Raw genomic sequence first — 71,068 nt, forward strand, 5'->3', positions numbered from 1 at the left:
ACCAAAACGCAAAGTAAGAACCCGAGTAGCCTAATATCTCAAAGACTAGTTGATAAAATGTTCATAAGAAAGAAATGAAATTCTAATGGAAATGTTTCACTGATGTCATTAGGCAGAGCAGGCAACAGATGGCACACAGACAGCAGAGTTGGGGACAGATATGCAGGGACAGACTGGCAGAGACAGGGAGTCTCAGGTAAGTTTGTTGAGTCTTTGTTTGGCAACATTATGAAAGGTTCTCAATTTTTTGGACTTGTAAAATAGGAACATAATTGGAAAATGCCATGGATACCCCCACTCTCAACTTAAACTGGTGACTGAACTAAGATTTGTTAAAGGCAATGGTATTGCTGTTGTGATTAGTTGTGTAGTTTTGGGTACCGGTAGTTAGGAGTACGGGCAAACACCTTATTTCTTTGGTTCCTCAATATACATTTACCATATTACAATGTAGGCTATGTGTTACAGCACTACTTTTGGTGTCCCCCTCAGGAATTGCTCTTGAGAAAATGTCATGTAATTGTCCCCTCCAAAGTTGATATCAGATTTTCGCCCCTGGGTGAAAGGGCACAGGGTGATCTTAATGCTCCTTTCTAATCTTATTTTTGGTGAGAGGATGATGGCTGCTTGGCTACTGTTTGACAAATAAATAAAAAATGATCTCACTCTTTTTGTCCTACTAATCTCATGATGTAGTAGGTTATACCTGCACTGTATCTGCAAGCTGTAGGCCAGAGCGCAGGTGCCAAGACCACAGTGGGCACATTCACTATGACAAAACCATCAGAGTTGAAAATGCGACGGAAACCAAATCTATTTTTTTTTTTTTTATGCTGTGGGTTACAAATAAAGTGATGTGTGTAAATATATATATATATTTTTAATTTAATTAGAAAGATACTGTAATGATCAAAACGGTACAGAGCATTATGGGAATCAGCAGGTCTGCTGTTCACGGCATTAGAAACAGATTAATAATGCTGGAATGTGGAACGTCTCTCACGGAAATAAGAGACGGACAGACTAGGACATCATCAAATATCCCCATCAATTTGTACAAGAATATATACCGAACCAAAATATAAACGCCTGCATATAACAATTTTATAGATTTAACTGAGTTATAGTTCATATGGAGGAAATCAGTCAATTGAAATAAATTCATTAGGTCCTAATCTATGGATTTCACATGACTGGGAATAAAGATATGCATCTGTTGGTCACAAAAAAAAAAAAATGAGTCTCGTCATGTTATTTCTGTGCATTCAAATTGCCATCGATAGAAATTCAATTGTGTTCGTTGTCCGTAGTTTACGCCTGCCCCATACCATAACCCCAACATGGGGCCCATACCATAACCCCACCTCCACCATGGGGCCCATACCATAACCCCACCTCCACCATGGGGCCCATACCATAACCCCACCTCCACCATGGGGCCCATACCATAACCCCACCATGGGGCCCATACCATAACCCCACCTCCACCATGGGGCCCATACCATAACCCCACCTCCACCATGGGGCCCATACCATAACCCCACCTCCACCATGGGGCCCATACCATAACCCCACCTCCACCATGGGGCCCATACCATAACCCCACCTCCACCATGGGGCCCATACCATAACCCCACCTCCACCATGGGGCCCATACCATAACCCCACCTCCACCATGGGGCCCATACCATAACCCCACCATGGGGCCCATACCATAACCCCACCTCCACCATGGGGCCCATACCATAACCCCACCTCCACCATGGGGCCCATACCATAACCCCACCTCCACCATGGGGCCCATACCATAACCCCACCTCCACCATGGGGCCCATACCATAACCCCACCTCCACCATAGGGCCCATACCATAACCCCACCTCCACCATGGGGCCCAGTCTGTTCACAACGCTGACATCAGCAAACCGCTCGCCCCACACAACGCCATACACGTGGTCTGCGGTTGTGAGACCGGTTGGACGTACCAGTCAATTCTCTAAAAACAACGGATGCAGTTTATGGTAGAGAAATTAACATTCAATTCTCTGGTAACAGTTCAGGGGGGGGGGAACATTCCTGCAGTCAGCATGCCAATTGCACGCTCCCTTCAAAACATGAGACATCTGTGGCATTGCACATTTTAGAGTGGCCTTTTATTGCTCCCAGCACAAGGTGCACCTGTGTAATGATCATAATGTTTAATCAGCTTCTTGATATGCCACACCTGTCATGTGGATGGATTATCTTGGCAAAGGAGAAATGTTCACTAACAGAAATGTAAACACATTTGTGCGGACACTTTACATTTTAATATTTTTTTTTATTTTAACAGGCAAGACAGTTTAAGAAAAAATTCTTATTTACAATGACGGCCTACCCCGACCAAACCCGGACGACGCTGGGCCAATATTGCGCGGCGCCCTATGGGACTCCCAATCACTGCCGGATGAGGGACTGTAGTGACTGCAGTCTCTGGTTTTAATGCATGTTGTCACATCAGTCCCAAGCCGATGCAGTTGTCAAGAGTCGCCTGTGTTATAATATGTTGTCTATCAATTCAGTTCATTCAATAGATGATCATACTGGATCACACTGTTTCTTTCCTCACAGTGTAGTCATTTATCTTGACATTATTACTGGTGGGTCTGACTCTGGGCTGGCCGGCCGCTACCGCATCAAACAGAAGAAGTTATAGTACCACCCCGTCCACCTGGGGGCGCTGTGACCTGTGGATGGGCTGGCCACCTGGGGGCGCTGTGACCTGTGGATGGGCTGGCCACCTGGGGGCGCTGTGACCTGTGGATGGGCTGGCCGGCCGCTACCGCATCAAACAGAAGAAGGAAGCATCGGAGTGAAACTGACTGGTTCTCTGTGTGTTCGTTAAGCTGAATGCTTGTTTGTTCTTCTTTACCAGTTTTATTCCGGATTTGCTGATTTTGCTAGCAAGCTAGAGTCTTCGAATGAACTATGACGGGTAGTTAACCAGACCAGCTAACTAGGTAGTTATGCTGATCCTACATGAATGTGTGAACTAATGTTTTTTTATCGTGTGTGCCTGGGCGCCAGAGTATGTCTGAAAATCCTGTCGCAAGAAAATACATTTAGAATAATTAAAAATACACGTTTATCATAACCATTACAGATAACAAGTCCTAATTGCTAATATATATTATTCAGTTAAAAAAGTACAATTTAATATTGATTTATTGCAACCGTTATTATCAGTCTTGAAAAAGGCAGTAACCTCAGCAATGTGGAGGTTGTTTGTAGAAGTTTCTGGCTGAGCAGTGATATAACCTTTAGTTCATTTAGCAGACAACACGCTGTTATATCCGGAGTCCATATCTCAGTCAACACACAACTTTTATAGGAAAACCCATAATGTAATATAACAGAATAGATAGAAAGAAGACGCCATGGCGAAGTGATCCGCATCTTGTGTGTGAAAGTTATTCTCAGTGATCATTTGAAACGGGGTTGAAAGACATGTTATTTCAGTGTTGCAAATCAAAAATCTATCTTTACAATATACATCTGTTAGATTTAGTTTATTCTACCTGTTACTTAGACTTTTCTAAATGGACAATTCCACATTGAACGCAGCATGGTGATTCATTACGGACACAACATCTGTTTGGTGACTAGGTTTAATGATTCTGATTTAAAATATGCTCGTTGTCTTTATCTATTTTCAGAACCTGTCTATGTTTAGGCAGGTTATATAGCCAAACCCCTGGGCTAACTCTAGCCGTTCTCAAAGTAGCCAAACCCCTGGACTAACTCTAGCCGTTCTCAAAGTAGCCAAACCCCTGGACTAACTCTAGCAGTTCTCAAAGTAGCCAAACCCCTGGGCTAACTCTAGCAGTTCTCAAAGTAGCCAAAGCCCTGGGCTAACTCTAGCAGTTCTCAAAGTAGCCAAACCCCTGGGCTAACTCTAGCAGTTCTCAAAGTAGCCAAACCCCTGGGCTAACTCTAGCCGTTCTCAAAGTAGCCAAACCCCTGGGCTAACTCTAGCAGTTCTCAAAGTAGCCAAACCCCTGGGCTAACTCTAGCCGTTCTCAAAGTAGCCAAACCCCTGGGCTAACTCTAGCAGTTCTCAAAGTAGCCAAACCCCTGGGCTAACTCTAGCAGTTCTCAAAGTAGCCAAACCCCTGGGCTAACTCTAGCAGTTCTCAAAGTAGCCAAACCCCTGGGCTAACTCTAGCAGTTCTCAAAGTAGCCAAACCCCTGGGCTAACTCTAGCAGTTCTCAAAGTAGCCAAACCCCTGGGCTAACTCTAGCAGTTCTCAAAGTAGCCAAACCCCTGGGCTAACTCTAGCAGTTCTCAAAGTAGCCAAACCCCTGGGCTAACTCTAGCAGTTCTCAAAGTAGCCAAACCCCTGGGCTAACTCTAGCAGTTCTCAAAGTAGCCAAACCCCTGGGCTAACTCTAGCAGTTCTCAAAGTAGCCAAACCCCTGGGCTAACTCTAGCCGTTCTCAAAGTAGCCAAAGCACAAAAAATAGACGAGATGCAATTATTCCAAAACAGCAGCTCGTTGTTGGACCACACCAGTCCATTTTTTAAATTTGTGTTGAAACCCGTTGTCATTTGGCAAGGAATGTAGCCTGTATATCCCATCAGTTAGATATAGGGCCTTCGGAAAGTATTCAGACCCCTTGAATTTTCCACATTTTGTTACATTACAGCCTTATTCTAAAATGGATGGGGAAAAAAATCCCTCAATCTCCACACAATACCCCATAATGACAAAGCAAAACCTTTTTTTTTTTTGCAACTGTATTAAACATTAAAAAAATATCATATTTACATTAGTATTCAGACCCTTTACTCAGTACTTTGTTGAATCACCTTTGGCAGCGATTACAGCCTCGAGTCTTCTTGGGTATGACGCTACAAGCTTGGCACATCTGTATTTGGGGAATTTCTCCCATTCTTCTCTGCAGATCCTCTCAAGCTCTGTCAGGTTGGATGGGGAGAGTCTCTGCACAGCTATTTACAGATCTCTCCAGAGATGTTTGATTGGGTATAAATCCAGGCTCTGGCTGGGCTACTCAAGGACATTTAGACACTTGTCCCAAAGCCACTCCTACGTTGTCTTGGCTGTGTGATTAGTGTTGTTGTCCAGTTGGAAGGTGAACCTTCAACCCAGTCTGAGATCCTGAGTGCTCTGGAGCAGGTTTTCATCAAACATCTCTCTGTACTTCACTCCGTTCATCTTTCCCTCGATCCTGACTAGTCTCCCAGTCCCTGCTGCTGAAAAACATCCCCACAGCGTGATTTTGTGGGAATAGGAAGCTAGCTGGTTGTTTGCTAGCTACTTAGCTCCCATGCTAATTTCAAGTCTTTCTAAACTAATATCTGAAGAACTAAGAAATATGAAGTTATTTCAGAATGAATGTTAGCGTATCATGCTTTGTGACATTATGTTAGCTAGCTATCCCCAGTTAGATAATGCTTTGTGACATTATGTTAGCTAGCTATCCCCAGTTAGATAATGCTTTGTGACATTATGTTAGCTCGCTATCCCCAGTTAGATAATGCTTTGTGACATTATGTTAGCTCGCTATCCCCAGTTAGATAATGCTATGTGACATTATGTTAGCTCACGATCCCCAGTTAGATAATGCTTTGTGACATTATGTTAGCTAGCTATCCCCAGTTAGATAATGCTTTGTGACATTATGTTAGCTAGCTATCCCCAGTTAGATAATGCTCTGTGACATTATGTTAGCTAGCTATCCCCAGTTAGATAATGCTTTGTGACATTATGTTAGCTAGCTATCCCCAGTTAGATAATGCTTTGTGACATTATGTTAGCTCGCTATCCCCAGTTAGATAATGCTTTGTGACATTATGTTAGCTCGCTATCCCCAGTTAGATAATGCTATGTGACATTATGTTAGCTCACGATCCCCAGTTAGATAATGCTTTGTGACATTATGTTAGCTAGCTATCCCCAGTTAGATAATGCTTTGTGACATTATGTTAGCTAGCTATCCCCAGTTAGATAATGCTCTGTGACATTATGTTAGCTAGCTATCCCCAGTTAGATAATGCTTTGTGACATTATGTTAGCTAGCTATCCCCAGTTAGATAATGCTTTGTGACATTATGTTAGCTCGCTATCCCCAGTTAGATAATGCTTTGTGACATTATGTTAGCTCACGATCCCCAGTTAGATAATGCTTTGTGACATTATGTTAGCTCGCTATCCCCAGTTAGATAATGCTTTGTGACATTGTTAGCTCGCTATCCCCAGTTAGATAATGCTTTGTGACATTATGTTAGCTCGCGATCCCCAGTTAGATAATGCTTTGTGACATTATGTTAGCTCGCTATCCCCAGTTAGATAATGCTTTGTGACATTATGTTAGCTCGCGATCCCCAGTTAGATAATGCTTTGTGACATTATGTTAGCTCGCTATCCCCAGTTAGATAATGCTTTGTGACATTATGTTAGCTCGCTATCCCCAGTTAGATAATGCTTTGTGACATTATGTTAGCTAGCTATCCCCAGTTAGATAATGCTCTGTGACATTATGTTAGCTAGCTATCCCCAGTTAGATAATGCTCTGTGACATTATGTTAGCTAGCTATCCCCAGTTAGATAATGCTTTGTGACATTATGTTAGCTAGCTATCCCCAGTTAGATAATGCTTTGTGACATTATGTTAGCTCGCTATCCCCAGTTAGATAATGCTTTGTGACATTATGTTAGCTCACGATCCCCAGTTAGATAATGCTTTGTGACATTATGTTAGCTCGCTATCCCCAGTTAGATAATGCTTTGTGACATTATGTTAGCTCGCTATCCCCAGTTAGATAATGCTTTGTGACATTATGTTAGCTCGCGATCCCCAGTTAGATAATGCTTTGTGACATTATGTTAGCTCGCTATCCCCAGTTAGATAATGCTTTGTGACATTATGTTAGCTAGCTCTCCCCAGTTAGATAATGCTTTGTGACATTATGTTAGCTCGCTATCCCCAGTTAGATAATGCTTTGTGACATTATGTTAGCTCGCTATCCCCAGTTAGATAATGCTTTGTGACATTATGTTAGCTCGCTATGCCCAGTTAGATAATGCTTTGTGACATTATGTTAGCTCGCTATCCCCAGTTAGATAATGCTTTGTGACGTTATGTTAGCTAGCTATCCCCAGTTAGATAATGCTTTGTGACATTATGTTAGCTAGCTATCCCCAGTTAGATAATGCTTTGTGACATTATGTTAGCTAGCTATCCCCAGTTAGATAATGCTTTGTGACATTATGTTAGCTAGCTATCCCCAGTTAGATAATGCTTTGTGACATTATGTTAGCTCGCTATCCCCAGTTAGATAATGCTTTGTGACATTATGTTAGCTCGCTATCCCCAGTTAGATAATGCTTTGTGACATTATGTTAGCTCGCTATCCCCAGTTAGATAATGCTTTGTGACATTATGTTAGCTAGCTATCCCCAGTTAGATAATGTGTTTTACACTTATTGCATCCATGCTTGTTGTGTTCTCCCTGGTTTACACTAGTTACCACAGCCCCAAAGTTAAAATATATATATATATATATTTGTTTTCTTTATTTAAGGTTAGGCTAAGGCATAAGCTTAGCAGTGTGGTTAATGTAAGGGGTTATGGTTAGGTTTAAAATCACATTTCAAGAAGAGAAAGAAAGAAAAAAAAAATGGCCGTTCTTTATGACTTTGTAGCTGTGATAACAAGTGTCGACCGTTCTCCCTGGTGTGCTTGTTTGTTAATGAGCTGGCTACTTGTTGTAAACAGTATATTGTAATATGTTTCAAAACAGTGGTGGGTGGGAGGGTAGCAAAACTTTCCAGTGGGCATAACCATTTATCATGAGGAGACGGGGGCAAAATGCAATCTGTTGGTTATTATATCATATATAAAATGGACTGTATCTATTTGAATACAGACTAGCTCAAAAACAAAATGACAAATTACCCAATGGATCGAGATAGTTTTCTCCTCGAAAAGAGGGGGGTACAAAAACATACGTATGTACCCCTATTTTGAAAGTGAAGATGCAGCTGCTCCATTGGTCAGGCGCGCGCGCGCGCGCGTGTGTGTGTGTGTGTGTGTGTGTCTCTGTGCGTGTGTGTGTGTGTGTGCGTGTGTCTCTGTGTGTGCGTGTGTCTCTGTGTGTGTGTGTGTGTGTGTGTGTGTGTGTGTGTGTGTGTGTGTGTGTCTCTGTGTGTGTGTGCGTGTGTCTGTGTCTCTGTGTGTGTGTGTGTGTGTGTGTGCGCGTGTGTCTCTGTGTGTGTGTGTGTGTGTGAAAATCTGTCGTTTTTGGTTATTTTATTTGACATCGAAGCTCCAGTCAGCCTGCGCTGGTCGCCAATCAACTCCGTGGTAAATCGTAGAGTATTTAGTTTTAATCGGTTTAGTTTAATATCGTCTTTCTGTTTTATTAGATTGAGCAAATCGGTTCAACAGCTGCCACCGTGCTGGGGACGACAACACCCTCAGAACGGGGCGACTGAGATTCCCTTATCGCTTGAGATGTTTCCAACATCCCGTCTTTTTACTTGAAGACGGTCCCAAATTATTCTCATCTGTCGTACCTGACACAGTCGAGGGATGCAGAACGTCCTCAAGAAGAAGAATAAAAGAAGACTAAGGCCTCTGAACAGGAACAGGAAGAACCGTTAAGGAGGATCAAATGGATGGTCACCAATTGACGGGAGAGAAGAGGAATAAAGAACTAACTGAACGTAAAAAGCAACCGGTGACAGAGTTGGAGAAAGAGGTGAAGAAAGAGAGAAAGAAACGTAAAAAGCAAAAGAAGAATGAGAATGAGAAACAGATTAATGTTCAAGCTGAAATGGAGGTCCCAGATCCTGAGGAACGAATTGAAGGGAGAACAAAGAAAAAAAGTCTAACTATCTTCACACACAAACGCGTGGGAGACGATGGAGTGACTGTCGCTGAGGAGGCGACGAGTAGCTGGAAGAAAAAGAAAAACCGGAATGACAGAGAGACAGAAGAGAGGATGGACAGTGGCCTCTCAGCGTCTGCAGTAGATGTCTCAGATGTAAAGGTGCCAGAGGAAGCCAGAAAGAGTAAGAAGAAACACAAGAACAGACAAACGGAGCTTGAAGAGGGAGCGGAAAGCCGTCAGACAGTTTTAAGATTAGCAGATGATCCTGAAATCATAGCGGTTCAGGGAAGGGGAAGTGTGGTAACGGAGCTACAGAAGAATGGAAAGGAGAAGAGGAAACGAAAGAAGGAAAAAGTTGTAGAGATTCAACTGAACGTTTGTCCAGATGAAACAGAGCTCCCAGGTATTCTAGAACAAACTGAGAGAAAATGGAAAACAACGACGAGGCTGAAAACACAACCGGATGGAGGGGCTGTAGAGGGCAGCAGGAGCAAAAAGAGACATTGCTGCAGAGAGTCCGACGCGGGAATGGACAGTGTCCCCTCTGAGTCTGATAACAGGACTCCTGATGCTGGATCAGAATCTGAGACGGGGGAAGATGGCCCCCATACAACCGTGATTGAGACAAGCGCTCAACACCGCCGACGCATCCAAAACGATAAAGCTCTAAGGTCAGTAGAAAAGGAACCTCGTACATTTGTTTTGAAGTGTGAATCTTGCATATTCTGAAGAGTGATTTCCCTTATTGGTGGTAGTGAACATTGACAGTAGGATTTGCTGGTGAAAACCAGACATTTGTGAATCATTGTGCTGTGTACCAGTATTTAATCTGAAAACTCTTTCTGTGCAGAGAGGAGGTGTTTCTGTCCTGCCCTGTCAACTTAGAGGTTTCAAAAACAGATGTTTTAGATGTTATGTTATTTCGATATTTCTCCCCTCTCTGTGTTACAGTGAAAGCGAATGGAGGGCTATGAACGAGCTCAAAGAGTTTGTTCCCAATGTTGAGTCTCTGTCTGTTTTGAAGATCAGAGTGATGATCAAGTATGATCTTGATCGATTCAAGGAATTCCGAAGACAAGGTAGGTTTATTCTTTTTAAAACCCTCATGGTGTTTATCGTAGGATGATGTAGCTAACATGTCCACGTGTAAGCAATGTTATGTTACTGTGTTGAGAGATGTTTGAGAAAATGATTGCCTCCGGGGGGAAAAAAAGGATAATTGAGATATTTCTTTTTTGTAGCTTTTTTTTTCTTACATTTTTTTTTCTCCCTTAAAAACATGAATCCACATTTAGTGTTTTGACCCGCTGACTGAATGTATTATCATTTAGACCCAATGGGTTAAACCAGAGTTCCAGACTGACATCATTTAGTCACGTTTTGACACCCTAAAGCCGTCTGCAAACAGCAAGATTTAGACTTGGATATGCCAGTTACATTTATTTTTTAATTTGTCGCATTGGTGTGAGCTGGACAATCTACACCCACCTTACTCAAAATGTCCTATATTTTGTGGGTATTATGTTTTAGAGACATTGTGTTTTGAGTTTCCTCTTACTCAGGTGGTGGATTAGACACACATAAATCAGCCTATGATATTAGTTCACATAAAGATGTCGGCAAATTCATCTCTATTGAGAAAAAAAAAAAAAGACAATTCAGAATGTTCTGGAGCCCTATTTTTAACAGTCAAATATAACAACTATAGCCTAATTGTCAACCCACAATGCATCACTGGATTAGGTTACACATCAAAATATCCTGAATCATGCATTTTTTATTTGGGTGCGACCAAATCATGGGCTGGTGCCACCAACTGAAAAAGTACCAGTGTTACAGGAGAACAGTTTGGAGTCAGGAGCCCTAGGTTACCGTGCTAGTCTGGTTACCGTGCTAGTCTGGTTACCGTGCTAGCCTGGTTACCGTGCTAGTCTGGAGCCCTAGGTTACCGTGCTAGCCTGGTTACCGTGCTAGTCTGGTTACCGTGCTAGCCTGGAGCCCTAGGTTACCGTGCTAGCCTGGAGCCCTAGGTTACCGTGCTAGCCTGGAGCCCTAGGTTACCGTGCTAGCCTGGAGCCCTAGGTTACCGTGCTAGCCTGGAGCCCTAGGTTACCGTGCTAACCTGGTTACCGTGCTAGCCTGGAGCCCTAGGTTACCGTGCTAACCTGGTTACCGTGCTAGCCTGGAGCCCTAGGTTACCGTGCTAGCCTGGTTACCGTGCTAGTCTTGAGCCCTAGGTTACCGTGCTAGTCTGGAGCCCTAGGTTACCGTGCTAGCCTGGTTACCGTGCTAGTCTGGAGCCCTAGGTTACCGTGCTAGTCTGGTTACCGTGCTAGTCTGGTTACCGTGCTAGCCTGGAGCCCTAGGTTACCGTGCTAGCCTGGTTACCGTGCTAGTCTGGTTACCGTGCTAGCCTGGAGCCCTAGGTTACCGTGCTAGCCTGGAGCCCTAGGTTACCGTGCTAGCCTGGTTACCGTGCTAGCCTGGAGCCCTAGGTTACCGTGCTAGCCTGGTTACCGTGCTAGTCTTGAGCCCTAGGTTACCGTGCTAGTCTGGTTACCGTGCTAGCCTGGTTACCGTGCTAGCCTGGAGCCCTAGGTTACCGTGCTAGCCTGGTTACCGTGCTAGTCTTGAGCCCTAGGTTACCGTGCTAGTCTGGAGCCCTAGGTTACCGTGCTAGCCTGGTTACCGTGCTAGCCTGGAGTCCTAGGTTACCGTGCTAGCCTGGTTACCGTGCTAGCCTGGAGCCCTAGGTTACCGTGCTAGCCTGGAGCCCTAGGTTACCGTGCTAGCCTGGAGCCCTAGGTTACCGTGCTAGTCTGGAGCCCTAGGTTACCATGCTAGCCTGGAGCCCTAGGTTACCGTGCTAGCCTGGTTACCGTGCTAGTCTGGTTACCGTGCTAGTCTGGAGCCCTAGGTTACCGTGCTAGTCTGGTTACCGTGCTAGTCTGGTTACCGTGCTAGTGTGGAGCCCTAGGTTACCGTGCTAGTCTGGTTACCGTGCTAGTCTGGAGCCCTAGGTTACCGTGCTAGTCTGGAGCCCTAGGTTACCGTGCTAGTCTGGTTACCGTGCTAGTCTGGAGCCCTAGGTTACCGTGCTAGTCTGGTTACCGTGCTAGTCTGGTTACCGTGCTAGTGTGGAGCCCTAGGTTACCGTGCTAGTCTGGTTACCGTGCTAGTCTGGAGCCCTAGGTTACCGTGCTAGCCTGGAGCCCTAGGTTACCGTGCTAGCCTGGAGCCCTAGGTTACCGTGCTAGCCTGGTTACCGTGCTAGCCTGGAGCCCTAGGTTACCGTGCTAGCCTGGAGCCCTAGGTTACCGTGCTAGCCTGGAGCCCTAGGTTAAGCCTCTGTAATCTTCTCTCTTTTCCAGGCATTTCCCTGAGAACTGGACGATACAGCGCACAGGAGAACAAACAACTCATGAGTAACATCAACGACTTCCTGGCTCTCACAGGGATTGAGAACGCTGCTAAACTCTTCCATACAAAGCGCTACAAAGACGAAATGACAAGAATCCGAAGGTTGAAGAGTCATCACAGATTCCATGAAAGAATAGGTGCGGTGTATTCTAGCCAGCTTCGTAACGATAACAGATAACGTTTCATCCCCACGTTTATATCCCTTGTCTTTAGCATTGTCTACAGTGGTAAATAAGTATTGCTAAGGAATTTCCCAGAAAACTGATCTCCCCTCTCTCTAACCTGTTCCAGCTGAAGGAATCCCAAGGCCTTGGCATAAGATCTATAGTCGTGGTGGGAGGAAAATGTTTGATGGCAGCAGTTACAAGGGCAGGTAAGACTGAGCTAGTTACTTTAAGGAACTGTCAACGGTAATAATCGGCTTTGACTGTGTACAAAAACATTGTGATATTGAATTGGAACTCACAACTGTGCCGTTTTTCCTGACATGAAGCTCGTTATACCGTGTTTTTTTTACTTGAATGTTTCTATGACTTTTTAGAAGAAGGTTCAGCGAAGATGAACTTTACTCTTTGAAGAAACTGCAGACGTTGCACGGCAACAATTGGGTGAAGATCTCGCAGTTGACTGGTCGGAGCGAAACGCCCCTTAGGAAGCGTTTTTCTCAGATTTGTAAGTCATTTGGAACTTTGAATTAAATATAATGATTCTTGATCCTTTACCTTGACATCCTGCTTCACTTCTTTTTGTGGACGTTTTGTTACCAGCGTTGTCTGAACAACGGTCTCGCTTTGTTTGGTGTGTTGTTTTTCAGTCGCAAACTTAGGTCCTTGGAGCGAGGATGAACTGAAGAGACTTATGGAAGCCGTGCGAGACCACCTGCTGGGACAGGTGGAGCCTGGCAGAGGACCTGCCACCATCAGGAAAGACAAGCTGTACAACAACATCCCCTGGACAGATGTATGTCGGAGAGTTAAGACACGCCACCGGGACCAGTGTAGAATGAAATGGTGTGTAGTACAGGGTTTCATGGGAAAAAAAATAAAATAAAAAATGGCCGACATTTTCATACTGAAAAATAATTATGCAAAGTGCAGAAATTACCGTAAAATACGTTATGATCTTGCAGGGTGATTTAATTTGAAACTTTTCTTCAACAATGTGCGTTATAAAGAAATTGGTATTCATGTATCGCTCACTAATCTTTCATGGACAAGACTGTAAACATAAATTGTACCGTAGAATCTGTCAAGAGACTATTGGATGTGTCAGAAAACAGATTAAAATAATACTGTCTGACGGGTCCTTTTCCAACCATGCGGAGTTAAAGATAAAATAGACATAGTGACACAAGCAGTAAATACTCAGTGAATAACTATAACGACTAAAAATAACACGGTTATATACAGGAAGTAGAAAATAACACGGCTATATACAGGAAGTCGAAAATAACACGGCTATATACAGGAAGTAGAAAATAACACGGCTATATACAGGAAGTAGAAAATAACACGGCTATATACAGGAAGTAGAAAATAACACGGCTATATACAGGAAGTAGAAAATAACACGGCTATATACAGGAAGTAGAAAATAACACGGCTATATACAGGAAGTAGAAAATAACACGGCTATATACAGGAAGTAGAAAATAACACGGCTATAGACAGTCCATTGGGAAAATATTCAGACTTTTTCCACTTTCTTATTCTAAAATGGATTAAATAAAAAAATATATCTATCTATACACAATAAAATTCAGACATTTTTGCGAAAATATGAAATACCTTATTTACATAAGTATTCATACCCTTTGCTATGAGACTGTAAATTGAGCTCAGGTGCATCCTGTTTCCATTGATCATCCTGAAGATGTTTCTACAGTTTGATTGGAGTCCACCTGTGATAAATTCAACTGATTGCCGCCGGGGAGCCAGATGGATTACCAGGACGTGTACTCAGAGCATGTGTGGACCAACTAGCATGTGTCTTCACTGACATTTTCAACATTTTCCTGACCGAAACCCCAGACCCTAGACCCACTCCAATTCGCTTACCGCCCCAACAGATCCACAGATGTTGCAATCTCAATCACACTCCACACTGCCCTTCCCCACCTGGACAAAAGGAACACCAATGTGAGAATGCTGTTCATTGACTACAGCTCAGCGTTCAGCACCATTGTGCCCTCAAAGCTCATCACTAAGCAAAGGACCCTGGGACTAAACACATCCCTCTGCAACTGGATCCTGGACTTCCTGACGGACCGCCCCCAGGTGGTGAGGGTAGGTAACAACACATCTGCCACGCTGATCCTCAACACTGGGGCCCCTCAGGCACGACTCCAACACCATCATTAAGTTTGCTGACAACACAACAGTGGTAGGCCTGATCACCGACAACGATGAGACAGCCTATAGGGAGGAGGTCAGAGACCTGGCAGTGTGGTGCCAGGACAACAACCTCTCCCTCAATGTGAGCAAGACTATGGAGATGATTGTGGACTACAGGAAAAGGTGGACCGAGCACGCCCCCATTCTCATCGACGGGGCTGTAGTGGAGGGGGTCAAGAGTTTCAAGTTCCTTGGTGTCCACATCACCAACAACCTATCATGGTCCAAACACACCAAGACAGTCGTGAAGAGGGCACGACAAAGCCTATTCCCCCTCAGGAGAATGATAAGATTTGGCATGGGTCCCCAGATCCTCAAAAGGTCCTACAGCTGCACCATTGAGAGCATCCTGACCGGTTACATCACCGCCTGGTATGGCAACTGCTCGGCCTCAAACCGCAATTCGCTACAGAGGGTAGTGTGTACGGCCCAGTACATCACTGGGGCCAAGCTTCCTGCCATCCAGGACCTCTATACCAGGCGGTGTCAGAGGAAGGCCTAAAACATTGTCAAAGACTCCAGTCACCCTAGTCATAGACTGTTCTCTCTGCTTCCGCACGGCAAGCGGTACCAGAGCGCCAAATCTAGGTCCAAGAGGCTCCTTAACAGCTTCTGCCCCCAAGACATCAGACTGCTGAACAATTAGTCAAATGGCCACCTGGACTATTTACATTGACCCCCCCTCCCCCTCTATTTGTTTTTTACACTGCTGCTACTCTGTTTATTACCTATGCATAGTCACTTTACCCTATATGTACAAATTACCTCTAACCTGTACCCCTCCACATTGACTCTTGCCCTGTATATAGCTTCGCTATTGTTACTTTTTATAATTTCTTACTTTAGTTTATTTGCTAAATATTTTCTTACCTCTTTCTTGAACTGCATTGTTGGTTAAGGGCTTGTAAGTAAGCATTTCACGGTAAGGTCCACCCCTTGTGGAATTCGGTGACAAATAAAGTTTGATTATAAATGATTTGGAAAGGCACACACCTGTCTATATAACATCCCACAGTTGACAGTGCATGTCAGAGCAAAATCCAGGCCATGAGGTCGAAGGAATTGTCCGTAGAGCTCAGACAGGATTGTGTCGAGGCACAGATCTGGGGAAGGGTACCAAAAAATGTCTGCAGCATTGAAGGTCCCCAAGAACACAGTGGCCTCCATCTTTCTTAAATGGAAGAAGTTTGGAACCACCAAGACTCTTCCTAGAACTGTCCGCCCGGCCAAACTGAGCAATCAGGGTAGAAAGGCCTTGGTCAGGAAGGTGACCAAGAACCCGATGGTCACTCTGACAGAGCTCCAGAGTTCCTCTGTGGAGATGGGAGAACCTTCCAGAAGGACAACCATCTCTGCAGCACTTCACCAATCAGGCCTTTATGGTAGAGTGGCCAGACGGAAGCCACTCCTCAGTAAAAGGTACATGACAGCCCGCTTGGAGTTTCCAAAAGGCACCTAAAGGGTTCTGACTGTGAGAAACAAGATTGTCTGGTCTGATGAAACCAAGATTGAACTCTTTGGCCTGAATGTCAAGCGTCACATCTGGAGGAAACCTGGCACCATCCCTACGGTGAAGCATGGTGGTGGCAGCATCCCTACGGTGAAGCATGGTGGTGGCACCATCATGATGTGGGGATGTTATTCAGTGGCAGGGACTGGAAAACTTGTCGGGATCGAGGGAAAGATGAACGGGGCAAAGTACAGAGATCCTTGATGAAAACCTCCTCCAGAGCGCTCAGGACCTCCGACTGGGGCGAAGGTTGACCTTTCAACAGGACAATGACCCTAAGCACACAGCCAAGACAACGCAGGAGTGGCTTCGGGACAAGTCTGAATGTCCTTGAGTGGCCCAGCTAGAGCCCTGACTTGAACCTGATCTAACATCTCTGGAGAGACCTGAAAATAGCTGTGTAGCGACGCTCCCCATCCAACCTGACAGAGCTTGAGAGGATCTGCAGAACAGAATGGGATACATTTCTAAAAAAGCTGTTTTTGCTTTGTCATTATGGGGTATTGTGATGTCATTAGGGGGTATTGTGATGTCATTAGGGGGTATTGTGATGTCATTAGGGGGTATTGTGATGTCATTAGGGGGTATTGTGTGTAGACTGAGGGGGGGGAAAAGATTTCAAAGTAATTTTAGAATGAGGCTGTAAGGTAACAATGTGGGGAAAAAGTCAAGGGGTCTGAATACTTTCCGTAGGCACTGTACATCAAACTTCTGCCATAGCCAGATGACAGACATGCTAATATTTATCTTTTGACCAGTCAACCTTATGGAATAGGCACTGTTAGGATTCTATGTTATCTATGTTAAACAGGGATATTATTATATATATTAGCAGAAATGATTTAATATATCTTACACAAAGTTAGTTAACCCCAGATGAATTAATTGCTCGCTAAACTCTAGGTAAATAGTCGTGTCCTTTATAACTCAAATTGTTCTTTTGCACGTTGCACAATTCGTGCACTATGACAATGTCACCCTTGTTTTGTTTCCACAAGCGTTCAGATTCAGAACATTGTCTTTTGAGGTATCTCTTCTCCTTTTCCAGGTTGGGTGTTATGGCACACAAAATGGCGTATGGACAACCAGTATTCAGCGGAGGTGTGAAAACCTTAAAGGCTAAAGTGGATTTGATCAAAGCGTGAGTTTTGTGAAGATTTCTTTATTGAATATATGCTATTGTAGAATTGTTTATTTTCTTTTGAAGATTTATTAGCCCAGTGACTTACTAATGAGGTATAATATGATTTATTAGCCCAGTGACTTACTAATGAGGTATAATATGATTTATTAGCCCAGTGACTTACTAATGAGGTATAATATGATTTATTAGCCCAGTGACTTACTAATGAGGTATAATATGATTTATTAGCCCAGTGACTTACTAATGAGGTATAATATGATTTATTAGCCCAGTGACTTACTAATGTGGTATAATATGATTTATTAGCCCAGTGACTTACTAATGAGGTATAATATGATTTATTAGCCCAGTGACTTACTAATGAGGTATAATATGATTTATTAGCCCAGTGACTTACTAATGAGGTATAATATGATTTATTAGCCCAGTGACTTACTAATGTGGTATAATATGATTTATTAGTCCAGTGACTTACTAATGAGGTATAATATGATTTATTAGCCCAGTGACTTACTAATGAGGTATAATATGATTTATTAGCCCAGTGACTTACTAATGAGGTATAATATGATTTATTAGCCCAGTGACTTACTAATGAGGTATAATATGATTTATTAGCCCAGTGACTTACTAATGAGGTATAATATGATTTATTAGCCCAGTGACTTACTAATGAGGTATAATATGATTTATTAGCCCAGTGACTTACTAATGTGGTATAATATGATTTATTAGTCCAGTGACTTACTAATGAGGTATAATATGATTTATTAGTCCAGTGACTTACTAATGAGGTATAATATGATTTATTAGCCCAGTGACTTACTAATGAGGTATAATATGATTTATTAGCCCAGTGACTTACTAATGAGGTATAATATGATTTATTAGTCCAGTGACTTACTAATGAGGTATAATATGATTTATTAGTCCAGTGACTTACTAATGAGGTATAATATGATTTATTAGTCCAGTGACTTACTAATGAGGTATAATATGATTTATTAGCCCAGTGACTTACTAATGAGGTATAATATGATTTATTAGCCCAGTGACTTACTAATGAGGTATAATATGATTTATTAGCCCAGTGACTTACTAATGAGGTATAATATGATTTATTAGCCCAGTGACTTACTAATGAGGTATAATATGATTTATTAGCCCAGTGACTTACTAATGAGGTATAATATGATTTATTAGCCCAGTGACTTACTAATGAGGTATAATATGATTTATTAGCCCAGTGACTTACTAATGAGGTATAATATGATTTATTAGCCCAGTGACTTACTAATGAGGTATAATATGATTTATTAGTCCAGTGACTTACTAATGAGGTATAGTATGATTTATTAGCCCAGTGACTTACTAATGAGGTATAATATGATTTATTAGCCCAGTGACTTACTAATGAGGTATAATATGATTTATTAGTCCAGTGACTTACTAATGAGGTATAATATGATTTATTAGTCCAGTGACTTACTAATGAGGTATAATATGATTTATTAGCCCAGTGACTTACTAATGAGGTATAATATGATTTATTAGCCCAGTGACTTACTAATGAGGTATAATATGATTTATTAGTCCAGTGACTTACTAATGTGGTATAATATGATTTATTAGTCCAGTGACTTACTAATGTGGTATAATATGATTTATTAGCCCAGTGACTTACTAATGAGGTATAATATGATTTATTAGCCCAGTGACTTACTAATGAGGTATAATATGATTTATTAGTCCAGTGACTTACTAATGTGGTATAATATGATTTATTAGTCCAGTGACTTACTAATGTGGTATAATATGATTTATTAGTCCAGTGACTTACTAATGAGGTATAATATGATTTATTAGCCCAGTGACTTACTAATGTGGTATAATATGATTTATTAGCCCAGTGACTTACTAATGTGGTATAATATGATTTATTAGCCCAGTGACTTACTAATGTGGTATAATATGATTTATTAGTCCAGTGACTTACTAATGAGGTATAATATGATTTTTTTTGTCCAGTGACTTACTAATGTGGTATAATATGATTTATTAGCCCAGTGACTTACTAATGAGGTATAATATGATTTATTAGCCCAGTGACTTACTAATGAGGTATAATATGATTTATTAGTCCAGTGACTTACTAATGAGGTATAATATGATTTATTAGTCCAGTGACTTACTAATGTGGTATAATATGATTTATTAGTCCAGTGACTTACTAATGTGGTATAATATGATTTATTAGCCCAGTGACTTACTAATGTGGTATAATATGATTTATTAGTCCAGTGACTTACTAATGTGGTATAATATGATTTATTAGTCCAGTGACTTACTAATGTGGTATAATATGATTTATTAGTCCAGTGACTTACTAATGTTGTATAATATGATTTATTAGTCCAGTGACTTACTAATGAGGTATAATATGATTTATTAGTCCAGTGACTTACTAATGTGGTATAATATGATTTATTAGTCCAGTGACTTACTAATGTGGTATAATATGATTTATTAGTCCAGTTTAGTGACTTATAATAATAGTATATACCATCTGCTTTAACATTCTGCATCGTCCTGATTTACAGGGCCAATGGAAGTATTTTTGTTCTTGGCATAATGACATATGAAACTGGCACGGTCCACCATTTTGTATTTTGCCCATGTTGATTCCGTGTAATTTTGACCTTTTTCAGGTTGAACGCCATGCAGGTGGAAGATGCTACAGATGTTGACTGGGAAGAAATTGCTAACACAATTGGGTAAGAGGTTGTTATTATACACAGATTATACTTCGTTTTAGACAATGTTGCATTTTTTATTATTAATGACATTTTCACTGACGGAGGTTTGTATTATGTTAGTGTTTACGTTTCGATTCTCAAATCTCTTTTAACGCAACACCGATGTTTTTAATCGTCTACGAACTCGTTCGATAATCGTGGAAGAAAAAAAGGGGGGGGGGGGGGGAATCTGTACATTACCAAGCACAGCCTTTGTTTTCTATCTTCCAGGACTGAGAAGTACAGCAGCACAATGGCAGGGTCATTGTGGTTTTATGTGTGTAGGAAGACAGTGTGCTAATATTTCTCTCATGTTTCGAAGGGGTGTTACTCCTTGCTACGTACAGATGCACTACCACAAGCTGAAAGTAGCCAAAGTCCCGTTGCAGCAGACCATGTCTTTCTGTGGTAGGTATAAGCTGCTGTCATACAGACGTTTTTGTCTATCTTTATGTTTTTAGGTTGGAGGTATGCATTTAGAATAGTTGAGTGCAAGTCACTATGATCAGTGTTCCGGTGACATCACTTCCTGTCCCTTGGAAGTGATAAGCTAGCTCCATCTGGACTGCATGTTTTTTGTTTTTTTAACCTCCTGTTCATCTCCAGCGCTATACAAGTCTACTTCTGTGTGTAAATTATGACGTGTTTCTAGATTCTGAAAGAGATGAAATGCTCCTAAGAAAGTGCCACGTGTGATCACATGTAAAAACATCGATTGCCCCCCCCCCCCCAAAAAATGTTTTTATTTGGAAATCCCCTTCAAATATAATGATGCTTTGAGGAAGAATCTTGTTGTTTTCTGGACACATTTACTGATTTAATGTATATGTGTTTTATTTTCAGAGATCATTGATTTTCTGTACAGTAGTGTTCTGCCCAAGTTTGAAGAGCTCCTCCGACACAGTCAGACTGAGTCAGGGGAGAACGAGTCCAGAGATCTCCACCAGGTTCAGACTGAGTCAGGGGAGAACGAGTCCAGAGATCTCCACCAGGTTCAGACTGAGTCAGGGGAGAACGAGTCCAGAGATCTCCACCAGGTTCAGACTGAGTCAGGGGAGAACGAGTCCAGAGATCTCCACCAGGTTCAGACTGAGTCAGGGGAGAACGAGTCCAGAGATCTCCACCAGGTTCAGACTGAGTCAGGGGAGAACGAGTCCAGAGATCTCCACCAGGTTCAGACTGAGTCAGGGGAGAACGAGTCCAGAGATCTCCACCAGGTTCAGACTGAGTCAGGGGAGAACGAGTCCAGAGATCTCCACCAGGTTCAGACTGAGTCAGGGGAGAACGAGTCCAGAGATCTCCACCAGGTTCAGACTGAGTCCAGAGACGATCCACAAGAACTCTTCCTGCTCTCAGAGATCTTTGAAACTGAGGACGACTGAGATTATTACAGCGAGGTTCAGAACAGTTGATTATCAATCTTTTTTTTTTTTTATCTCTGCAAGCTTTATTTTTTTGGATGTATTTTAAAAGCCAGCTTTTGAAAAGAGTATTTTGGATCTAGATGGTGAAAATGCTGGTCGGGAGTTTTCCTTTTCGCAAATTCACTAATAAAGAAGTCCTGGATGCTTTGTTAACATTAGACATTAAAAAATCCCCAGGGGCTGATCATTTGAAGACTGGTCTGCTTATGTGTACATCCCACCCCTTATTGCTGGATTAGTAGCCCACGTTTTTTATGTAACATTGTTATCAGGAAGTATGTGCTTCCACTCCATAAGGTTGGGGATACAAATAATCTTGACAACTTTTCAAGACTACCTTGTTTAACTAAGATTCTTTAATCCTTGGTTAATGTACAATTTTGTTCCTTTAAAAAAAAAAAATCTGATAATTGTATTCTTAATATAAACCAATCCGTTTTTAGACCTGGGCATAGTACTACCACAGCAGCCAGGCTAGTTGTTAATGATCTTGTCAATGACTTGGATGCTAAAAAGAGATCTGTGCTGCTTTGTTTATTGACCTGTCAAAGACTTGAGAGACTGTTGATTATTCTGTTTTACTGAAGAAATGATCATGAGTAGACCTGGGATATACAGCCTGTTTATGGTTTCAGAATTATCTCAGCGACAGAACTCAGACCATCTGGATAGATGGGGGTTAAATCTGAATTATCTCAGCGACAGAACTCAGACCATCTGGATAGATGGGGGTTAAATCTGAATTATCTTAGTGACAAAACTCAGGCCATCTGGATAGATGGGGGTTAAATCTGAATTATCTTAGCGACAGAACTCAGACCATCTGGATAGATGGGGGTTAAATCTGAATTATCTTAGCGACAGAACTCAGACCATCTGGATAGATGGGGGTTAAATCTGAATTATCTCAGCGACAGAACTCAGACCATCTGGATAGATGGGGGTTAAATCTGAATTATCTCAGCGACAGAACTCAGGCCATCTTGATAGATGGGGGTTTAATCTGAATTATCTTAGTGACAAAACTCAGGCCATCTTGATAGATGGGGTTAAATCTGAATGTCTTGAGATTCAAAAAGGTGTTCCTCAGGGTTCTATTTTGGGTCCATTATTATTCACTTTGTATATTAATGACATAAGAAACACTGTTAATACTTGTAACATTCCTCTCAATGACACAGTTTTGTATTCCTGTAACACCTCGGTGCAGCAGGCCATTCATGAACTTCAACATGACTTTGATTCAATTCAGAAATCACTTACAGATCTTAAATTAGTGTTAAATACCAAGTAAAACCAAGCTCATGCTGTTCTCTAGGTCACGAAATGTTAACCCTGAAGACCTGCATATCTGTGCTATAAATGGAGCCTAAATTGAAGTTGTTTCTCAATATCAGTACCTGGGTGTCTGGATTGATGACAAGTTGTCCTTCGTAACTCATATAGAAAATTTGACTTAGAAGCTAAGATCCAAGATTGTTTTTTTTTTATATATTGAAATAAATCATGCCTTAGTATTAAAAACAGGAGAAAGATTGTTCAAACAACGATTCTCCCTGTATTGGATTTTGGTGATATTTTTTTTTTACAGGCAACCTCTGTTTTTTAAAACCCTTGGACGCAGTCTACCAATCCGCAATACGTTTTATCGCAGGGGAAAATTTTAGGACTCATTATGTATTATGTATAAAATGTGGGATGGACCTCTCTGTCTGTAAGAGCGCTGCATTCTCTTTTTATTTACAAAGCAATCTGACAAACTCTCTCTATATGTAACTTTATTAATTAAGTTAAGAATCACAAGTTTCCAAACCCGTTCACAGGAAATGGATAACACTGGAGATACATTCCAGATTTGGGAAAAACTGCGTTGTTTTTTTTGTTGCCCCTAATTTGTGGAACAATCTGCAGAGTTCACTGCAGTTACATGTGCTGGTGCCACTCAGGCAGTTGAAATGATTGATTTAGGACCTCTATGTAGTTGAATGTGATTGCTTTTATTCATGTTTATTGTGTGCTGAATTATATTTTATACACATGTTTTTATTGTAATGTGTACAGGGCTCTCTTGTAAATAGATTTAAAAAAAATCTCAATCTGTTTAAAGGTTAAATAAAAAAACAAATATTGTGGATTTATTTTTAGAGGTCCTGTGTTAATCTGTTGGTCGGACGATGGTCACTTCATAGAGCGACACAGATGTGCGCTAATATAATTTGGATAAGAGTTGTGTAATGATTAAATAATGTGTGGTGTTTTTATGCCTTTATTTGTTTGTTTTGGCTAACAAAGTGACGTTAATTAGAAGATGGTGGTTGGACCGTCGTGTAATACCTACATATTTAGTATATTCTGCTCTTGTGATGGTATCTGGTAGGCTATGCTTTATACACACAAAGCATTATGCTTGGCTTCTAAAGGTGTCTTGCTTCTCATCCAAAACAGTTCGTAAAAAGTTTTTTTTGCTTTTAGTAGTATGTCGAAATGTTGACTTTTTGGTTCACTTTGGTCTTCAGCAAGGTTTTTTTTGTCTCGGTTGCTCACCAACAATTTTCTTGAGGCAAGTCGAAGGTCGGTGGCGGAAGTCTATGCCCCTTTGTCTGTGATTGGTCAACTGTAGGGGTGCTGTAAGTTTCTTCTCGATTCAGCCCAAAACTGCATTCAACATGACGGACGACAACTCGGAGAATGGACGATGAAAATAAGGGCTTGGACGAGGAGAATGGACGACGAGAAGAATGGCTTGGACGAGGAGGTACCATGCCGTCTTCACCAGAGGATGATGTATTTTCTATTATAGTCGAGGAAAAGGCTAGCCATGTTTGCTAACAATAGCAAGCCAACCAACTAAAGATCTTTACAACTTTTGATCAAACATCATTTTGTCATAGAAAGAAAATCATAAACTTCCCACATTAGTAACACCTACAGTGCCATGCAAAAGTATTCATCCCCTTCGGCGTTTTTTCCTATTTTGTTGCTTTCCAACCTGTAATATAATGGATTGTTATTTGGATTTCATGTAATGGACAAATACAAAATAGTAATTCGTGAAGTGAAATGAAAAAAGTTACTTGTTTAAAAATTATTTGAAGAAAAACAAATACGGAAAAGTGAGTTCATATGTATTCACCCCCTTTCCTATGAAGCCCCAAAATAAGATCTGGTGCAACCAATTACCTTCAGAAGTCACATAATTAGTTAGATTGCACACAGGTGGACTTTAAGTGTCATATGATCTCAGTGTATATATATACTGCTCAAAAAAATAAAGGGAACACTTAAACAACACAATGTAACTCCAAGTCAATCACACTTCTGTGAAATCAAACTGTCCACTTAGGAAGCAACACTGATTGACAATACATTTCACATGCTGTTGTGCAAATGGAATAGACAACAGGTGGAAATTATAGGCAATTAGCAAGACACCCCCAATAAAGGAGTGGTTCAGCAGGTGGGGACCACAGACCACTTCTCAGTTCCTATGCTTCCTGGCTGATGTTTTGGTCACTTTTGAATGCTGGCGGTGCTTTCACTCTAGTGGTAGCATGAGACGGGGTCTACAACCCACACAAGTGGCTCAGGTAGTGCAGCTCATCCAGGATGGCACATCAATGCGAGCTGTGGCAAGAAGGTTTGCTGTGTCTGTCAGCGTAGTGTCCAGAGCATGGAGGCGCTACCAGGAGACAGGCCAGTACATCAGGAGACGTGGAGGAGGCCGTAGGAGGGCAACAACCCAGCAGCAGGACCGCTACCTCCGCCTTTGTGCAAGGAGGAGCAGGAGGAGCACTGCCAGAGCCCTGCAAAATGACCTCCAGCAGGCCACAAATGTGCATGTGTCTGCTCAAACGGTCAGAAACAGACTCCATGAGGGTGGTATGAGGGCCCGACGTCCACAGGTGGGGGTTGTGCTTACAGCCCAACACTGTGCAGGACGTTTGGCATTTGCCAGAGAACACCAAGATTGGCAAATTCGCCACTGGCGCCCTGTGCTCTTCACAGATGAAAGCAGGTTCACACTGAGCACGTGACAGACGTGACAGAGTCTGGAGACGCCGTGGAGAACGTTCTGCTGCCTGCAACATCCTCCAGCATGACCGGTTTGGCGGTGGGTCAGTCATGGTGTGGGGTGGCATTTCTTTGGGGGGCCGCACAGCCCTCCATGTGCTCGCCAGAGGTAGCCTGACTGCCATTAGGGATCGAGATGAGATCCTCAGACCCCTTGTGAGACCATATGCTGGTGCGGTTGGCCCTGGGTTCCTCCTAATGCAAGACAATGCTAGACCTCATGTGGCTGGAGTGTGTCAGCAGTTCCTACAAGAGGAAGGCATTGATGCTATGGACTGGCCCGCCCGTTCCCCAGACCTGAATCCAATTGAGCACATCTGGGACATCATGTCTCGCTCCATCCACCAACGCCACGTTGCACCACAGACTGTCCAGGAGTTGGCGGATGCTTTAGTCCAGGTCTGGGAGGAGATCCCTCAGGAGACCATCCGCCACCTCATCAGGAGCATGCCCAGGCGTTGTAGGGAGGTCATACAGGCACGTGGAGGCAACACACACTACTGAGCCTCATTTTGACTTGTTTTAAGGACATTACATCAAAGTTGGATCAGCCTGTAGTGTGGTTTTCCACTTTAATTTTGAGTGTGACTCCAAATCCAGACCTCCATGGGTTGATAAATTGGATTTCCATTGATTATTTTTGTGTGATTTTGTTGTCAGCACATTCAACTATGTAAAGAAAAAAGTATTTAATAAGATTATTTATTTCATTCAGATCTAGGATGTGTTGTTTAAGTGTTCCCTTTATTTTTTTGAGCAGTGTATATTTATGTTCTGAAAGGTCCCAGAGTCTGCAACGCCACCAAGCAAGCGGCACCATGAAGACCAAGGAGCTCTCCAAACAGGTCAGGGACAAAGTTGTGGAGAAGTACAGATCAGGGTTGGGTTATAAAAAAAAATATCTGAAACTTTGACCATCCCACGGAGCACCAGTTGAATCCATTATTAAATAATGGAAAGAATATGGCAACTCCTCTAGAATGTGAAGGTAGTAGTAGTAACTCTTCTAGAATGTGAAGGTAGTAGTAGTAACTCTTCTAGAATGTGAGGAGGGTAGGTAGTAGTAACTCTTCTAGAATGTGAAGGTAGTAGTAGTAACTCTTCTAGAATGTGAAGGTAGTAGTAGTAACTCTTCTAGAATGTGAAGGTAGTAGTAGTAACTCTTCGAGAATGTGAAGGTAGTAGTAGTAACTCTTCTAGAATGTGAAGGTAGTAGTAGTAACTCTTCTAGAATGTGAAGGTAGTAGTAGTAACTCTTCTAGAATGTGAAGGTAGTAGTAGTAGTAACTCTTCTAGAATATGAGGAGGTGGTAGAGTAGTAACTCTTCTAGAATGTGAAGAGTAGTAGTAACTCTTCTAGAATGTGAAGGTAGTAGTAGTAACTCTTCTAGAATGTGAAGGTAGTAGTAGTAGTAGTAACTCTTCTAGAATGTGAAGGTAGTAGTAGTAGTAGTAACTCTTCTAGAATGTGAAGGTAGTAGTAGTAGTAGTAACTCTTCTAGAATGTGAAGGTAGTAGTAGTAGTAGTAACTCTTCTAGAATGTGAAGGTAGTAGTAGTAACTCTTCTAATGCAAATCAATTTATAACATCTTTGACATGCATTTTTCTGGATTTTTTTGTTGTTATTCTGTCTCTCACTGTTCAAATAAACCCACCATTAAAATGATAGACTGATCATTTCTTTGTCAGTGGGCAAACGTACAAAATCAACAGGGGATCAAATACTTTTTCCTTCACTGTAGGTCTGTATGAGGGGTTAGGTCTGTATTAGGGGTTAGGTCTGTATGAGGGGTTAGGTCTGTATGAGGGGTTAGGTCTGTATGAAGATTCGGTCTGTATGAGGGGTTAGGTCTGTATGAAGATTCGGTCTGTATTAGGGGTTAGGTCTGTATGAAGGGTTAGGTCTGTATTAGGGGTTAGGTCTGTATGAGGGGTTAGGTCTGTATTAGGGGTTAGGTCTGTATGAGGGGTTAGGTCTGTATGAAGGTTAGGTCTGTATGAAGGGTTAGGTCTGTATGAGGGGTTAGGTCTGTATGAGGGGTTAGGTCTGTATTAGGGGTTAGGTCTGTATGAGGGGTTAGGTCTGTATGAGGGGTTAGGTCTGTATGAGGGGTTAGGTCTGTATGAGGGGTTAGGTCTGTATGAAGGGTTAGGTCTGTATGAAGGTTAGGTCTGTATTAGGGGTTAGGTCTGTATTAGGGGTTAGGTCTGTATTAGGGGTTAGGTCTGTATGAGGGGTTAGGTCTGTATGAAGGGTTAGGTCTGTATGAGGGGTTAGGTCTGTATGAGGGGTTAGGTCTGTATGAGGGGTTAGGTCTGTATTAGGGGTTAGGTCTGTATTAGGGGTTAGGTCTGTATGAGGGGTTAGGTCTGTATGAAGGGTTAGGTCTGTATTAGGGGTTAGGTCTGTATGAGGGGTTAGGTCTGTATTAGGGGTTAGGTCTGTATTAGGGGTTAGGTCTGTATGAGGGGTTAGGTCTGTATGAAGGTTCGGTCTGTATGAGGGGTTAGGTCTGTATGAGGGGTTAGGTCTGTATTAGGGGTTAGGTCTGTATGAGGGGTTAGGTCTGTATGAGGGGTTAGGTCTGTATGAGGGGTTAGGTCTGTATGAGGGGTTAGGTCTGTATGAAGGGTTAGGTCTGTATGAGGGGTTAGGTCTGTATTAGGGGTTAGGTCTGTATGAAGGGTTAGGTCTGTATGAGGGGTTAGGTCTGTATGAGGGGTTAGGTCTGTATGAGGGGTTAGGTCTGTATTAGGGGTTAGGTCTGTATGAGGGGTTAGGTCTGTATGAGGGGTTAGGTCTGTATGAGGGTTAGGTCTGTATGAGGGGTTAGGTCTGTATGAGGGGTTAGGTCTGTATGAAGGTTAGGTCTGTATGAGGGGTTAGGTCTGTATGAGGGGTTAGGTCTGTATGAGGGGTTAGGTCTGTATGAAGGGTTAGGTCTGTATGAGGGGTTAGGTCTGTATGAGGGGTTAGGTCTGTATGAGGGGTTAGGTCTGTATGAGGGGTTAGGTCTGTATGAGGGGTTAGGTCTGTATGAGGGGTTAGGTCTGTATGAGGGGTTAGGTCTGTATGAAGGTTCGGTCTGTATGAGGGGTTAGGTCTGTATGAGGGGTTAGGTCTGTATTAGGGGTTAGGTCTGTATTAGGGGTTAGGTCTGTATGAGGGGTTAGGTCTGTATTAGGGGTTAGGTCTGTATTAGGGGTTAGGTCTGTATTAGGGGTTAGGTCTGTATGAGGGTTAGGTCTGTATGAGGGGTTAGGTCTGTATGAGGGTTAGGTCTGTATGAGGGGTTAGGTCTGTATGAGGGGTTAGGTCTGTATGAGGGGTTAGGTCTGTATTAGGGGTTAGGTCTGTATGAGGGGTTAGGTCTGTATGAGGGGTTCGGTCTGTATGAAGGTTAGGTCTGTATTAGGGGTTAGGTCTGTATGAAGGTTCGGTCTGTATGAGGGGTACCGATGGGTTTCCTCAGAATGTCAGCAACAGCAGTATTGGCAGGGCTGGCTTTATAGGCAAATGCACTATAATCAAATTCACCCTCCCCCCATGGAAATCAAATTCCCCCTCCCCCCTTGGAAATCAAATTCCCCCTCCCCCCATGGAAATCAAATCCCCCCTCCCCCCAATGCATTTGATTTCCAAGGGGGGGTGTATTTGATTAGTGCACTACAAAGAGCCCAAACCCTGTGGTTCCTAGTCCAAGGTAGTGTACCCTATGCTTCCTAGTCCAAGGTAGTGTACCCTATGCTTCCTAGTCCAAGGTAGTGTACCCTATGCTTCCTAGTCCAAGGTAGTGTACCCTATGCTTCCTAGTCCAAGGTAGTGTACCCTATGCTTCCTAGTCCAAGGTAGTGTACCCTATGCTTCCAAGTCCAAGGTAGTGTACCCTATGCTTCCTAGTCCAAGGTAGTGTACCCTATGCTTCCTAGTCCAAGGTAGTGTACCCTATGCTTCTTAGTCCAAGGTAGTGTACCCTATGGTTCCTAGTCCAAGGTAGTGTACCCTATGGTTCCTAGTCCAAGGTAGTGTATCCTATAGAGAATAGGGTACCATTTGGGCCAGACTGTTAAAGTGCATCCAGGGTTATTATTCTTCGACATGTAGAAACAAATTAAACATGACATCTTCATTCAAACATGTTTTTACTTGGTCAAATGTTAAATAACATCCTTTTCCCCAAAGATAGCGTCTTTACTACAACACACATGTCAAATATTTCCTCTTATTCTTTAGAGTCTGAAATGTACAAACATTTTCAATAATAGTTGTTGTATTTAACGGGACGTAAATCCTTCTATCCCACGTAGAAACCAGGACCAGAAGGTTTTCTAAAAGAGTTTTTAAGACGTCGCGGTTCGTCATCTATTATGAAACCCATTTGTCCTTCATAGATCGTGTTTTTTTTTTTACAAACGTAACAGTGGATTTATTTGTCCTTCATAGATCGTGTTTTTTTTTTTACAAACGTAACAGTGGATTTATTTGTCCTTCATAGATCGTGTTTTTTTTTTTTACAAACGTAACAGTGGATTTATTTGTCCTTCATAGATCGTGTTTTTTTACAAACGTAACGTTCAAAGTTTATTTGTGTGTCCTACAAATGTCAATCCCTCCCCCCCCCCCCCCCCAGTGAGTCAAAGCTCTGCTATCCACCAGGCCACCAGGGGGCAGGATGGCCTCGGGTCTGTTGGACACATCTGTGTCCCAAATGGCACCCTATTCCCTATATAGTGATCTACTTTGGACCGTCTCAGGCCTCGGTCAAAGGTAGTGCACTATATAGGGAATAGAGTGCCATTTGGGACAGAACCCTAAGAATGCCTTTCAAGCAACATAAGACCCACGGCAGGAACCTAAGACATCGTCACAGCAACCTAAGCCCCTCTCAGATCTTCAGATCGTCTATTCTGGTCTTGTTGTTGCCGTGTTTAGCAGCGCTGCGTCCAGCCCGGGCTAGTGATGGGGAACCTGGCTCCGATCCCCCCCACGTTTCTCCTCCGCCCTTCTTCCCTTTCAAGTCCCTCTCCTCTTCCGGCTGCCTGCTGCCACTCCTCTCCACCGCCAAGTTGTCCTTGTTCTGCTTGTAGGCTGCCTTGTTGTGGTAGGGCTGGTAGGTGGAGTCAGTCTCCTCAGATAGAGGGGACATGTTATAGCTGGGGACAGGAGGGTATGCTGACTGGACCTGCTTGGCTGGTTGGAGTTGGGGGTAGGCTGGCTGGCCTCCGTGGTAATGGTCGTAGCTGGGAGCGTACGGTACAGCCTCGTCCACCTCGCTGGGCTCCTTGGAGACAGAGTCTGAGCTCAGATCCTCTCGGTTGTACTTGATGCCCTGACGACACTTAGTGCACCCCAGGTGGTACATCTCTATCAGGTTGAGGAACAGAGACAAACTGGCCACTACTAGCATGAAGATGATAAAGATGGTTTTCTCTGTGGGACGGGAGATGTAGCAGTTGACCGTGTTGGGGCAAGGCGAGCGATCACAGGTGTACATGGGCTGCAGCTGGAAGCCATAGAGCAGGTACTGCATGACGATGAAGCCCACTTCGAACAGCGTCTTGAAGATGACGTTAAACACGTAGGTTCTCAGTAGTTCCCCCTTCAGTCGAACCCTACCCCTGTCGTCCCTCACCGGGGCCTTACAGGTCTTGGTTTCCAGCAAAGGTGGTTTGTCCCCGGCCCGCTCTGCGTCCTTCTCTCTCTGCTTCTGTTTCTCTTCCATCCTCACCAGGTGTAATATATGACCCAGGTAAATGAGGGTGGGCGTGGAGACAAATATGATCTGGAGGACCCAGAAGCGGACGTGAGAGATGGGGAAGGTGATGTCATAACAGACGTTCTCACATCCAGGCTGCTTGGTGTCGCAGGTGAACCCTGATTGCTCGTCTCCCCACACCTACCAGGAACACAATGGAAATAACAAGTTGCATTTTTTTTTTTAAATACAAAAATAATACATTTTACTGTGTTTATTGTTGTACTCCAATGGCTGACGCAATTCTAAACATATTTTTAAAGGTGTCAAATAACTTGGAATTATTCACCTTCTCTGCTGCGGCGCTCAGGACCAGGATCCTAAAGATGAAGAGGACGGTGAGCCAGACCTTTCCGACTACGGTGCTGTGTTCCTGGGCTTTCTCCAACAACTTCCCCAACAGATTCCAGTCTCCCATGGTAGAAGCAGATTACTGTGGCTGTAGGGAGGGACAGCGAAGGGGGAGAGAGAGGGACTAGTTAAAACATAGACAGCAGGTTCCAGTCCCCCCCCCCCCCCCCATGGAAGTGACAGATCAGAGCCCTGGCTGTAGGGCGAGAAAATTACTAGCTAACCACAGATCGCATATGTGGATGGACAGAGAGACTAGTTAATATGTCTGGAGGAGAGAGACTAGTTAATGTGTCTGGAGGATAGAGACTAGTTAATGTGTCTGGAGGAGAGAGACTAGTTAATGTGTCTGGAGGAGAGAGACTAGTTAATGTGTCTGGAGGAGAGAGACTAGTTAATATGTCTGGAGGAGAGAGACTAGTTAATGTGTCTGGAGGAGAGAGACTAGTTAATGTGTCTGGAGGAGAGAGACTAGTTAATGTGTCTGAAGGAGAGAGACTAGACTAGTTAATGTGTCTGGAGGAGAGAGACTAGTTAATATGTCTGGAGGAGAGAGACTAGTTAATGTGTCTGAAGGAGAGAGAGAGACTAGTTAATATATCTGGAGGAGAGAGAGAGAGACTAGTTAATGTGTCTGAAGGAGAGAGAGAGACTAGTTAATATATCTGGAGGAGAGAGACTAGACTAGTTAATGTGTCTGGAGGAGAGAGACTAGACTAGTTAATGTGTCTGGAGGAGAGAGACTAGACTAGTTAATGTGTCTGGAGGAGAGAGACTAGACTATTTTATTTATTTTATTTCACCTTTATTTAATCAGGTAGGCCAGTTGAGAACAAGTTCTCATTTACAACTGCGACCTGGCCAAGATAAAGCAAAGCAGTTCGACACATACAACAACAGAGTTACACATGGAGTAAAACATACATACAGTCAATAATACAATAGAACAAAAGAAAACAAAAAGTCTATATACAGTGAGTGCAAATTAGGTAAAATCAGGGAATTAAGACAATAAATAGGCCATGGTGGCGAAGTAATTACAATATGGCAATTAAACACTGGAATGGTAGATGTGCAGAAGATTAATGTGCAAGTAGAGATACTGGGGTGCAAAGGTGCAAGATAAATAATTAAATACAGTATGGGGATGAGGTAGGTAGATAGATGGGCTGTTTACAGATGGGCTATGTACAGGTGCAGTGATCTGTGAGCTGCTCTGACAGCTGGTGTTTAAAGTTAGTGAGGGAGATGGGAATCTCCAGCTTCAGTGATTTTTGTAGTTCGTTCCAGTCAGTGGCAGCAGAGAACTGGAAGGAAAGGCGGCCAAAGGAGGAATTGGCTTTGGGGATGACCAGTGAGACATACCTGCTGGAGCTCGTGCAACAGGTGGGTGCTGCTATGGTGACCAGCAAGCTGAGATAAGGTGGGGCTTTACCTAGCAGAGACTTGTAGATAACCTGTAGCCAGTGGGTTTGGCGACGAGTATGAAGCGAGGGCCAGCCAACGAGAGCATACAGGTCGCAATGGTGGGTAGTGTATGGGGCTTTGGTGACAAAACGAATAGCACTGTGATAGACTACAGCCAATTTGTTGAGTAGAGTGTTGGAGGCTATTTTATAGATGACATCACCCAAGTCGAGGATCGGTAGGATGGTCAGTTTTACGAGGGTATGTTTGGCAGCATGAGTGAAGGATGCTTTGTTGCGATATAGGAAGACGATTCTAGACTTAATTTTGGATTGGAGATGCTTAATGTGAGCCTGGAAGGAAAGTTTACAGTCTAACCAGACACCTAGGTATTTGTAGTTATCCACGTATTCTAAGTCAGAGCCGTCCAGAGTAGTGATGCTGGATGGGCGGGCAGGTGCGGGCAATGATCGGTTGAATTGCATGCATTTAGTTTTATTTGCATTTAAGAGCAGTTGGAGGCCACGGAAGGGGAGTTGTATGGCATTGAAGCTCGTCTGGAGGTTAGTTAACACAGTGTCCAAAGAAGGGCCAGAAGTATACAGAATGGTGTCGGCTGCGTAGAGGTGGATCAGAGAATCACCAGCAGCAAGAGCGACATCATTGAAGTACACAGAGAAAAGAGTCGAGAATTGAACCCTGCGGCACCCCCATAGACTGCCAGAAGTCCGGACAACATGCCCTCCGATTTGACACTCTGAACTCTATCAGAGAAGTAGTTGGTGAACCAGGAGAGGCAATCATTTGAGAAACCAAGGATGTTGATTCTGCCGATAAGAATGTGGTGATTGACAGAGTCGAAAGCCTTGGCCAGGTCGATGAATACAGCTGCACAGTAATGTCTCTTATCGATGGCGGTTATGATATCGTTAAGGACCTTGAGCGTGGCTGAGGTGCACCCATGACCGGCAATCTGAAACCAGATTGCATAGTGGAGAAGGTGCGGTGGGATTCGAAATGGTCGGTAATCTGTTTGTTGACTTGGCTTTTGAAGACCTTAGAAAGGCAGGGTAGCATAGATATAGGTCTGTAGCAGTTTGGGTCAACAGTTTCCCCCCCTCTGAAGAGGGGGATGACCGCAGCTGCTTTCCAATCTTTGGGAATCTCAGATGACACGAAAGAGATGTTGAACAGGCTAGTAATAGGGGTTGCAATAATTTCGGCAGATCATTTTAGAAAGAAAGGGTCCAGATTGTCTAGCCCGGCTGATTTGTAGGGGTCCAGATTTTGCAGCTCTTTCAGAACATCAGCTGACTGGATTTGGGAGAAGGAGAAATGGGGGAGGCTTGGGTGAGTTGCTGTGGGGGGTGCAGGGCTGTTGACCGCGGTAGGGGTAGCCTGGTGGAAAGCATGGCCAGCCGTAGGAAAATGCTTATTGAAATTCTCTATTATAGTTGATTTATCGGTGGTGACAGTGTTTCCTATCCTCAGTGCAGTGGGCAGCTGGGAGGAGGTGTTCTTATTCTCCATGGACTTTACAGTGTCCCAGAACTTTTTTGAGTTTGTGTTGCAGGAAGCAAATTTCTGCTTGAAAAAGCTAGCCTTGGCTTTTCTAACTGCCTGTGTATATTGGTTTCTAACATCGCTGAAAAGTTGTATATCACGGGGGCTGTTCGATGCTAATGCAGAACGCCACAGGATGTTTTTGTGCTGGTCAAGGGCAGTCAGGTCTGGAGAGAACCAAGGGCTATATCTGTTCCTGGTTCTACATTTCTTGAAAGGGACATGCTTATATAAGATGGAGACGAAGGCATTTAAAAAAAATAACCAGGCATCCTCGACTGACGGTATGAGGTCAATATCCTTCCAGGATACCCGGGCCAGGTCGATTAGAAAGGCCTGCTCACTGAAGTGTTTCGGGGAGCGTTTGACAGTGATGAGTGGAGGTCGTTTGACCGCAGACTCATTACGGATGCAGGCAATGAGGCAGTGATCGCTGAGATCTTTGTTGAAAACAGCAGAGGTGTATTTGGAGGGCGAGTTAGTTAGGATGACATCTATGAGGGTGCCCGTGTTTACAGATTTGGGGTTGTACCTGGTGGGTTCATTAATAATATCGTGTCTTTGGCTATGCCGGATTAAGTGATATGACATGCTATTTCTATAAAATCCTTTCTCTGTAATTAATATTACCTGATTGAGCTAATCATGTAAATGTAATTAACTAGAAAGTCGGGGCACCACGAAAGAGTGTTTATAGAGCTGTTATCTTCCGAATAAACTCTGAAAGACCTAGTAATATTTTACATCAATAGCAGTCAATATTAATCATCACCTTATTTCAGTCTCATCTGAAAGTTGTAAATTCTTGGTTATCTTCACGAACCCTGGTTAACAAGTTAAACCCAATTTTGTATTGCTGATTCAATTATTTATTGACTAAATACCTAACTAATCACACAGAATTACATATACACAGAATGCTAATTATGTCATACAGAAAACGTCCCTGGTGGACGGAACCTGTATGATGGCTTGTTACTCAAAGAGAGGGGGTTGGGCTTGAATGAAAGAGCGGGAAGACTTAGGATCAAAGAAACAGCAGCTATGCTATCGTAAATACAGAATCTTATGCATTCTAAATTACCGCCCATTTGGAAAAGGAAAATGCAATAAATATTTACTCTGAGCTGCGCTTCGGTAGATTGGTCGTAGATGCTGGCCGTGTTGGCCACTGATTGAGCAGGGCTCTAACCTTATGAAAACCCAATTCTCTAATTTGGAAGCTAAAATTACATTTAATCTTTTCACAAATAGCTTCATTTAAATTGCATTTAAATTGAACAACAATTTCATGTGAATCTGATAACTAGAATGTGTAGACTTTCCCAGATACAGTTTATGTCGTCCTGTCATCAGTCATAATGTCTCAGATGACAACCGAACTGACATCATATTCATTAAGTTCCAGGGCATATTTTCAACTGGTTCTATTACCGAAATATGGTTCCTTTCCCCCCACTTGTTTTATGTTCCCAGACTCTCTATGTTTAACAAAGGCTATTCAAGAGTCCTTCAGTAGAGTCAGAGAGAGAGAGGGAAGGGGGAAAGGTATTTATGGGGGGGTCATAAACCTTACCCACAGGCCAACGTCATGACAATAATTTGTGTGAGATTGAGGGCATCAAGCTTAGATTGTAGGATGGCCGGGGTGTTAAGCATGTCCCAGTTTAGGTCATCTAGCAGCAAGAGCGTTGAAGATAGATGGGGGGCAATCAGTTCACATACAGTGAGGGAAAAAAGTATTTGATCCCCTGCTGATTTTGTACGTTTGCCCACTGACAAAGAAATGATCAGTCTATCATTTCAATGGTAGGTTTATTTGAACAGTGAGAGACAGAATAACAACAAAAAATTCCAGAAAAACGCATGTCAGATGAGACCAAAATAGAGCTCTTTGGCATCAACTCAACTCGCCGTGTTTGGAGGAGGAGGAATGCTGCCTATGACCCCAAGAACACCATCTCCACCGTCAAACATGGAGGTGGAAACATTATGCTTTGGGGGTGTTTTTCTGCTAAGGGGACAGGACAACTTCACCGCATCAAAGGGACGATGGACGGGGCTATGTACCGTCAAATCTTGGTTGAGAACCTCCTTCCCTCAGCCAGGGCATTGAAAATGGGTCGTGGATGGGTATTCCAGCATGACAATGACCCAAAACACACGGCCAAGGCAACAAAGGAGTGGCTCAAGAAGAAGCACATTAAGGTCCTGGAGTGGCCTAGCCAGTCTCCAGACCTTAATCCCATAGAAAATCTGTGGAGGGAGCTGAAGGTTCGAGTTGCCAAACGTCAGCCTCGAAACCTTAATGACTTGGAGAAGATCTGCAAAGAGGAGTGGGACAAAATCCCCCCTGAGATGTGTGCAAACCTGGTGGCCAACTATAAGAAACGTCTGACCTCTGTGATTGCCAACACGGGATTTGACACCAAGTACTAAGTCATGTTTTGCAGAGGGGTCAAATACTTATTTCCCTCATTAAAATGCAAATCAATTTATAACATTTTTGACATGCGGTTTTCTGGATTTTTTGTTGTTGTAATTCTGTCTCTCACTGTTCAAATAAACCTACCATTAAAATTATAGAGTGATCATTTCTTTGTCAGTGGGCAAACGTACAAAATCAACAGGGGATCAAATACTTTTTCCCCCCTCACTGTATGGTGTCCAGAGCACAGCTGGGGGCAGAGGGGGCCTATAGCTGGCGGCATCGGTGATAGACTTGTTTTTAGAGAGGTGGATTTTTAAAAGTAGTGTCGAGTGTCCTGTCCCTGGCTTTCAATAAACTGACTCACAGCAGGAGGACCAAGATCTCTGTGTGTGTCTGTGTGTGTGTGTGTGTGTGTGTGTGTGTGTGTGTGTGTGTGTGTGTGTGTGTGTGTGTGTCTTCACACCTCTGACTACAGGGCAGGTAGTGACACTGAAAGGTTTATATTACATATAGGATCGGGTATATTTGGAGTGTGGACAGGGGGACAGCAGGTTGTAGCCAGGGATAGTATAGAGAGAGGCCTGCGTGTGTCTAGAGACTAAAGCCAGTCTAACAGTCGTTACAGACTGCTACTGGATATGATCCATGACTGAGTTTGGACTGTAATCAACAGGTCTAACAGTGGAATCAGCTGGTGAGATTGGGATGCTACTCTACGGTGTGGGAAAGAGCAACAGTTAATGACCATATCCTCTTCTGGAATACAACCATAACACCAATGACCATATCTTCTTCTGGAATACAACAATAACACTAATGACCATATCTTCTTCTGGAATACAACAATAACACTAATGACCGTATCCTCTTCCGGAATACAACAATAACACTAATGACCATATCTTCTTCTGGAATACAACAATAACACTAATGACCGTATCCTCTTCTGGAATACAACCATAACACTAATGACCGTATCCTCTTCTGGAATACAACAATAACACTAATGACCGTATCCTCTTCTGGAATACAACAATAACACTAATGACCATATCCTCTTCTGGAATACAACAATAACACTAATGAGCGTATCCTCTTCTGGAATACAACAATAACACTAATGACCATATCCTCTTCTGGAATACAACAATAACACTAATGAGCGTATCCTCTTCTGGAATACAACCATAACACTAATGACCGTATCCTCTTCTGGAATACAACAATAACACTAATGACCATATCCTCTTCTGGAATACAACAATAACACCAATGACCGTATCCTCTTCTGGAATACAACCATAACACTAATGACCGTATCCTCTTCTGGAATACAACAATAACACTAATGACCGTATCCTCTTCTGGAATACAACCATAACACTAATGACCATACCTGCATATTACTTTTCAATACTGGGGTTCATTCAGAGTTCTCAACTCTTTACAACACTGTATTCATTTACATCTTATAAAAGTTACTCATTTGGAGTAACAATTCCCCCTCTCGAATAATGAGAATTACTAGAGGATAAAATATATGTTTCAGAATGATTCACAATATATTTCAAACTGATTTTCATATTTGGTATACGGGAGGACTCTTACCATGATGTATGTTGTGTTTCTGTGTTACTGGGCCAAGTCCGCACCTTTCTGGGTTACTGGGCAAAGTCCCCACCTTTCTGGGTTACTGGGCCAAGTCCCCACCTTTCTGGGTTACTGGGCCAAGTCCCCACCTTTCTGGGTTACTGGGCCAAGTCCCCACCTTTCTGGGTTACTGGGCCAAGTCCCCACCTTTACTTTGAAACTACATATTTTCACTCCATCCTAACAGTATCACACACAACAATCCAGAGTGGAAGACTGAAACAGGAAGTAGAATATGGAAGTACCTACCTTGTCAGTCTACTGTCCCCAGAAGAGTAACTCCCTGTGGGACTGAGACCATGTGGTTCCCCTCGTAGCCTCCTTCCTTCTGTGTCTCTCCCTCCTCCCCCCGTCCCTCTCTCTCTCTCTCCAACCCAGTGAGGCCTATGTAGCTGGTTGCTCTTCTCCGCTGTCTCTCTCCTGTCCAGGTCTCAGCAGATGAAATGCCCTTGAATGGACAGGAAACACCAGACCAGCTCACCGCTGACCACAACAAGACAAGGCCGTTCCACACTACGGGACACACTCCTGTCTTCGCTCCTAGAGTTCCTCTCCGACCCTCTCTCTCTGTCTTCGCTCCTAGAGTTCCTCTCCGACCCCCTCTCTCCCTGTCTTCGCTCCTAGAGTTCCTCTCCGATCCCCTCTCTCCCTGTCTTCACTCCTAGAGTTCCTCTCCGATCCCCTCTCTCCCTGTCTTCGCTCCTAGAGTCCCTCTCCGACCCTCTCTCTCCCTGTCTTCACTCCTAGAGTTCCTCTCCGACCCTCTCTCTCCCTGTCTACACTCCTAGAGTTCCTCTCCGACCCTCTCTCTCCCTGTCTTCGCTCCTAGAGTCCCTCTCCGACCCTCTCTCTCCCTGTCTTCACTCCTAGAGTTCCTCTCCGACCCTCTCTCTCCCTGTCTACACTCCTAGAGTTCCTCTCCGACCCTCTCTCCCTGTCTTCACTCCTAGAGTTCCTCTCCGACCCTCTCTCTCCCTGTCTTCACTCCTAGAGTTCCTTTCCGACCCCCTCTCTCCCTGTCTTCACTCCTAGAGTTCCTCTCCGACCCTCTCTCTCCCTGTCTTCACTCCTAGAGTTCCTCTCCGACCCTCTCTCTCTCCCTGTCTTCACTCCTAGAGTTCCTCTCCGACCCTCTCTCTCTCCCTGTCTTCACTCCTAGAGTTCCTCTCCGACCCTCTCTCTCCCTGTCTTCACTCCTAGAGTTCCTCTCCGATCCCCTCTCTCTCCCTGTCTTCACTCCTAGAGTTCCTCTCCGACCCTCTCTCTCTCCCTTCCAACCAGCAAAACACCACTGCTACTGATACTGCTGCTAGCCAAGAGCAACTCTCCCTCCCTCTATCCCCTCCCTCTATCCCCCAGGGTTACATTTGGCCCAGGGCTGAGGGCACTCTCTAACGTCAGCTATGGGAGCCCCTGGCCCAACTCCCCAGCCTGTCGAGGTGATTGACAGGGCAGCTGGCCAATAAGCTTGACTTTCTGGTCTGTCTGGCATCAAGTGCAGCTCAGTGCTAAATATAGGGGAAGGGTGTCTCTGTCACTGTGGTGTAGGAGGGCAGGGGGCATGACTTCATGTGTGTGTCCCTAATGGCACTCTATTCCCTATATAGTGCACTACTTTAGACCAGAGCCCTATGGCAGCCTATTCCCTATATAGTGCACTACTTTAGACCAGAGCCCTATGGCAGCCTATTCCCTATATAGTGCACTACTTTAGACCAGAGCCCTATGGCAGCCTATTCCCTATATAGTGCACTACTTTAGACCAGAGCCCTATGGCACCCTATTCCCTATATAGTGCACTACTTTAGACCAGAGCCCTATGGCACCCTATTCCCTATATAGTGCACTACTTTAGACCAGAGCCCTATGGCACCCTATTCCCTATATAGTGCACTACTTTATACCAGAGCCCTATGGATCCCTATTCCCTATATATATATAGTGCACTACTTTATACCAGAGCCCTATGGGTGACCAGAGCCCTATGAGCACTACATTTGTAAATAGTGCACTACATTTGGAACAAGGTGCCATTTGGGGACACAGCTTTGGAGAAGAGCAGCCGTTCAGGTCCTGAAGCCACCAATGACAGGCAGGCGAAGAATGTTAAAGCCACCAATGACGGGAATAACAGGACTCCGGGAAGGCTGCTATAGGGAGCGCTGCTAAACACAGACGACATCTACATGGATATACTGTACACTAGGACGTGAAACCAGAGGTTGGGATCTAGAACAAACATACCGCTACTGACACTTTGCAATGTCAGTCAATGTTATAAAGCATGTTAACACATCATTTGTTCAAATCATTGTGGATTTTATTCCTTAATGTACAGTAATATATATATATATATATATAATATGGATTAGGGTTGCAAAATTCCGTTTACTTTCCCCAAATTCCCAGAAATCCTGTTTTTAGAATTCCAGGAATCAAGACGGAATAAGCAGGAAATCTGGTATCCTCCAGCTGTAACGATGTGCGCAGAGAGTCAGGAAACAAGTTCAGGGAGGGAGTGTTTTAATAAAATAAACACACTGTAATACACAAACAAGAAACACGAACAACGCACAGACATGACACAGAAACAACTACCCCTGGGGAAGGAACCAAAGGGAGTGACATATACAGGGAAGGAACCAAAGGGAGTGACATATACAGGGAAGGAACCAAAGGGAGGGACATATACAGGGAAGGAACCAAAGGGAGGGACATATACAGGGAAGGAACCAAAGGGAGGGACATATATAGGGAAGGAACCAAAGGGAGTGACATATACAGGAAGGAACCAAAGGGAGTGACATATACAGGGAAGGAACCAAAGGGAGTGACATATACAGGGAAGGAACCAAAGGGAGTGACATATACAGGAAGGAACCAAAGGGAGGGACATATACAGGGAAGGAACCAAAGGGAGTGACATATACAGGGAAGGAACCAAAGGGAGGGACATATATAGGGAAGGAACCAAAGGGAGTGACATATACAGGGAAGGAACCAAAGGGAGTGACATATACAGGGAAGGAACCAAAGGGAGTGACATATACAGGGAAGGAACCAAAGGGAGTGACATATACAGGGAAGGAACCAAAGGGAGGGACATATACAGGGAAGGAACCAAAGGGAGGGACATATACAGGGAAGGTCGTCAGGGAGGTGATGGAGTCCAGGTGATGTGTCATAATGCGCGTAACGATGGCGACAGGTGTGCGTAACGATGGCGACAGGTGTGCGTAACGATGGCGACAGGTGTGCGTAACGATGGCGACAGGTGTGCGTAACGATGCCGACAGGTGCGCGTAACGATGGCGACAGGTGCGCGTAACGATGGCGACAGGTGCGCGTAACGATGGCGACAGGTGCGCGTAACGATGGCGACAGGTGCGCGTAACGATGGCGACAGGTGCGCGTAACGATGGTGACAGGGGCGCGTAACGATGGCGACAGGTGCGCGTAACGATGGCGACAGGTGCGCGTAACGATGGCGACAGGTGCTCGTAACGATGGCGACAGGTGCGCGTAACGATGGCGACAGGTGTGCGCCATAACGAGCAGCCTGGTTACCCAGAGGCCAGAGAGGGAGTGTTTTTTCTCCACAGTAGATGAACATTTAATAACTAAAGCAGAAATAAAGAGCTGCTGTACAGCTGAACGACAAGCAATTCAATATCTTTATAATTCTTGTAATTTTACTGTACAACAAAATAAATTTAGCCTTTTATGAGAACAATGTGTATGATTTAAATTATAAACTGGAAACTAGACAGGAATAGAGAGGAGAATAATTATATTACAGTACAATAACTTTTCTACATTAAATATGAAAAATAAATAATATTATACAAATAAAATGATTTAATGGCATAAAAAAAAAAACTGTAGGTAAATGACAAATGGCAGCAGCCGGTTTTCAAAAGAATCAAAAACCAGGATGTTATTGGCTAATCTACTTTGCCTGGCAACGCCCACACCTGAAGAAAGAAAAAATGTATTCTCTCTCTAATCTTGCCTCTTCATAGGTTCCACTGCACATCATGTGACTTCTCAACAATGACACCATTTCTGGGCAGATCCAGAATAATGACCCGTTCAAACTCAGTTCATTGTGTTGAGATGACTGATGTTTAACATGTCTGAGTATCTAGAAACACCAATCGGTAACATGTTGAGATGACTGATGTTTAACATGTCTGAGTATCTAGAAACACCAATCGGTAACATGTTGAGATGACTGATGATTCTTAAAGAAAAATCACAGAAATGTTTTATTACGCAGATAATAGCTTATTTCTCTAAAATGTTGTGCACCAATTTGTTTACATCCCTGTTAGCGAGCATTTCTCCCTTGACAAGATAATCCATCCACCTGACAGGTGTGGCATATCAAGAAGCTGATTAAACAGCATGATCATTACACAGGTGCACCTCGTGCTGGGGGAGACAATAAAAGGCCACTCTAAAATGTGCCGTTTTGTCACACAACACAATGCCACAGATGTCTCAAGTTTTGAGGGAGCGTGGAATTGGCATACTGACTACAGGAATGTCCACCAGAGCTGAAGCCAGAGAATTTAATGCTAATTTCTCTACCATAAACCTTCTCCAACGTCGTTTTAGAGAATTTAATATGAATTTCTCTACCATAAGCCACCTCCAACGTTCTTTTAGAGAATTTAGCAGTACGTCCAACCGGACTCACAACCTCAGACCACCTGTAACCACACCAGCCCAGGACCTCCACATCCGGCTTCTTCACCTGCAGGATCATCTGGGGGGGGGGGGGGGGGATACTGAGAAGTATTTATGTCTGTAATAAAGCTCTTTTGTGGGGAAAAACTAATTTTGATTGGCTTGGGCCCCTGCTCCCCAGTGGGTGGGCCAATGCCCAGTCATCTGTGAAATCCATAGATTCGGGCCAAATACATTTTTCTAAAAGTGAAATTGTTGCATGTTGCGTTTTATATATTTGTTCAGTATAGTACTGGTCTGAGAAGATAGAAACACTGTGACTAACGCCGATAGGGAGGAGGTCAGAGACCTGACCGTGTAGTTCCAGGACAACAACTTCTCCCTCAATGTGATCAAGACAAAGGAGATGATTGTGGACTACAGGAAAAGGAGGACCGAGCACGCCCCCGTTCTCATCGACGGGGCTGTAGTGGAGCAGGTTGAGAGCTTCAAGTTCCTTGGTGTCCACATCACCAACAAACTAACATCGTCCAAGCACACCAAGACAGTCGTGAAGAGGCCACGACAAAACCTATTCCCTCTTTTCCCCCTCAGGAGACTAAAAAGATTTGGCATGGGTCCTCAGATCCTCAAAAGGTTCTACAGCTGCACCATCGAGAGCATCCTGACGGTTGCATCACTCCCTGGTATGGCAACTGCTCGGCCTCTGACCGCAAGGCACTACAGAGGGTAGTGCGAATGGCCCAGTACATCACTGGGGCCAAGCTTCCTGCCATCCAGAACCTCTATACCAGGCGGTGTCAGAGGAAGACCCATGAAATGGTCAAAGACTCCAGCCACCCTAGTCATAGACTGTTCTCTCTGCTACCGCACGGCAAGCGGTACCGGAGCGCCAAGTCTAGGTCCAAGAGGCTTCTAAACAGCTTCTACCCTCAAGCCATAAGACTCCTGAACATCTAATCAAATGGCTACCCAGACTATTTGCATTGCCCCCCCACCCTTCTACGCTGCTGCTACTCTCTGTTATTATCTATGCATAATCACTTTAATAACTCTACCTACATGTACATATTACCTCGACACCGGTACCCCCTGTATATAGCCTCCACATTGACTCTGTACCGGTACCCCTTGTATATAGCCTCCACATTGACTCTGTACCGGTACCCCCTGTATATAGCCTCCACATTGACTCTGTACCGTAATGCCCTGTATATAGCCTCCACATTGACTCTGTACCGTAACACCCTGTATATAGCCTCCACATTGACTCTGTACCGGTACCCCCTGTACATAGCCTCCACATTGACTCTGTACCGGTACCCCCTGTATATAGCCTCCACATTGACTCTGTACCGGTACCCCCTGTATATATCCTCCACATTGACTCTGTACCGGTACCCCCTGTATATAGCCTCCACATTGACTCTGTACCGGTACCCCCTGTATATAGCCTCCACATTGACTCTGTACCGTAATGCCCTGTATATAGCCTCCACATTGACTCTGTACCGTAATGCCCTGTATATAGCCTCCACATTGACTCTGTACCGTAATGCCCTGTATATAGCCTCCACATTGACTCTGTACCGTAATGCCCTGTATATAGCCTCCACATTGACTCTGTACCGTAATGCCCTGTATATAGCCTCCACATTGACTCTGTACCGTAACACCCTGTATATAGCCTCCACATTGACTCTGTACCGGTACCCCTGTATATAGCCTCCACATTGACTCTGTACCGGTACCCCCTGTATATAGCCTCCACATTGACTCTGTATCGGTACCCCCCTGTATATAGCCTCCACATTGACTCTGTACTGGTACCCCCTGTATATAGCCTCCACATTGACTCTGTACCGGTACCCCCTGTATATAGCCTCCACATTGACTCTGTACCGGTACCCCCTGTATATAGCCTCCACATTGACTCTGTACCGGTACCCCCTGTATATAGCCTCCACATTGACTCTGTACCGGTACCCCCTGTATATAGCCTCCACATTGACTCTGTATCGGTACCCCCTGTATATAGCCTCCACATTGACTCTGTACCGTAATGCCCTGTATATAGCCTCCACATTGACACTGTACCGTAATGCCCTGTATATAGCCTCCACATTGACTCTGTACCGGTACCCCCTGTATATAGCCTCCACATTGACTCTGTACCGGTACCCCCTGTATATAGCCTCCACATTGACTCTGTACCGGTACCCCCTGTATATAGCCTCCACATTGACTCTGTACCGGTACCCCCTGTATATAGCCTCCACATTGACTCTGTACCGGTACCCCCTGTATATAGCCTCCACATTGACTCTGTACCGGTACCCCCTGTATACAGCCTCGTTACTGTTATTTACTGCTGCTCTTAAATTATTTGTTATTCTTATCTCTTACCTTTTTTTTGTTGTTGTATTTTCTTAAAACATTGTTGGTTATGGGCTTGTAAGTAAGCAGTTCACTGTAAGGTCTACACCTGTAGTATTCGGCGCATGTGACAAATACGATTTGATTTTGATTTGCACAACGTAAAGACTATGAGATGCTGTGAGCCGTAACCACAACAACAGGTTTAGTTTGCAGCTGAGGATGTTGTCGTGTAAACATCCTCATAATATTCTGAGTACTGCAGCAAATAACATTATAATGTGGGATATGAACATATCACTGTAATGTGGGATATGAACATATCATATATAACACTATAATGTGGGATATGAACATATCATATATAACAGAATAATGTGGGATATGAACCTATCATATATAACACTATAATGTGGGATATGAACATATCATATATAACACTATAATGTGGGATATGAACATATCATATATAACACTGTAATGTGGGATATGAACATATCACTATAATGTGGGATATGAACATATCATAAATAACACTATAATGTGGGATATGAACATATCACTATAATGTGGGATATGAACATATCATATATAACACTATAATGTGGGATATGAACATATCATATATATCACTATAATGTGGGATATGAACATATCATATATATCACTATAATGTGGGATATGAATATATCATATATAACACTATAATGTGGGATATGAACATATCATATATAACACTATAATGTGGGATATGAACATATCATATATAACACTGTAATGTGGGATATGAACATATCATATATAACACTATAATGTGGGATATGAACATATCATATATATCACTATAATGTGGGATATGAACATATCATATATAACACTATAATGTGGGATATGAACATATCATATATAACACTATAATGTGGGATATGAACATATCATATATATCACTATAATGTGGGATATGAACATATCATATATAACACTATAATGTGGGATATGAACATATCTTAAATAACACTATAATGTGGGATATGAACATATCATATATATCACTATAATGTGGGATATGAACATATCATACATTTGTACTGGTTAACAACCGTTAATGGAAGTTGTCAGTAATCCATTTTAGGACATCCAGTTTTCCACGTCGCTGCTGCTAACCCTCTTGGTACAGATAGTACTAAAACAATGTAGTAAAGCTCCATTGCTGTGCACCATTAAAATACCTTTAATGTCTTAATGAGTGATCCGTTCCCGCTGTAGGAGTAGTCTGCCCGCTGTAGAAGTAGACTCCCTGCTGTAGGAGTAGTCTCCATTCTGTAGGAGTAGTCTCCCTGCTGTAGGAGTAGTCTCCCCGCTGTAGGAGTAGTCTCCCTGCTGTAGGAGTAGTCTCCCTGCTGTAGGAGTAGTCTCCCCGCTGTAGGAGTAGTCTCCCTGCTGTAGGAGTAGTCTGCCTGCTGTAGGAGTAGTCTCCCTGCTGTAGGAGTAGTCTGCCCGCTGTAGGAGTAGTCTGTAGGAGTAGTCTCCGTGCTATAGGAGTAGTCTCCCAGCTGTAGGAGTAGTCTCCGTGCTGTAGGAGTAGTCTCCCGACTGTAGGAGTAGTCTCTGTTCTGTAGGAGTAGTCTCCCCGCTGTAGGAGTAGTCTCCCCGCTGTAGGAGTAGTCTCCCCGCTGTAGGAGTAGTCTCCCAGCTGTAGGAGTAGTCTCCCAGCTGTAGGAGTAGTCTCCGTGCTGTAGGAGTAGTCTCCCCACTGTAGGAGTAGTCTCTGTTCTGTAGGAGTAGTCTCCCCGCTGTAGGAGTAGTCTCCCAGCTGTAGGAGTAGTCTCCCCGCTGTAGGAGTAGTCTCCCCGCTGTAGGAGTAGTCTGTAGGAGTAGTCTCCCCATTGTAGGAGTAGTCTCCCTGCTGTAGGAGTAGACTGCCCGCTGTAGGAATAGTCTCCCAGCTGTAGGAGTAGTCTCCCCGCTGTAGGAGTAGTCTCCGTGCTGTAGGAGTAGTCTCCGTGCTGTAGGAGTAGTCTCCCTGCTGTAGGAGTAGTCTCCCAGCTGTAGGAGTAGTCTCCTTTCTGTAGGAGTAGTCTCCTTTTTGTAGGAGTAGTCTCCTTTCTGTAGGAGTAGTCTCTGTGCTGTAGGAGTAGTCTCCGTGCTGTAGGAGTAGTCTCCCTGCTGTAGGAGTAGTCTCCCTGCTGTAGGAGTAGTCTCCGTGCTGTAGGAGTAGTCCCCTGCTGTAGGAGTAGTCTCCCCGCTGAAGGAGTAGTCTCCCAGCTGTAGGAGTAGTCTGTAGGAGTAGTCTCCCTGCTGTAGGAGTAGTCTGTAGGAGTAGTCTCCCTGCTGTAGGAGTAGTCTGTAGGAGTAGTCTCCCTGCTGTAGGAGTAGTCTCTGTGCTGTAGGAGTAGTCTCCCTGCTGTAGGAGTAGTCTCCCTGCTCTAGGAGTAGTCTCCCTGCTCTAGGAGTAGTCTCCCTGCTCTAGGAGTAGTCTCCCTGCTGTAGGAGTAGTCTCCCTGCTGTAGGAGAAGTCTCCCCGCTGTAGGAATGGTCTCCCTGCTGTAGGAGAAGTCTCCCCGCTGTAGGAGTAGTCTCCCCACTGTAGTAATTTGTAAGTCGCTCTGTATAAGAGCATCTGCTAAATGACTTACATGTAAATGTAGGAGTAGTCTCCCCACTGTCGGAGTAGTCTCCCCGCTGTAGGAGTAGTCTCCCCGCTGTAGGAGTAGTCTCCCCGCTGTAGGAGTAGTCTCCCCGCTGTAGGAGTAGTCTCCCCGCTGTAGGAGAAGTCTCCCCGCTGTAGGAGTAGTCTCCCCGCTGTAGGAGTAGTCTCCCCGCTGTAGGAGAAGTCTCCCCGCTGTAGGAGTAGTCTCCCCGCTGTAGGAGTAGTCTCCCCGCTGTAGGAGTAGTCTCCCCGCTGTAGGAGAAGTCTCCCTGCTGTAGGAGTAGTCTCCCCGCTGTAGGAGTAGTCTCCCCGCTGTAGGAGTAGTCTCCCCGCTGTAGGAGTAGTCTGCCCGCTGTAGGAGAAGTCTCCCCGCTGTAGGAGTAGTCTGCCCGCTGTAGGAGTAGTCTCCCTGCTGTAGGAGTAGTCTCCCCGCTGTAGGAGTAGTCTCCCTGCTGTAGGAGTAGTCTCCCTGCTGTAGGAGTAGTCTCCCCGCTGTAGGAGTAGTCTCCCCGCTGTAGGAGTAGTCTCCCCGCTGTAGGAGTAGTCTCCCCGCTGTAGGAGTAGTCTCCCCGCTGTAGGAGTAGTCTCCCCGCTGTAGGAGTAGTCTCCCTGCTGTAGGAGTAGTCTCCCCGCTGTAGGAGAAGTCTCCCCGCTGTAGGAGTAGTCTCCCCGCTGTAGGAGTAGTCTCCCCGCTGTAGGAGTAGTCTGCCCGCTGTAGGAGTAGTCTCCCTGCTGTAGGAGTAGTCTCCCTGCTGTAGAAGTAGTCTCCCTGCTGTAGGAGTAGTCTCCCCGCTGTAGGAGTAGTCTCCCTGCTGTAGGAGTAGTCTCCCCGCTGTAGGAGTAGTCAGTGAGTTCCAATACAATGGGTTTGTCAAGTCATTTGCTGAAACAAATGTTCCTTTATCCACCAGTTCCTGCCTCAAGGTTGTGAGACAAAACAGTGACTGTGTCGATCACGATGAAACCAAGTTTCCCCTCCAATCCAGCAATGAGTTCGTCTGGGCTTGTTTCTTCTTCTCCTTTATATCTTACCGCAGTCAGGAATGTTGAGAACCTAGCACCAGCCGCTAGAATAAATAGATGAAGAAATGATTGATGTTATGACTAGATGGAGCTGATGAGGATTTCTATACAGTATGGTTCCAAGCTGGTTACAGTTCATTAGTTTGAAGCAGTGAAAATTATTGGGAACTAGGACTAGACAGACTATCAGAAATGCAGAGCACCACTTCCCCTTCTCCGTAGGCAGCAAATCAGAACACCTCTCTCCCTCCAGGGCAGCCTATTAGAATGCAGAGCACCTCTCTCCCTTCTCCATAGAGGTCTTCCTAGCTCCCACGTTGAACTTGAACTTCGACTGGTCAGCGATCATCTGGTTGATTTCATTCTGTTTGTAGGAGGACAGTTTCTGACCGATCCCTGCTACCTTAGTCTCTTCCTGGTTACCGTGGATACACCTCAGACACGCTCGGCCAATCAGGTAGGCCACCTCGGCCAGGTTGAGGAGAACACACAACCCCGACACGGAGAGCATGAACACGGTGAAGATGGTTTTCTCCGTGGGTCGCGACACGAAGCAGTCCACAGTGTTGGGGCAAGGGTACGAGTCACACTTGACCAGACGAAACATCTTGAAGTCAGGGTAGATCAGGTAGAAAATATAAAGGAAGATGACTTCCAGAACGATCCTAAACAGCACACTGATCATATAGGTCCACCAAAGGGCGCCTGCGATCGCAAACTTCTGGTTCTTGATTTGTTCCAGCTCTTTAGGGGAAACGCGCCCGGACTTCTTCAGGATCTTCTTGTTGATGTGTCTGCGATGGGCTACATGCATGGCCACTAGGAGAGCAGGCGTGGACACCAGGATGAGCTGCAAGGCCCACAGGCGGATGTGTGAGATGGGAAAGAACTGGTCATAGCAGACAGAGTTGCAGCCGGGCTGCTGGGTGTTGCAGGTGAAGCCAGACTTCTCGTCGCCCCAGACCGACTCGGCCGCCACGACGAGGACAAGGATTCTGAAGATGAAGATGACAGAGAGCCAGATGCGGCCGATGCCGGTGGAATGCCTGTTTACGCCGCTGATCACGGCGTAAAAGGACCCCCAGTTCATTTTCGATTCCAGGTCTGGAGAGGAGAAACAACAAGGGATATAGTTCAGACTGTTTTAATGTTGACGTTTCAGCTCTAAAAGCTTTTCTCTGGAAAAGAGAAATGTCAAGCTGATGATCACACTCAGGAGAATAACTGTTCTTTAAAAGAATATAGGAGTCAGGGAACAACTTTATGTTGACAATGTATTGATACAAGCTGACGTTCGATCACACTCGAAAGGGCGACCATTCTTTATAAGAACGACCATGTCAAGGAAACGTGTAATGAAGGAATTAGGGGACATCAAAGTACATAACATGTTGGATACAATCATTGAAACTGTACAATTTCTGAGTCAATCATTTAATATGGGTAGGCAATCAATCAAACCTGTAGTGAGGAAGAAAGAGTTCTTAAAGAACCCTTCTCCTATTGTATGTATCCAACCAACAATCATCAGAAATGCTTGAGCTTAAATCCTAAAACACCAGACACATCGGACAGAAAAACATTCTCAAACGTACTAACGTAGACAAAAAAAACTGAACTTTCCTCCTACATAGTCAACAAACCCCAACCAAACACACCCTTGTCTATGTCCCAAATGACACCCCTTTCCCTATAAAAGTGCACTACTTTCAACCAGGGCCCACTAAATAGGCTGTGATATATAAAGTAGCCCCAGTATTCCCTGAGCTGTTGGACCTACCAGTCTCCGCAGGCGGTGTCGGCAGCACCGGGTCCGTAAACCACCACCGTCAGGTGTAGCCTGGCCATGGAGCTGGAGCGGTCTGGTCACAGCAATGCCAAACAATACTCAGCCAATCTCTGACCTGCGCTTTAAGAACCTTGGGCGATGGCCTAACACAGTGCAGCATCACGCCACGTAACACTCCGATAGCCAATAGCGAAACGATTAGGGAGACATGTGATCCATTCAACAAGTATTAATACTGACTGACCGCAACCTGACCTTCAGACAGACGGACACGGCTGCACCAGACAGACAGCCCGAGATATATTCTCCCAAGCAACGACTCAAACATCCATCTCACTAGAAGAATCTTACAACTAACTTCAGACAGACACTGTCTAAGACCTCTATTGTAACTGAAGAAATATAGCCACATTTTAAAACAGTCTTTAAACTATGCCAATCATAAAATACACCCAGATCAAAACAAGAGAAGTTATTGTATTCGAGTGAACAGATGTTTCATGGTCAGTAACTGCTCTCTTTCTGCAGAACCATTCTAGAATCTAGTCTGGAATTCTAGAAGAGAACTCCAGAACTCCAGAACACCTCAGATAGTCAGACCCTCTTCTTTTTTCTCCTCATGAATCTCATCATCATCATCATCATCATCATCATCATCCAAATGGTTAATAATAAAGAGAATCAGAGATATGATGGATTTTACCTTCAGCTGTGGTGGTACACAAAATGTGTACAAAGAAGGGTTAAATGAAATGAGTGTTTATTTCATATATCGAACCAGAAGGCTTGTGAACACGATGTGTTGGTGAAATGCTAATCATTCCCGCGACACTAGCCACTACCCTGCACCGTAGCAGAGCCCAGCGCAGCCCAGCGGGTCATATGGTCTCATATAAACTATTACCATACAATGCTGCCCTTTATCAGAGCCCCAACAAGACTCTGTGTTATTCGGATAAAACACCCTGCTTTCTGCCTACCCCCCCCCCCTGCAGAACATACAGTAGAAAGAATCTGTGTGGACACAAAAAGGCCTGAGTCCCATGCCACATTATTTATTGTGCTTGGAGGGGCGGGGCAGAGGGCTTCTGAGCCGAACCACTGAGCGAGAGAGCTGCGGAAAAAGAAGGGCGAGCAGTGGGCAAAATGAGATGTTTGCTGAATCATTCAAGAAACTATCAATCTGAAACATTTCCAAAAGTGGACAGTCAATGTCTTTGTGCTAGATACTGGGTGTTTATTTAGGGATTAGATGGTTATGATTGGTCCTGTTCCCCTGATCTATCCATTAGATGGTTCTGATTGGTCCTGTTCCCCTGATCTATCCATTAGATGGTTCTGATTGGTCCTGTTCCCCTGATCTATCCATTAGATGGTTCTGATTGGCTTGTTCCCCTGATCTATCACACAGCAAGCACCACACTCTACTGACAGAGACACAGCAAGCACCACGCTCTACCACGCTCTATCTGAGCCCCAAGCCCTGAGCCCCAAGCCCTGAGGACACAAGCCCTGAGCCCCAAGCCCTGAGCCCCAAGCCCTGAGCCCCAAGCCCTGAGCCCCAAGCCCTGAGCCCCAAGCCCTGAGGACACAAGCCCTGAGCCCCAAGCCCTGAGGACACAAGCCCTGAGCCCCAAGCCCTGAGCCCCAAGCCCTGAGCCCCAAGCCCTGAGCCCCAAGCCCTGAGGACACGTGTCATCACCTGGGGGAACCACCACAGAAAGGCTGTATTTGCTTATCCTTAACACATTCTCATCTACAGCAACGACCTGGGGACCAGTTACAGGTGAGAGGAGGGGGTGAATTTTTAGAATTAGGGTATCATTTTAGACCCAGCCATGAATCTTCAACATGACAGATGCGGAGACGGACAGAAAAGGCTATACGGACACTCCTGACCTGCAAACCGAAATGTACTTTCAGAATTGGTTAAAATTAGGTTAGGGTTAAGGGTTTAGATTAAGGTTAAGGTTAGGGATAAGGTAAAGGCAGTGCTTGACTTGGACTGAAATAGGTTCTGGTACTGTTTATATTCAGGTAGAGGAGCACCACAGTACTGTTGAGTACTAGCCACTTTAAACAATGCCACTTTATATAATGTTTCCATAACCTACATTACTCATCTCATATGTATATACTGTACTCTATACCATCTACTGCATCTTGCCATCTTGATGTAATGTATCACTAGCCACTTTAAACAATGCCACTTTATATAATGTTTTCATAACCTACATTACTGATCTCATATGTATATACTGTACTCTATACCATCTACTGCATCTTGCCATCCTGATGTAATGTATCACTAGCCACCTTAAACAATGCTGCTTTATATGTTTTCATACCCTACAATACTCATCTCAAATGTATATACTATACTCCATACCATCTATTACATCTTGCCTACGCCGTTCGGCCATCACTCATTTATATATTTGTATGTACATATTCGTATTCATTCCTTTACACTTGTGTGTACAAGGTAGTTGTTGTGGAATTGTTAGGTTATATTACTTGTTAGATATTACTGCACGGTCGGAACTAGAAGCACAAGCATTTCGCTACACTCGCATTAACACCTGCTAACCATGTGTATGTGACAAATAAAATTTGATTTGATCTCCTGCCCAAGTCAAGCACTAATTAAGAGTGAGTTTTCATTTTTTGGGTTAGTCGTTTTCCAGGTCATGAGTGTCCTTCCGTCCCTGAGAAACATTCCGGAAAGTATTCAAACCCCTTTCCTTTTTTCCACATTTTGTTAAGTTAAAGCCTTATTGTAAAATTGATTACATTTATTGTTTTCCCTCATCAATCTACACACAATACCCCATAATGACAAAGCATAAACAGATTTGACATTTTTGCCAATGTATTAACATTTAAAAAAAAAAAAAATAATCTTATTTATGTAAGTATTCAGACACTTTGCTATGAGACACGAAATTGACCTCAGCTGCATCCTGTTTCCATTGATCATCCTTGAGATGTTTCTACAACTTGATTGGAGTCCACCTGTGGTAAATTCAATTGATTGGACATGATTTGGAAAGGAACACACCTGTCTATATAAGGTCCCACAGTTGACAGAGCATGTCAGAGCAAAAACCAGGCCATGAGGTCGAAGGAATTGTCCGTAGAGCTCCGAGACAGGATTGTGTCGATGCACAGATCTGGGGAAGGGGACCAAAACATTTCTGCAGCATTGAAGGTCCCCAAGAACACAGTGGCCTCCATCATTCTTAAATGGAAGAAGTTTGGAACCACCAAGACTCTTCCTAGAGCTGGCCGCCCGGCCAAACTGACCAATCAGGGTAGAAAGCGCCTTGGTCAGGAAGGTGACCAAGAACCCTGATGGTCACTCTGACAGAGTTCCAGAGTTCCTCTGAGGAGATGGGAGAACCTTCCAGAAGGACAACCATCTCTGCAGCACTCCACCAATCAGGCCTTTATGGTAGAGTGGCCAGACGGAAGCCACTCCTCAGTAAAAGGCACAGTCGGCTTGGAGTTTACCAAAAGGCACCTAAAGGACTCGGACCGTGAGAAATGGTCTTTTCTTTTTATTGGCCAGTCTGAGATATGGCATCCCAGAGTCGCCTCTTCACTGTTGACGTTGAGACTGGTGTTTTGTGTGTGATCTGCTGGAAAACTGTTTGGATTTAAGTACAACTTTTGTATGACCGAGAGATTAAATTATTTAATATTTAATAATTTCAGCCCTCTGAATGAACATTGAACTAACCCATTATATAAATAGACCCATCTAATTTTGTCTGGCTTGCCATTCCAAATAAAGCGGAATATATTTTGCACATATAATTAAAAAAAAATAAAGTTGTTCGGCAGGGCCATAAGTAAATTGGAAAATGATAGAATTAATCAGAGTGTATTTTCCTTTACTTTACATATGATTATTATTTTTTAATTTAAGTAGGCAAGTCAGTTAAGAACAAATTCTTATTTACAATGACGGCCTAAAGTGGGTTAACTGCCTTGTTCAGGGGAAGAACGACAGATTTTTTAACTTGTCAGCTCGTGGATTCGATCTAGCAACCTTTCGGTTACTGGCTCAACGCTCTAACCACTAGCAGGGGCGGTTCTGGGGGTGAGGGCAGTGCCTCTGTGACAACAATTTGGGACCCCCGTGTGGCCCCCCTAAATGTGGAGTATGAAATCACTTTTACATAACTCATTTTTGCTATCGTTCCTTTTTTTACATCCATTATTAGACAGTGGCAACGCGGAACACTAATGATTATGAACATGGTCTTTTGCCTGCAATGCAGTGAAGAAAACGATATGACAACAATAACGTCTAATGTAACTGGCCCCTCTAACAGTACAACTGGCCCCCTCTAACAGTACAACTGGCCCCCTCTAACAGTACAACTGGCCCCTCTAACAGTACAACTGGCCCCCTCTAACAGTACAACTGGCCCCTCTAACAGTACAACTGGCCCCTCTAACAGTACAACTGGCCCCTCTAACAGTACAACTGGCCCCCTCTAACAGTACAACTGGCCCCTCTAACAGTACAACTGGCCCCTCTAACAGTACAACTGGCCCCTCTAACAGTACAACTGGCCCCAGTTGAAATGGTCTAGAACAGCCACTGACCACTAGGCTACCTGCCGCCCCATATAAATATATTGCTTTTTCAGTCTCTCGGTCCCAGCTTTGATGCACCTGTACTGACCTCGCCTTCTGGATGTTAGCGGGGTGAACAGGCAGTGGCTCGGGTGGTTGTTGTCCTTGATGATCTCCTTGGACTTCCTGTAACACCGGGCGCTCCTTCGTCTGCTCGAAGTACTTTGCTTCCTCTTTTTCAGAATATCGTTAGGTGAATCATGGATGACGAACATCACAGCATTGTTGCGTTAGTCGTTTGTTTAATGTAAATATTTTTCCTTTATGATCGGGACCTGTTAGTGCTAATTGTGATAACTGCACTGTGATTTTAATTTGATAAAATATTAGCTTAGGTATTTTTTTTTAATAAACATTAACAATCCCAATGTTGTTTAAATATTTAAAATGTTCACACCCTTAATTGGAACTATTTATAAAATAGTATTATTTATGATGCATGATATGGGTGAGAAGTCCAACAGCCCACCAGGTGGCGCAAGACACTACAGTGAAAACACTCCTACAATGGGGAGACTACTCCTACACTGAGCTAACAGGGACTTGTTCTGCATGGTGGTTTGAGAGTCATATATAATGATGTCTGTGTGTCTGTCAGTAGAGCGTGGTGCTTGCTGTGTCTGTCAGTAGAGCGTGGTGCTTGCTGTGTCTGTCAGTAGAGCGTGGTGCTTGCTGTGTCTGTCAGTAGAGCGTGGTGCTTGCTGTGTCTGTCAGTAGAGCGTGGTGCTTGCTGTGTCTGTCAGTAGAGCGTGGTGCTTGCTGTGTATCTGTCAGTAGAGCGTGGTGCTTGCTGTGTCTGTCAGTAGAGCGTGGTGCTTGCTGTGTCTCTGTCAGTAGAGCGTGGTGCTTGCTGTGTCTGTCAGTAGAGCGTGGTGCTTGCTGTGTCTGCCAGTAGAGCGTGCTGCTTGCTGTGTCTGCCAGTAGAGCGTGCTGCTTGCTGTGTATCTGTCAGTAGAGCGTGGTGCTTGCTGTGTCTGTCAGTAGAGCGTGGTGCTTGCTGTGACTGTCAGTAGAGCGTGGTGCTTGCTGTGACTGTCAGTAGAGCGTGGTGCTTGCTGTGTCTGTCAGTAGAGCGTGGTGCTTGCTGTGTCTCTGTCAGTAGAGCGTGGTGCTTGCTGTGTGTCTGTCAGTAGAGCGTGGTGCTTGCTGTGTGTCTGTCAGTAGAGCGTGGTTCTTGCTGTGTCAGTCAGTAGAGCGTGGTGCTTGCTGTGTCTGCCAGTAGAGCGTGCTGCTTGCTGTGTCTGTCAGTAGAGCGTGGTGCTTGCTGTGTATCTGTCAGTAGAGCGTGGTGCTTGCTGTGTCTGTCAGTAGAGCGTGGTGCTTGCTGTGACTGTCAGTAGAGCGTGGTGCTTGCTGTGACTGTCAGTAGAGCGTGGTGCTTGCTGTGTCTGTCAGTAGAGCGTGGTGCTTGTTGTGTCTCTGTCAGTAGAGCGTGGTGCTTGCTGTGTGTCTGTCAGTAGAGCGTGGTGCTTGCTGTGTGTCTGTCAGTAGAGCGTGGTGCTTGCTGTGTCTGTCAGTAGAGCGTGGTGCTTGCTGTGTCTGTCAGTAGAGCGTGGTGCTTGCTGTGTCTGCCAGTAGAGCGTGGTGCTTGCTGTGTATCTGTCAGTAGAGCGTGGTGCTTGCTGTGTATCTGTCAGTAGGGCGTGGTGCTTGCTGTGTCTGTCAGTAGAGCGTGGTGCTTGCTGTGTCTCTGTCAGTAGAGCGTGGTGCTTGCTGTGTGTCTGTCAGTAGAGCGTGGTGCTTGCTGTGTCTGTCAGTAGAGCGTGGTGCTTGCTGTGTATCTGTCAGTAGAGCGTGGTGCTTGCTGTGTATCTGTCAGTAGAGCGTGGTTCTTGCTGTGTATCTGTCAGTAGAGCGTGGTTCTTGCTGTGTCAGTCAGTAGAGCGTGGTGCTTGCTGTGTCTGTCAGTAGAGCGTGCTGCTTGCTGTGTCTGCCAGTAGAGCGTGCTGCTTGCTGTGTCTGTCAGTAGAGCGTGGTGCTTGCTGTGTATCTGTCAGTAGAGCGTGGTGCTTGCTGTGTCTGTCAGTAGAGCGTGGTGCTTGCTGTGACTGTCAGTAGAGCGTGGTGCTTGCTGTGACTGTCAGTAGAGCGTGGTGCTTGCTGTGTCTGTCAGTAGAGCGTGGTGCTTGCTGTGTCTCTGTCAGTAGAGCGTGGTGCTTGCTGTGTGTCTGTCAGTAGAGCGTGGTGCTTGCTGTGTGTCTGTCAGTAGAGCGTGGTGCTTGCTGTGTCTGTCAGTAGAGCGTGGTGCTTGCTGTGTCTGTCAGTAGAGCGTGGTGCTTGCTGTGTATCTGTCAGTAGAGCGTGGTGCTTGCTGTGTCTGTCAGTAGAGCGTGGTGCTTGCTGTGACTGTCAGTAGAGCGTGGTGCTTGCTGTGACTGTCAGTAGAGCGTGGTGCTTGCTGTGTCTGTCAGTAGAGCGTGGTGCTTGCTGTGTCTCTGTCAGTAGAGCGTGGTGCTTGCTGTGTGTCTGTCAGTAGAGCGTGGTGCTTGCTGTGTGTCTGTCAGTAGAGCGTGGTTCTTGCTGTGTCTGCCAGTAGAGCGTGCTGCTTGCTGTGTCTGTCAGTAGAGCGTGGTGCTTGCTGTGTATCTGTCAGTAGAGCGTGGTGCTTGCTGTGTCTGTCAGTAGAGCGTGGTGCTTGCTGTGACTGTCAGTAGAGCGTGGTGCTTGCTGTGACTGTCAGTAGAGCGTGGTGCTTGCTGTGTCTGTCAGTAGAGCGTGGTGCTTGCTGTGTCTCTGTCAGTAGAGCGTGGTGCTTGCTGTGTGTCTGTCAGTAGAGCGTGGTGCTTGCTGTGTGTCTGTCAGTAGAGCGTGGTGCTTGCTGTGTCTGTCAGTAGAGCGTGGTGCTTGCTGTGTCTGTCAGTAGAGCGTGGTGCTTGCTGTGTCTGTCAGTAGAGCGTGGTGCTTGCTGTGTCTGTCAGTAGAGCGTGGTGCTTGCTGTGTCTGTCAGTAGAGCGTGGTGCTTGCTGTGTCTGTCAGTAGAGCGTGGTGCTTGCTGTGTCTGTCAGTAGAGCGTGGTGCTTGCTGTGTGTCTGTCAGTAGAAGCGTGGTGCTTGCTGTGTCTGTCAGTAGAGCGTGGTGCTTGCTGTGTCTGTCAGTAGAGCGTGGTGCTTGCTGTGTATCTGTCAGTAGAGCGTGGTGCTTGCTGTGTCTGTCAGTAGAGCGTGGTGCTTGCTGTGACTGTCAGTAGAGCGTGGTGCTTGCTGTGACTGTCAGTAGAGCGTGGTGCTTGCTGTGACTGTCAGTAGAGCGTGGTGCTTGCTGTGTCTGTCAGTAGAGCGTGGTGCTTGCTGTGTGTCTGTCAGTAGAGCGTGGTGCTTGCTGTGTCTGTCAGTAGAGCGTGGTGCTTGCTGTGTCTGTCAGTAGAGCGTGGTGCTTGCTGTGTCTGTCAGTAGAGCGTGGTGCTTGCTGTGTCTGTCAGTAGAGCGTGGTGCTTGCTGTGTCTGTCAGTAGAGCGTGGTGCTTGCTGTGTCTGTCAGTAGAGCGTGGTGCTTGCTGTGTCTGTCAGTAGAGCGTGGTGCTTGCTGTGTCTGTCAGTAGAGCGTGGTGCTTGCTGTGTCTGTCAGTAGAGCGTGGTGCTTGCTGTGTCTGTCAGTAGAGCGTGGTGCTTGCTGTGTCTCTGTCAGTAGAGCGTGGTGCTTGCTGTGTCAGTCAGTAGAGCGTGGTGCTTGCTGTGTCTGTCAGTAGAGCGTGGTGCTTGCTGTGTCTCTGTCAGTAGAGCAGGTGCTTGCTGTGTCTCCACCGATAAATCCACGATAACCGAGAATTTCAATAAGCATTTCTCTACGGCTGGCCATGCTTTCCACCTGGCTAGTCCAACCCCGGCCAACAGCGCCGCCCCCCCACAGCTACTTGCCTGAGCCTCCCCAGCTTCTCCTTCATCCAAATCCAGATCGCAGATGTTCTGAAAGAGCTGCAAAACCTGGACCCGTACAAATCAGCTGGGCTAGACAATCTGGACCCTCTCTTTCTAAAATTATCTGCCGCAATTGTTGCAACCCTTATTACCAGTCTGTTCAACCTCTCTTTCGTATCGTCCGAGATCCCCAAAGATTGGAAAGCTGCCGCGGTCATCCCCCTCTTCAAAGGGGGTGACACTCTAGACCCAAACTGCTATAGACCGATATCCATCCTACCCTGTCTTTCTAAGGTCTTCGAAAGCCAAGTTAACAAACAGATTACCGACCATTTCGAATCCCACCGTACCTTCTCCGCTATGCAATCTGGTTTCAGAGCTGGTCATGGGTGCACCTCAGCCACGCTCAAGGTACTAAACGACATCATAATTGCCAGAGTTCAGTGTGTCAAATCGGAGGGCCTGTTGTCCGGACCTCTGGCAGTCTCTATGGGGGTACCACAGGGTTCAATTCTCGAGCCGACTCTCTTCTCTGTATATATCAATGATGTCGCTCTTGCTGCTGGTGATTCTCTGATCCACCTCTACGCAGACGACACCATTCTGTATACTTCTGGCCCTTCTTTGGACACTGTGTTAACTAACCTCCAGACGAGCTTCAATGCCATACAACTCTCCTTCCATGGCCTCCAACTGCTCTTAAACGCAAATAAAACCAAATGCATGCTTTTCAACCGTTCGCTGCCCACACGCCCGACTAGCATCACTATTCTGGACGGTTCTGACCTAGAATATGTGGACAACTACAAATACCTAGGTGTCTGGTTAGACTGTAAACTCTCCTTCCAGACTCACATTAAGCATCTCCAATCCAAAATTAAATCTAGAATCGGCTTCCTATTTTGCAACAAAGCATTCTTCACTCATGCTGCCAGACATACCCTCGTAAAACTGACTATCCTACCGATCCTCGACTTCGGTGATGTCATCTACAAAATAGCTTCCAATACTCTACTCAGCAAACTGGATGTAGTCTATCACAGTGCCATCCGTTTTGTCACCAAAGCCCCATATACCACCCACCACTTGCGACCTGTATGCTCTTGTCGGCTGGCCCTCGCTTCATACTCGTCGCTAAACCCACTGGCTCCAGGTCATCTATAAGTCTCTGCTAGGTAAAGCCCCGCCTTATCTCAGCTCACTGGTCACCATAGCAGCACCCACCCTTGGCACACGCTCCAGCAGGTATATCTCACTGGTCATCCCCAAAGCCAATTCCTCCTTTGGCTGCCTTTCCTTCCAGTTCTCTGCTGCCAATGACTGGAACGAATTGCAAAAATCGCTGAAGTTGGAGACTTACATTTCCCTCACTAACTTTAAACATCAGCTATCTGAGCAGCTAACCGATCGCTGCAGCTGTACATAGCCCATCTGTAAATAGCCCATCCAATCTACCTACCTCATCCCCATATTGTTTTTATTTACTTTCTGCTCTTTTTGCACACCAGTATCTCTACTTACACACCATCATCATCTGCTCATCATCATCTGCTCATCTATCACTCCAGTGTTAATCTGCTAAATTGTAATTACTTCGCCACTATGGCCTATTTATTGCCTTACCTCCTCACGCCATTTGCACACACTGTATATAGACTTTATTTTATTTTTCTGTTGTGTTATTAACTGTATGTTTGTTTATTCCATGTGTAACTCTGTGTTGTTGTGTCGAACTGCTTTGCTTTATCTTGACCAGGTCGCAGTTGGAAATGAGAACTTGTTCTCAACTGGCTTACCTGGTTTTTAAATAAAGGTGAATTAAAAATAATTTTTAAAAAATGTAGTGGATAAGATAGGAGCATCTACTAACAGGACTAAAATGTTTCTACAGTTCATCAGAGTACGGGTCATTGATCCTTCGACTTGTTTAATGTTTCATCATAACAACCACTGTGGACTTGAAATGCTCCTCTCTCGAGTACCCTGACGATTAAACTACAGTCCTGAAGACATCAAATTACAACCAAAAATAAAACGTTTACAGACAGTCACACAAATAAAACACACCGTTCATAAACGAATCCAGGCAACTCAACAAGGACGGACAGATCAAACCACAACAGCAGTGACATGATGTTGGTCACAACAGAAAACAAAATGGCACCTTATTCTCTGTATAATCCACTACGTTTGGTCAAACAGCCTTATGGGGGGGGGGGGGGGGGGGCCCTGGTCAAACAGCCTTACGGGGGGGGGGGGGGCCTGGTCAAACAGCCTTACGGGGGGGGGGGGGCCTGGTCAAACAGCCTTACGGGGGGGGGGGCCCTGGTCAAACAGCCTTACGGGGGGGGGGGGGGCCTGGTCAAACAGCCTTACGGGGGGGGGGGGCCCTGGTCAAACAGCCTTACGGGGGGGGGGCCCTGGTCAAACAGCCTTACGGGGGGGGGGGGGGCCCTGGTCAAACAGCCTTACGGGGGGGGGGCCCTGGTCAAACAGCCTTACGGGGGGGGGGGCCCTGGTCAAACAGCCTTACGGGGGGGGGGGGGGGGCCCTGGTCAAACATCCTTACGGGGGGGCCCTGGTCAAACAGCCTTACGGGGGGGGCCCTGGTCAAACAGCCTTACGGGGGGGGGCCCTGGTCAAACAGCCTTACGGGGGGGGGCCCTGGTCAAACAGCCTTACGGGGGGGGCCCTGGTCAAACAGCCTTACGGGGGGGGCCCTGGTCAAACAGCCTTACGGGGGGGGGGGGGGGGCCCTGGTCAAACAGCCTTATTGGGGGGGCCCTGGTCAAACAGCCTTACGGGGGGGGGGGGGGCCTGGTCAAACAGCCTTACGGGGGGGGGGGCCCTGGTCAAACAGCCTTACGGGGGGGGGGCCCTGGTCAAACAGCCTTACGGGGGGGGGGCCCTGGTCAAACAGCCTTACGGGGGGGGGCCCTGGTCAAACAGCCTACGGGGGGGGGGGGGGGGGCCCTGGTCAAACAGCCTTACGGGGGGGGGGGGGCCCTGGTCAAACAGCCTTATTGGGGGGGGCCCCTGATCAAACAGCCTTATTGGGGGGGGCCCTGGTCAAACAGCCTTACAGGGGGGGCCCTGGTCAAACAGCCTTATTGGGGGGGGGGGGCCCTGGTCAAACAGCCTTATTGGGGGGGGGGGCCCTGGTCAAACAGCCTTATTGGGGGGGCCCTGGTCAAACAGCCTTACCGGGGGGGGGGCCCTGGTCAAACGTAGTGCATTAAATAGGGAATAGGGTTGGAAGCAGACAATACATTCCTTCATGCGCGCTCCAGTTGTGAACTGGCATTTCACAGCCGTCTCTGGCCGGGGCCCAGTTTATGGCAGGGACGGTGTTCAGTCTGTTACAAAATACACGGAGCTAGGAGAAGCTCACATAAACACCCAATACATTATTCTCTCGCACCACCAGCAGATGGACTTTGGAACCCCTCCATGGCTGGCAGGCTGCGAGATGTTGGGCTGGAGAGAAGCCAGGCTGGGCTGGGGGCTGGAGAGAAACCAGGCTGGGCTGGGGGCTGGAGAGAAGCCAGGCTGGGCTGGGGGCTAGAGAGAAGCCAGGCTGGAGTGAGGGCTGGAAGTGGCTGGGCCTCCATCCCTTGGTCCATGCTTTCTCTGGGCCAGCAGCAGGGCCAGGTTAAGGGTTAGTCGTGTTTTCCCTTGTCCTTGGTGGATCCCTCGTTCCAGGCCACGTAGACAAACAGAGCCAGGACCACATGTACGGCCAGCACAGCTACGATGGCAGCATAGAAATAACTGTCTGAGTTAGACATCTGTAGGGAACCTGGAGAGAGGAGAGAGAGAGAGAGAGTTGGGGAGGAAGGAGAGGTGAGGAAGGAGAGGAGGAGAGAGAGGTGAGGAGGAGAGAGAGGTGAGGAGGAGAGAGAGGTGAGGAGGAGAGGGGAGGAGGAGAGAGCAGGAGAGGTGAGGAGGAGAGAGAGGAAGGAGAGCAAGAGAGGTGAGGAGGAGAGAGAGGAAGGAGAGGGGAGGAGGAGGAGAGAGAGATGGGGAGGAAGGAGAGCAGGAGAGGTGAGGAGGAGAGGAGCAGAGAGAGGAAGGAGAGGGGAGGAGGAGCGATAGGTGGGAGGAAGGAGAGAGGAGGAGGGGAGAGAGGTGGGGAGGAAGGACAGGGGAGGAGGGGAGAGAGGAAGGAAGAAGAAAGTCAATTCAAATAAATTGTTTTGAATATTGATTGGGATATTTAGGCCGCGTCTCAGACAAGAAATAATGATTTACCTTCAAAGATGTATGCCTTTGATGCGAAGTACAGTCCTATGGGCAGGGTGACCATCAGGATGGTGAAGAAGAGAAGAGTTTTCAGAGCAGACACCAGAGAACTGTCATTCCTGCAGGAGAGACAACATACATCCTCCATCATATCATGTCTTGGCGTTGGCTCTGGGTGAGTACATTATGTGAACTGCATGTGTTTGATATTATTGAATGCCTAGACCTACTGTTAGCTATGGGACGCTAATACAGACAGAGCTAGTTAAAATACCTTAGAACAGTGGTGCTGCCCTCTAGTGGGGAAACTCAGAATGATCAACACTGTAGACCAGTGGTGCTGCCCTCTAGTGGGGAAACTCAGAATGATCAACACTGTAGACCAGTGGTGCTGCCCTCTAGTGGGGAAACTCAGAATGATCAACACTGTAGACCAGTGGTGCTGCCCTCTAGTGGGGAAACTCAGAATGATCAACACTGTATACCAGTGGTGCTGCCCTCTAGTGGGGAAACTCAGAATGATCCACACTGTAGACCAGTGGTGCTGCCCTCTAGTGGGGAAACTCAGAATGATCAACACTGTAGACCAGTGGTGCTGCCCTCTAGTGGGGAAACTCAGAATGATCAACACTGTAGACCAGTGGTGCTGCCCTCTAGTGGGGAAACTCAGAATGATCCACACTGTAGACCAGTGGTGCTGCCCTCTAGTGGGGAAACTCAGAATGATCAACACTGTAGACCAGTGGTGCTGCCCTCTAGTGGGGAAACTCAGAATGATCAACACTGTAGACCAGTGGTGCTGCCCTCTAGTGGGGAAACTCAGAATGATCAACACTGTAGACCAGTGGTGCTGCCCTCTAGTGGGGAAACTCAGAATGATCAACACTGTAGACCAGTGGTGCTGCCCTCTAGTGGGGAAACTCAGAATGATCAACACTGTATACCAGTGTTTCTCAACTGGTTCTGCCTGGGGACCCAAATTTGACAATGGCTATTGAGTCGTGACCCAATATCATGGACTGTCCGATGGGTCCATGTTGTAATGCAGGCTTCACAAAACAATAGACTGTCTCAATGGTCTACTACTATGGTATTAAAGACAGTCATTACGCAGACAAATTAACGGAGAAAACATGTATTATTAACTGAAGAGAATGAGCTGTTTAATGAAGAGACCAGTTCAGCAGGGGGATGTAATACATGATCAGAACATCAAGACCAGGCCTATAATGTTAACAGGAACACACACCAGGCCTATAATGTTAACAGGAACACACACCAGGCCTATAATGTTAACAGGAACACACACCAGGCCTATAATGTTAACAGGAACACACACCAGTCCTATAATGTTAACAGGAACACACACCAGTCCTATAATGTTAACAGGAACACACACCAGTCCTATAATGTTAATGAACAGGAACACACACCAGGCCTATAATGTTAACAGGAACACACACCAGTCCTATAATGTTAACAGGAACACACACCAGGCCTATAATGTTAACAGGAACACACACCAGTCCTATAATGTTAACAGGAACACACACCAGTCCCATAATGTTAACAGGAACACACACCAGTCCTATAATGTTAACAGGAACACACACCAGTCCTATAATGTTAACAGGAACACACACCAGTCCTATAATGTTAACAGGAACACACACCAGGCCTATAATGTTAACAGGAACACACACCAGTCCTATAATGTTAACGAACAGGAACACACACCAGTCCTATAATGTTAACAGGAACACACACCAGTCCTATAATGTTAACGAACAGGAACACACACCAGTCCTATAATGTTAACAGGAACACACACCAGTCCTATAATGTTAACAGGAACACACACCAGTCCTATAATGTTAACAGGAACACACACCAGGCCTATAATGTTAACAGGAACACACACCAGGCCTATAATGTTAACAGGAACACACACCAGTCCTATAATGTTAACAGGAACACACACCAGTCCTATAATGTTAACAGGAACACACACCAGTCCTATAATGTTAACAGGAACACACACCAGTCCTATAATGTTAACAGGAACACACACCAGTCCTATAATGTTAACAGGAACACACACCAGTCCTATAATGTTAACAGGAACACACACCAGTCCTATAATGTTAACAGGAACACACACCAGGCCTATAATGTTAACAGGAACACACACCAGGCCTATAATGTTAACAGGAACATACACCAGTCCTATAATGTTAACAGGAACACACACCAGTCCTATAATGTTAACAGGAACACACACCAGGCCTATAATGTTAACAGGAACACACACCAGCCCTATAATGTTAATGAACAGGAACACACACCAGGCCTATAATGTTAACAGGAACACACACCAGTCCCATAATGTTAATGAACAGGAACACACACCAGTCCTATAATGTTAACAGGAACACACACCAGGCCTATAATGTTAACAGGAACACACACCAGTCCTATAATGTTAACAGGAACACACACCAGTCCTATAATGTTAACAGGAACACACACCAGGCCTATAATGTTAACAGGAACACACACCAGTCCTATAATGTTAACAGGAACACACACCAGTCCTATAATGTTAACAGGAACACACACCAGGCCTATAATGTTAACAGGAACACACACCAGGCCTATAATGTTAACAGGAACACACACTAGTGTTTAAAATAGTTTTTGTTCTATCATTAGGAATTACTAATCATCAATAACCATGTGAATAGTCTCATAACCATGAAAAGTGTTAAAAGGTGTTTGTTAACCAGTTCAATAGCATGTAATATGAATGTAATATAAATGTAATATGAATGTAATATAAATGTAATATGAATGACCAATAATAAAGAACATAAAGAACAATAACTCATTAACCTGTGTGTGTGTGGTGTGTGGTGTGTGGTGTGTGTGGTGTGTGGGTGTGTGTGGTGTGTGTGTGTGTGGTGTGTGGTGTGTGGTGTGTGTGGTGTGTGTGTGTGTGTGGTGTGTGTGTGTGTGTGTGTGTGTGTGTGGTGTGTGTGTGTGTGTGTGTGGTGTGTGTGTGTGTGTGTGTGTGTGTGTGTGTGTGTGTGTGTGTGTGTGTGTGTGTGTGTGTGTGTGTGTGGTGTGTGTGTGTGTGTGTGTGGTGTGTGTGTGGTGTGTGTGTGGTGTGTGGTGTGTGTGTGTGGTGTGTGGTGTGTGGTGTGTGTGTGTGTGTGTGTGTGGTGTGTGGTGTGTGTGGTGTGTGTGGTGTGTGTGTGGTGTGTGTGTGTGTGTGTGTGTGTGTGTGTGTGTGTGTGTGTGTGTGTGTGTGTGTGTGTGTGTGTGTGTGTGTGTGTGTGTGTGTGTGTGTGTGTGTGTGTGTGTGTGTGTGTGTGTGTGTGTGTGTGTGTGTGTGTGTGTGTGTGTGTGTGTGTGTGTGTGTGGTGTGTGTGTGTGTGTGTCATCAGTGGAAAAGCTGCGGGGTGTTTCGTCAATAAGTTTATTGAATTCTGGGGTGATGGTTGACAAGTCAACTCGGAGGTCATGCTGGCTGTCCGGTTTGTTTTCAGCACGGCCCTTGGCAAGGTGACGCTTCCCATCTCCACTCGAAAGGGGGTCCGGTATCCTGTCCAGGTGCGGTAGAGAGAGCGAGAGAGAGTTGAAAACAGCAGGTCCGGGACAAGGTAGCACGTCCGGTGAATAGGTCAGGGTTCCATAGCTCCTCCAGGAAGTAGTGGCAAAACTTTCCATACAGCTCGACAAGATGTTGAATGTTTTTTTGGGGGGGGGTTTTCTTCCAGTGTGTCGCCGTGTGCCCCCCTCCCTTGCATTGACACATTGAGAAAATTCAGATGATGAAAAATATCTCCCAGGTAGGCAACCTGCGCGAACCATTCCTCACAATCAAAATATGTTCTGCCAGAGGTGACTTGTTTCCCCGAAAGAAACGCAGGTATCTCAACGCGAAGCTCATAAAGGTGAGCCAACACTTTACCCCTGGAAAGACAGCGGACCTCCGCATGATAAAACACCTGCTGGTCCTCCTCCCTCATATCGCTGCAGACGGCCAGACGGCCTGCTTTTCCTGGAACTCTTTTTAAAAAAAATAATTGACCCACTTGATCACATATCCACTGTGTTAAAGACAGCCTCTGGTCAGTCCCACGGAGCCCAGGTACATATCCACTGTGTTAAAGACAGCCTCTAGCCTGTCCTAAAGGTATTATCCCAGACGTGTCTAACAGACCCATTAGAATGGCCTGGTTAGCCACACTCATCAAGCTGCAGTGGGTAATGGCTGTTTTCACTGATGTCTGGTGTGTCCTGGATTCTTCTCCTGGTGTCCTCTCTGATGTCTGGTGTGTCCTGGATTCTTCTCCTGGTGTCCTCTCTGATGTCTGGTGTGTCCTGGATTCTTCTCCTGGTGTCCTCTCTGATGTCTGGTGTGTCCTGGATTCTTCTCCTGGTGTCATTGGATAGGTGTGTGGTTTTAAGTTTATTGGCGTGTGACTCTCCCAAGATTTCAGTGCACATATCAATCAAATGTATGTATAAAGCCCTTCTTACATCAGCTGATATCACAAAGTGCTGTACAGAAACCCAGCCTAAAACCCCAAACAGCAAGCAATGCAGGTGTAGAAGCACGGTGGCTAGGATTAATATCCCTAGAAAGGCCAAAACCTAGGAAGAAACCTAGAGAGGAACCAGGCTCTGAGGGCCAGGCGGAGATTATAACAGAACATAGCCAAGATGTTCAAACGTTTATAGATGACCAGCAGGGTCAGATAATAATCACAGTGGTTGTAGAGGGTGCAACAAGTCAGCACCTCAGGAGTAAATGTCAGTTGGCTTTTCATAGCCGATCATTGAGAGCATCTCTACAGCTCCTGCTGTCTCTAGAGAGTTGAAATCAGCAGGTCTGGGACAGGTAGCACGTCCGGTGAACAGGTCAGGGTTCCAGCAGGTCTGGGACAGCATGTCTGGGACAGGTAGCACGTCCGGTGAACAGGTCAGGGTTCCAGCAGGTCTGGGACAGCATGTCTGGGACAGGTAGCACGTCCGGTGAACAGGTCAGGGTTCCATAGCCGCAGGCAGAACAGTTGAAACTGGAGCAGCAGCACGGCCAGGTGAACAGGTCAGGGTTCCATAGCCGCAGGCAGAACAGTTGAAACTGGAGCAGCAGCATATCAATAGCAGCAGGTGTGGGCTTTTTTGCACTTAGCGCAAAGTGCCTTTTCATGTACGGGACATACGTTTGTCAATGAATCTTGTGAGGCCTCCAGATATTGACTTTTTTTTTTTTTAAGTCAGCTGTCTTATCTTTGTGGCTTGGATGCTTGGTGTCCAGATGTCTTTTCATTTTGGAGGGTTTCATGCTCTCATTAGCCAACAGCTCGTTGCGTAGGACACATAGTGGTCTATCCAGACCCCTGCCGGTCTTCTTTATATGGAAAACCATATTCGATGAAGTCGGAGTCATATCTTCTCCTCTCGACAGGGGTCCGGGTTGTCTGCCTTGTCGTTGACATTGGAAGCAGCAGTGGATGAAGAGGGAGGATGAAGAGGGACCAACATTTTAAAAATGTGTCTATGATTTTACTCTGACAGCTTACTATCCACGTGTGCAATGCCTGCAGAACACCTCTGGATAGTTAGCTGTCAATCAAGCTAACTGAAAATCTGTATTATCTGATTGGACGTGTCACATTTAAAACAAAACAATGTGTCAGAATGACATTTTTATTGGATCAGTGTGTGTGTGTGTCTAGAAATCTGTAATTTCATTGGATCATAATTGTATTGGTCAGTGTGTGTGTGTGTGTATGTGTGTGTGCCTAGAAATCTGTCATTTCATTGGATCATTATTGTATTGGTCAGTGAGTGTGTGACATTTCTCCACTACGGACCAGCTACACGTGTAAATTCAGCAACAATAAGCGGTGCGACGACATCCTTTCAATATAAAAGTTTCGATGCGGCGGTTACCTTTCAAAATATATATATATTTTTGTATGTGTTATATACATATTTTTTCTTACACAAGTGCCACGACCCCCCCAGTTAGGAATCACTGTCCTTATACATCAAAGGTGCTGGCTAAAGCGCCGAGCTAGCTATCTAATGAATGGGCTAACTAACTAGCTAGTGTTAGAGCTAGCTATCTAATGAATGGGCTAACTAACTAGCTACTGTTAGAGCTAGCTATCTAATGAATGGGCTAACGCTAACTAACTAGCTACTGTTAGTAACGTTAGCTAATACGACGACTGGGATAATTAGCATTCTCTTACCCTCTGAAATCTGGGGCACCAGCATACGTGTTGCTAAGAGGTGTTTTGGCATATCCTTCCATTTCTCTGAGAAATACAGCAAATACAACAAGAAAATGTATATGGAATAGACAGAGGGTGAGCTGTCGTCGCTATGGATATTTTCAACACTTCCGCATTTGATCACGGGACAAGCACGTGACTTCTTTTCCATTGGCTCGGTGCGTCATCAACTGGGTTGGAAGGAAATGGCACTTGATTCACTTGAGAGTGTGTGTGTGTGTGTGTGTGTGTGTGTGTGTGTGTGTGTGTGTGTGTGTGTGTTGTGTGTGATGTAATCTCTGAAAGTGCTTGTAAGTAATCATTTCATTACAAGGTCTACACCTGTTGTATTCGACGCATGTGACAAATACAATTTTATTTGATGTAATCTCAAATCCAAATCAAATCAAACTTTATTTGTCACATGCGTCGAATACAAGTGTGGACCTTATCGTGAAATGCTTACTTACAAGCCCTTAACCAACAGTGCAGTTCAAGAAGAGTTAAGAAAATATTTACAAAATAAACAAAAGTAAAAAAAATAAAAATAAGTAACACAATAAAATAATAACGAGGCTATATACAGGGGGTAATGTGTCAATGTGCAGGGGTACAGGTAGGGGTGAAGTGACTATGCAAAGAATCTCTGTTGACTTCCAATGCATTAAACATGTTTAATAGCAGCAGGTGTGGGC

The 71,068-nt window shown here is 45.1% G+C and overlaps 4 protein-coding genes across 5 annotated transcripts; 1 reads left to right on the forward strand and 3 right to left on the reverse strand.

Annotated features, from left to right (window-relative positions):
* Positions 1–2,841: 2,841 nt before the first annotated feature.
* On the forward strand, positions 2,842–23,845 carry LOC106604100 (transcription termination factor 1). 2 transcript variants are annotated; one of them, XM_082974997.1, is made up of 12 exons: positions 2,842–2,998; positions 8,429–9,566; positions 9,847–9,974; positions 12,267–12,452; positions 12,607–12,688; positions 12,857–12,987; positions 13,130–13,325; positions 17,267–17,359; positions 20,071–20,136; positions 20,480–20,565; positions 21,001–21,104; positions 21,465–23,845. In XM_082974997.1, exons 2-12 carry the CDS (start codon positions 8,677–8,679, stop codon positions 21,537–21,539), a joined length of 2,037 nt encoding a protein of 678 aa, XP_082831123.1. In that variant the 5' UTR covers positions 2,842–2,998; positions 8,429–8,676; the 3' UTR covers positions 21,540–23,845. The 2 variants fall into 2 exon arrangements, with proteins under 2 accessions (XP_082831123.1, XP_045573763.2); XM_045717807.2 differs by having other exon boundaries at positions 21,001–23,845.
* A 5,934-nt stretch (positions 23,846–29,779) lies between these two features.
* On the reverse strand, positions 29,780–40,183 carry LOC106604101 (gap junction Cx32.2 protein). Its single transcript, XM_014198495.3, has 3 exons — positions 39,061–40,183; positions 31,699–31,848; positions 29,780–31,550 (listed from the first exon to the last, which is right to left on the reverse strand). The coding sequence occupies exons 2-3, from the start codon at positions 31,825–31,827 to the stop codon at positions 30,540–30,542; spliced, it is 1,140 nt and encodes a 379-aa protein (XP_014053970.2). The 5' UTR covers positions 31,828–31,848; positions 39,061–40,183; the 3' UTR covers positions 29,780–30,539.
* An 8,963-nt stretch (positions 40,184–49,146) lies between these two features.
* Positions 49,147–50,650, reverse strand: LOC106604102 (gap junction beta-1 protein-like). The gene has a single exon (XM_014198497.3). The coding sequence runs from the start codon at positions 50,640–50,642 to the stop codon at positions 49,815–49,817; it is 828 nt and encodes a 275-aa protein (XP_014053972.1). The 5' UTR covers positions 50,643–50,650; the 3' UTR covers positions 49,147–49,814.
* Positions 50,651–63,050: 12,400 nt separating this feature from the next.
* Positions 63,051–70,524, reverse strand: LOC106604103 (vacuolar ATPase assembly integral membrane protein vma21). Its single transcript, XM_014198499.3, has 3 exons — positions 70,353–70,524; positions 64,093–64,202; positions 63,051–63,640 (listed from the first exon to the last, which is right to left on the reverse strand). The coding sequence occupies exons 1-3, from the start codon at positions 70,412–70,414 to the stop codon at positions 63,501–63,503; spliced, it is 312 nt and encodes a 103-aa protein (XP_014053974.1). The 5' UTR covers positions 70,415–70,524; the 3' UTR covers positions 63,051–63,500.
* Between the last annotated feature and the right edge of the window lie 544 nt (positions 70,525–71,068).

The sequence above is a fragment of the Salmo salar genome, chromosome 05 (genome assembly GCF_965601325.2).
Source record: "Salmo salar chromosome 05, fSalSal1, whole genome shotgun sequence".
Classification (NCBI taxonomy): Eukaryota; Metazoa; Chordata; class Actinopteri; order Salmoniformes; family Salmonidae; genus Salmo; species Salmo salar.

What these genes read in the sequence shown, in the direction of transcription:
- LOC106604100 (XM_045717807.2), top strand. Translation starts at nt 8,677, where the DNA reads ATGGATGGTCACCAATTGACGGGAGAGAAGAGGAATAAAGAACTAACT. An exon ending in CAAAACGATAAAGCTCTAAG is followed by an intron (nt 9,567 to 9,846) that starts GTCAGTAGAAAA and finishes TCTGTGTTACAG; the next exon opens with TGAAAGCGAATGGAGGGCTA. An exon ending in GAAGCGTTTTTCTCAGATTT is followed by an intron (nt 12,988 to 13,129) that starts GTAAGTCATTTG and finishes GTTGTTTTTCAG; the next exon opens with TCGCAAACTTAGGTCCTTGG.
- LOC106604101 (XM_014198495.3), bottom strand. Translation starts at nt 31,827, where the DNA reads ATGGGAGACTGGAATCTGTTGGGGAAGTTGTTGGAGAAAGCCCAGGAA. An exon ending in TGAGCGCCGCAGCAGAGAAG is followed by an intron (nt 31,551 to 31,698) that starts GTGAATAATTCC and finishes TGTTCCTGGTAG; the next exon opens with GTGTGGGGAGACGAGCAATC.
- LOC106604102 (XM_014198497.3), bottom strand. Translation starts at nt 50,642, where the DNA reads ATGAACTGGGGGTCCTTTTACGCCGTGATCAGCGGCGTAAACAGGCAT.
- LOC106604103 (XM_014198499.3), bottom strand. Translation starts at nt 70,414, where the DNA reads ATGGAAGGATATGCCAAAACACCTCTTAGCAACACGTATGCTGGTGCC. An exon ending in GGTGCCCCAGATTTCAGAGG is followed by an intron (nt 64,203 to 70,352) that starts GTAAGAGAATGC and finishes TCTCTCCTGCAG; the next exon opens with GAATGACAGTTCTCTGGTGT. An exon ending in AAAGGCATACATCTTTGAAG is followed by an intron (nt 63,641 to 64,092) that starts GTAAATCATTAT and finishes TCCTCTCTCCAG; the next exon opens with GTTCCCTACAGATGTCTAAC.